Raw genomic sequence first — 69,628 nt, 5'->3', positions numbered from 1 at the left:
CAAAGAGCTTTGATTTGTCTCAACATAATCTGAAGAATTTGCTCTATCAATCTCCACGTCTTCTTCTTCATCACTCCCCTCGGGTTCAGACAATGATACCTCTCTACCTGATCTTGCTCTTTTTGAAACACGGCCATTCTTAGGGGGCTGTCTCCTGTACTTGGATCGCACTGTGTAGTTATGGAAAGGATGCTCCCCCTATTACAGTACTCACAAATAAATAAACAATGATCAACATCTCCAGCTTCTTATAATAGATAATATTAGCAACCATAATGACAATAAAACAGGAAAATATTAAAACAGGTTTTTTAAGTTGAACAAAACGAGCCTCTTGACAAGGCTCTAAAAGAAGGAAACCTCTTGAATCAACAAAAACCCCATACTCATGATCAAAGCACATATGTCTTCCTCCCACTTCATAACTGCTTCTCATAAACCAAAAGAATGAACACCACATTGTACAAACACATGAAAAAAAATGGCATAGGGATATGAAACACCGAGCTGCATGCTTTTTATATGCTGGAATATGATATGTCAACTCAAGTACATAATCTCTATGGAAGAAACTCAATTTGGCCACAGCAGGAACTAATTTCAATAACCAAATATCATCAAGACAAATAAAATTTAAACCCAGAAAATAGAAACAGAGTAATACCACACCTCAAAGGCATTTAATATGTCATTGAATTCTGATACATGATAATCAATTTCAGCTGCAGTAAGCTGACTTCTGATTCCAATGATTTCAGCAGGAAGGAGGTAAGAGTATTTCCGAAGATTACACTCCCTTCTAGGATCAAAACTCCTACATGGAAGAACCAAAATCAAAATATCAGTAACACATAAATGAGCAGCATAGTCTGGCAGAGCGAATAAAATTTGGTGATGCTAGATTTCGGCTCAATGGTAGAGAATGTTCAAGAGCGAAAAGAAATATGTAATGGGATATTAATATAATGGTATCTTCTCACAGTTCTTAATCTCATCAAAATTTTTAAACACCTAAATGCCATATTTTTATTCTCATTTTTATAAGATCTGGAATCATTACTAACTGGACTTTACTATCGCTTACACTAAGAGATCGTTCCATTATATTTCACCCAATGTTCTCAGAAATTATTTAAAAACAACCCAGTTGAGGAGATTTTGATAAGCTTTCAAGAATTCAATAATTTTAAACTAAAACTTTTTTCTACTAGGGCCTTTCTAATAGTTTCAGAGAACATTGACTAATAATTATAATAGATCTTTCAAAGGGGTCCATAAAAACTATCCTTGTATAAATTGAAGGATCAGCTGTCTACTATCTCAGTACAATAAACAAATCCTTATTTTCACCAAAAATTCTTCTCACTTCTCCTTTATTTTAATTTTCTCAAATACAAGCAACCCTAAAAGCAAAACTCTGACTAGGTTTCAAGAGGTGTTTACTAGCGACTCCAAACAGCTATAGTGGCTCATTTATTTCTCCTTCCAATAAGTCTCATTACATTTCTTCATAGCTTTCACATGACATTTTCTTTTGTATAGCTCCTCTATAATTCATCTTCAGAAGTGATTTTCTTTTGACAGACTCTTTAGCGTTTGAACCTCTTTTGACACCTTCAATCTGTAAAAACGCATGAAGTTCCATCTCACTGAGTTCTTTGATTTTTTTTTCAATTTCATTATTGAAGAATTTCTTCTTATTGCCCCAGCCCATCTGCACCAGTCTGTCATAAATCCATCAGAGTTCTCTCATTTATTCAGAAGTGATAGCAAATTGTAACTCTTAGTTGCACTTCAACAACATATTTCCAGAAAATCTTATTAATATGTCATTTTCTATGGCTGTTACCTCTATCACTATTTTTTATTTTTATTATACAGGGGCATCACATTCTCAGCTTTTTATTAGGACACATGAAGCTAAAAAGGGAAGATACCATGCATTTCTCTACAATTACAAGTAAATATAGAGATGTGTAAGAATAAAAACACCAGCATCAACAATGACCAAATAGCACCTATCCTTGGGAAAGTTGAAACTGCACAACGAGTAAGAATGTCTACTAGAAAAATACTTCAGCCAAAGGAAGGTCATAATTTCAATGGTAACTAACATGAAACAGATTGATGCTCAGGAGTTTCCACCTGGCCATACATAGATATAGAAAATGCAGCCAGATATAGACAGAATCATTCAGCAAGTATGTGCAACTCCATATCTTAGTTTTCACTCTTTTCAATCTCTTCCAGTTTTAACACAAACAATATCCCATTTAACACTTCCTCACTCAAAAACATTTTTAACCGTTAAGCTAATACCACATGAACAAGATTTGAATCTATATAAAAAAAATCACAAATTTCTGTTCAAAAGCACTCAGACCAAACGTGTGAAAGTTTAGATGGAGCAAACATGTGTCACAACTACATCTTCAAAATCTTGTAATTTGAAAAATGAAAAATTAAGCATCAAAAGAATAAGTGAGTCTCACCCTTGAGAAGGTAAAATGCTAAAAACTTTGATATTTTCAGGAAGATGAGTGTTAACACGTTGAGCAAGGTCAATGCCGCAAGGATCATCCCTCCATGCATCTTCAGGAATTTCCATTTTCATGGATATCATGGTGGCCAAGGAATGAACCTACAATATTTGACCAAAATGAAAGCAACAGTAAAACGTCAGCAAATACAAATAGGACCCTAAAATAGAATGGAAAAATATTATAATCAACATACAACTCACTCCTTTATCAGTTCGACTACTTCTAGCCCAAGCAATTTTGTTCAAATTTCCATAGTTACTATTACGAATTCCACCGGCCTTATAAATAGCACTTTCCAGTTCCCCTTCAATAGCTACATTTTAAAATTGCAATGCTTTAGCAAGATCCCAGCCACCTTAACTGATTGAAAGAAGTTACAATAGTCAATGTCTTTAACATAATTTTACTTCACATTATGAACATGGGCATCAAAATTCAGGAATGGTACCACTAAGGGGTCAGTGGGGGTTCATATCCCCACTGAGCATAAATTTTTTTTTTATTTATACCCTTTTACCATGTGTTTTAACATTAGCATCACTTGATATTATTTGATCAAAGTAGCCTAATCCAAGTATTATCACGACTTTTACTTTGATTTGAATTCTAAAAAGACCTTTTTGTTACCGATCAAACATATAAAACATATACAAAACTATTTATAAATGAAGTTTAACAGAATTCAATGAATTAAAAGGACAACTTTTCATAATTGAAAATTTTTCTTCGAATTGCCCCTGCTAGAACAGAATCCTCGCTCCGCCACTATCAAAAAATTACCATTAAAATTTCAAAATTACTAGTTATATCACAGTTTTCTAATCAACCAATTACACGAATTGACACAAATTATTTATGGACTTCCTCTTTCAAATTGACAAAACTTTAGGCTATCTTTGACAGAAGCTAAAAATATAAAATAAAATAAAAGAGAATTTAAAGAAAAAGGTTTACTTGATAATGAATGTTCATCTCTTTGCATTTGCAGGCCTGAAAAGGAAAAACAAAAACAAAAAATCAGATAAGTTTAAAAAATAAAATTTATCTTTTTTACCAAAATGTAATAAAAATTATAAATAAAAAATGCGACCTCTGTAGTCGGAGCCGACGTAACCGAGACGCAAAACGACTTTCTTTTTTCGGAAAGGCTCCCATTTTCCAGCGGCGCGGTCTGGAGTCAAGGTATGAGAAGTGGACTCTGGAGATGAAGCGTAAGCGGAAGCAGAACGAGAAAAAAGTCGAGTGTGGTTGAGTGAGATTGAGAATCTGACGGTTGAGACAGTTGAAGTTATGGTTTGGATGGGAAAAGGGGCACAGAGCGGGAATCGCACAGAATGGATAGCCATGGAGGCTTGAGCTTCCAGAAACCTCAAGTAGCTGCATATAAATGGGTTTATTTAAAAAAAAAAAAAACCCTTTTTCGATTCAACAAATCATAAACGGGCAGATAAATAAACTTTTCAAAAGTGTGGTGTAAAATGGTGATATCATCAAATTATTGGCGGAAAATTTAGTTCGAGCCCAAGAGCGAGAATCTCTAACCCCTAAAGTCTGTTTGGTTTCAGTTTTTAAAATTTCTTTATAATCTACCTTTTATGTTTTTTATTTATTGGATCGACACAATAATTTTTTATTACCAATATTAATATAATAAATAATATAAATAATAATTTAATTATTATCCTTATAAATATTTAAAAATTATTAAAATAATCTTAATTTTATTATAATTATATTATTATTTATTAATTTTATAAAATATTAAAAATAAATAATTTTTCAAATACGATAATAAAACATTAACCAATACAAACCAAACCAAACCCTTTGCGTTAATTTGTTGTCTTCTTCTTCCCTCGCTATCCACTTTCTTCTCTACTCATCTGTCCTCTCTTCGTTAAACCCTATAACCCTAGTATCGCTCCCTCATCTCCAGAACGTCATACCGTAATCGACGTCGTTCTTCACTCTCCAAACGCACCTTACAACCATGAACCACCATTCTCTTCTGACAACGCCAACTCCCAACCGTCCCCTTCTCTTCCTCAACCCTTCCCCTCTCCGTTTAACCCCTCACTCTCTCCCTAAACGCCGCCGTTTCAAGGTCTCTTTCCCTCGAAACTCCGCTGCCCAATCATCGCCATCCTTGTCAGCCACCACAGCATTCTCCGATATTATTGGACCTAAAGAGGAACTCCAGGGGATTCAGCCTATAGTCGATAAACTCTCACCACCTGTGAGGTTAGCCACTTCAGCAATTGTCATTGCTGGCGCTATTTTCGCCGGATTTAAATTAGGGTTCCGGTTCGGTGGCTCGAGGAATGTCGCTATTGGTGGCGCCGCCGTTCTGGGAGCCGCTGGTTGCGCCGTGGCGTACGGATTGAATTCGGCTGTTCCTGAAGTTGCGGCGAAGCGATTACATGATTACGTGGCGGGCTGTGATGACCCTACTTCGGTAAAGAAAGAGGATATTGAAGCAATTGCGAACAAGTTAGTTCATTTATCGATTAAAAAAAATTGATTTGATTTCTTTTTAGTGTTAACTTTAATTGCGTTGATAATATAATGGTCATGTTAAATCGAAAATTTCAGAGGGTCGAACAGGCCACCTCATTATTCACGCACATATCCTATGTATTCTCATTGCTACTAATCACCATTTTGATTAGTTAATTTTGAAATAAATGAGTAAATGGTGATATTTTGTTGGGCTGAAGCACAGATGATTCTCACTGATGGAACGCATCTGTGTATACTAACTCAATGAAATTTCACCACCTATATATATTTATTTTAAAATTAATCAATCATGGTGATGATTAAGTGGAGGAAAAGAAAATAAATACATGTGATAAGATGTCATTGGGTGTGTGTTTAAATGACTTGGAATGTCTGCCCTAATGCTGAATTGTTTTTTTTGTTTGCCATTCGTTTTTTGCACGATTTGCATTTTGTTTGTCTTCATTTACTTAATTTTCTTTAATGTTTAATTTTTTAGATATGGCGTGAGCAAACAAGATGATGTATTCAATGCAGAGCTTTGTGACATATATTGCCGGTGAGTTATGAGAAAGTTTTTTTGGTTCTATGCTGTACAGATATCACTGTGTATGTGCTGTTGATTTTATTTGTGATTTTCCTTCAGGTTTGTGACTTCAGTTCTTCCTCCAGGAAGTGAGGATCTTAAGGGTGATGAAGTGGACAAAATTGTTAAATTTAAAAGTGCTTTGGGTATTGATGATCCAGATGCGGCTGCGATGCACATGGAGGTATACTTGTGTTATTTATTGTGACTATGTGAAAGAGTCATTATGGTTGTGGTTGGTTTTTTTCCTCACTTTGTGGTTTGTCTTGTTGGTTTCTAGATCGGTAGGCGAATTTTTAGGCAAAGGCTTGAAGTTGGAGACCGTGATGGTGATATTGAACAGCGTCGGGTAATTCTCTTGTAATTATTCTAGTTTGGGGTTTTAATTGGTGTAGACATGTCTGTTATTTAAGATTTCTCTTTTGTCGAGAGATGGAGCTTGAGCATTATTAGTGAGTCTCCAGTGCAGGCATTTCAGAAGCTCATTTATGTTTCAACACTTGTTTTTGGGGAAGCATCATCATTTCTTTTGCCTTGGAAGCGTGTTTTTAAGGTCACTGATTCCCAGGTATTTATTTTATGCATTTATTAGCATCTGGGTATTGTTCATTTGCTTGTAGCTAGTTATTTGATTTAGATGTGAAGGGGCTTAATTTTATTAGGTTATACAATTTAGCTGCATCAGAAGTTGCAATAATATATAATGATTTTCTCTTAAGTCTTTTTTTCTTTTTCCTAGATTGAGATTGCTGTTCGTGAGAATGCCAAACGGTTGTATGGTTCTAAGCTAAAATCAGTTGGCAGAGGTAAGTTGATTAATTTTCTTTAAGATCTTTATGGTAAGATTTGTGTTGGCTTAGCTGATCTTGACATTTAAAATGTTGAATTTTGGAGTCTACAGTCTTTGATATCAACATTACTTCTTTGTTGTTTGCAAATGATTATATTTTTGGTCGTTCTTCATTTTTTAGCACTATCAAATTGATAACTTGAGCAATTAAATTTAACTGTGGCAAGGGATACTCAGGTTACAATTATTGTGTTGTTTTAATTCTGATTCAACCTATTAGAGTTGAAAACTTGGTAATATTTACGTACGTGTGTGCTAATTAAATTCAAAATTTTTATTTTCAGATGTTGGCGTGGAACAACTTGTGAGCCTTAGAGAAGCACAGCTTCTGTACCGTCTTTCTGATGATGTACTTTCTTGACACTTGTTATTTATGCGCATTTTACAACAGTTTGTAAATGTTCATTTTTGTCTTTTTTTTTTTTAATTCCAGCTTGCTGAAGATTTGTTTAGGGAGCATACACGAAAGTTGGCTGAGGAAACTATTGTGGTGGCACTCAATATACTGAAATCCAGGGCAAGAACAATGTATGACTTTATATGACTCTGGTGCTGATCATAACAACGGACCATGACTGTGAATTTCTTGTCCTTTTTTTGGCATCTGTTGGAAGTGTTGATTTTTAGTTTCAGTAATAAGTTACTATTGGTTGTTTTTCTGCCATTTTAAAATTGATATTTGAATCTCCAGCAAGGGAGCTGCACAAGTTGTGGAAGAGCTTGATAAGGTATTGGCATTTAATAACTTGCTGATTTCTTTAAAGGATCATCCTGATGCAGATCGCTTTGCCCGTGGCACCAGTCCTGTGTCTTTAATAGGTAGGTTACCTTTGTGTTTGATTGTGTTTTAGACAATACATATCCAGTTACAATCATTATTCCAATTTCTTGGCTCAGGTGGTGAGTTTGACAGTGATAGAAAGATGGATGATTTGAAGCTCCTTTACAGAGCATATGTCACAAATGCTTTATCTAGTGGCCGCATGGAAGAAAATAAGGTGAACAAATATGCCTTGCGAGTGTTTTTTTCTTAGTCAATTGCAAATGTTTTTCCTTGTAATACAAGCCAAATTTGATGCACCCAGGGGTCTGTTTTTTTCTTAGAAACTTACTCCTAAAGTACAGAGGACTATGATAAAAATTTCCTGGCTGCCTTAAAATTGTTGTGACACGTTGTCTTTATAATTGATATTGTATTTGTGTCTTTGTGTCTCATTTATTTTCAGCATGTTTACTATTTTAAACATTTTTATTGTTTATGACTTCTTAATCAAGACTTGATCAACTTTCCAACATTTTCTTTGTATGTATCTATGGTGGGCTTTCTTCATGCATGTTCTTATGTGATTAATGTACAATGATAAATGTTTATGTTCATAAAACTAAACTGATCTCAAAATTTCATTTCCTCAGTTTTGGAAAGTGTTTCTCCTGGATGGATTAAATATTGTGACTTGCCATCAATATTTTTTCTTTGCTCTTACACATTCTCATGGTAGATCTTATAACTTGCTTTTGACATGTTGTATTGTATTTAGTTTGCATAATCTGCTTTTTGCTTTTTGCTTTTGTTTTTGGTAGATTGCTGCATTGAGTCAATTGAGGAATATATTTGGTTTGGGTAAAAGAGAGGCAGATGCTATTACACTTGATGTCACCTCAAAGGCATATCGTAAAAGACTTAGTGATGCTGTTTCTAGTGGTGATTTGGGAGCAGCTGATAGCAAAGCAGCTTTTCTTCAAAATCTCTGTGCTGAATTGCACTTTGATCCAGAGAAGGCCAGTGAGATTCATGAAGGTAATTAACTTTGTTGAAACCGACTAATGCCCTCTACCTGTGATCCAGTGAATTTGAGTTGCGATAGGTTTTATGTGGTAGAAAAAGGAGAAAAGGAAAAGTATTCAGAAATATATTCTGCTTCTGCATATTGTCTTTGCCAGTTGCCATCTTTTTGTGTTGTAGAAGCTTCATGTGTCTACTTTGTTTTCAGAAATCTACAGGCAAAAGCTTCAGCAATGTGTAGCTGATGGAGAGCTAGATGATAATGATGCTGCTGCTTTGCTGAGGTTAAGAGTCATGCTATGCATTCCCCAAAAAACTATTGAAGCAGCTCATGAAGATATTTGTGGCAGTTTGTTTGCAAAGGTTACATTGCTTTTTTTTCCCTTGCGTTATTTAATATTCGTATTTGTAATAGCTGTTTGTGGTTTTCCTGTTTTATATGGTAGACTACCTCTTAATGCATCTCCATATCATTTTCATTACATCCATACGGAGACTAGAACAAAAAATTTGGTCAAGAGTAGCAACACTTTTCATTAGGTTATAATGAGCCACTACAATGCAGTTAGATGTATCTGTATCATGAAAAATGTACACTGTTAATCTTTTTAGATCTTGTTCGTCAGTAGTGGCCCCTAGGGCTGGATTCGAGCCGAGCCAGCTCGAGCTCGGCTCGGCTCGGTTCGAGCCCGAAACGAGCCGGGCTTTGCTCGGCTCGATCGAGCTCGAGCTGGCTCGGGTTGGCTCGGTATATTTTTTTTAATTTTTTTATACAAAACGATGTCGTTTTGATTCATATATATATACAAAACGGTATCGTTTTGATATGAAAAATGAGCCGAGCCAAGCCGTTACCGAGCCGAGCTGAGTTTAGCTCGAGTCGAGCTCGAGCCGGCCATTAAAAAACCGAGCCGAGCCCGAGCTGGCTGCGAGCCGAGCTCGGCTCAGCTCGAATCCAGCCCTAGTGGCCCCAGTGTGGATTCTGTATTGCTGCCCATTATGTCACACCGTCTGTTTTTTGGATGTTTGTTAGAAACTCTTCCGCATGTATGCCATAAGTGGTATTAATTTTCTCACATTGGATTCTATTGAAGAGAATGTAAACATTTTCATGAAGATTCACATATCATTAAGTTAGTAGAAATTTATATTATATTTTTGTTATTGTTAATGTGTGGAACTATATTTGGCTTTACTTTAGCCTCATAAGTCATAGGGCTTCAAAGTCTTGATATTCAAGTCACTTAGATAAGTTCAGGCTTGCTAATTTGTGTGATTGACCTCTCCAGGTTGTCGAGGATGCGATTGCCTCTGGTGTTGATGGGTATGATGCTGATGTTAAGAAAGCTGTAAGAAAGGCTGCACATGGCTTGCGGCTAACAAGGGAGGCTGCCATGGCTATTGCTAGCAAAGCTGTAAGATTACTACTCTGTTGCCCTTTGGTGATTTGGAAAAAAAAAAAAAAACAAGTCGTTTTGTCTCCATGTTTTAAAAGTTATTTTTACCTCATCTATGCAGGTTCGAAGGATTTTCATGAACTATATCAAACGATCACGGGCAGCTGAGAACCGTACTGAATCTGCGAGGGAGCTTAAGAAGATGATAGCTTTCAACACTTTGGTTGTGACAGAATTGGTGGCAGATATTAAAGGAGAAGTTTCTGATACTTCACAAGAACCTATTAAAGAGGAGGAAAAACAAATTGATAAGGAAGAGGAAGAGGAAGAGGAAGAATGGCAGTCCCTTCAGACACTTAGGAAGATTAGACCTAGCACGGAACTTTCGGAAAAGTTAGGGAAGCCTGGACAGACAGAAATAACTCTAAAAGATGACCTACCTGATAGAGACCGAACTGATCTTTACAAGACGTACTTGCTTTATTGTCTGACAGGAGAAGTCACAAGGATTCCGTTTGGTGCTGAGATCACTACAAAGAAGGATGACTCAGAGTATGTTCTGCTAAATCAGCTTGGTGGGATTCTTGGTTTGACTGCCCAGGAGATTGTAGATGTTCACAGGGGCCTGGCTGAGCAAGCTTTTAGGCAGCAGGCTGAGGTGATTTTAGCTGATGGACAATTGACTAAGGCCAGGGTTGAGCAGCTCAATGAGGTGCAGAAGCAAGTTGGCTTGCCTTCAGAATATGCTCTAAAAATAATAAAAAATATAACTACTACAAAAATGGCTGCTGCAATTGAAACAGCTGTTGGTCAGGGGAGACTAAATATAAAGCAGATAAGGGAACTGAAGGAAGCAAATGTTGATCTAGAGAGCATGATCTCTGAGAGCTTGCGAGAGAACCTCTTCAAGAAGACTGTGGATGACATCTTCTCATCAGGCACTGGAGAGTTTGATGAGGAAGAAGTTTATGATAAAATCCCTGCAGACCTTAAAATTAATGCTGAGAAGGCTAAAGAGGTTGTCTGTCAGCTTGCACAAAGTAGATTATCAAACTCCCTAATTCAGGCTGTGTCACTGCTAAGACAGAGAAATCGACAAGGAGTGGTATGTTCTTATTTATGAACTTGTTATGTGATATGTCTCTGTTGTCCACTTATTAGTTAGAAATGCTTGTGAAATGCATGAAGGTCTAAGTGGAGAAATTGTTATGCACTTGTAGGTTTCATCCCTAAACGACTTGCTGGCTTGTGACAAAGCTGTTCCAGCTGAACCGTTGTCTTGGGATGTGTCAAACGAGCTAGCAGATCTGTTCGGTTTATACATGAAGAGTGACCCAGCACCAGAGAAACTGTCTCGCTTGCAGTATCTTCTGGGCATAAGTGATTCAACAGCTGCTGCTCTCCGAGAAATGGGAGACTCGTTCCTCTCTACTGAAGCTGAGGAGGAAAACTTTGTATTTTGATGGTGTTATGAAACAGTTGTTAGGCAGACTGATGGGGTAACTAGTCCTCTAGTTGGCTTATTTTTATGTTGAGATTTTAGTTGAGATGGAAAAATTGGTGTATGATTCTTAGAGACCTATTGTTAATAATGCAACATGAAATTTTGAATAGTAATTAGTGTAGCAAATAGATACCATTTATTTATTTTCTCTAACTAATAATCATTAGTTTTGATATATTTTGCTGTGATGAAGAAGTGTTGAATAAAAGTTTGGCAGATTTTTGTGTAAACAAGATGTTTCTGTTTTTATTCTTGATAACTTTTGGTGGAAATAAAAATTTGTCCATCTATCTTAATGGATAGATGTTCAAATAATTTCATGGCTTGAAAAGGACTTTCGAACTGCCTTTGGGAGTGTCACCTTATCATCTTTTCTTCCCCTTTGGACCATGCAAAAGACATGGTCACTTTCTATCTTTCACTTATCTTCAAAGAGAAGGAAGTGGTGCTGCCGACAAGTCCATGACTACACCATCACAAATGTTGAGACTTGGTGAATGACATTATAGGTATCTTGTATCTTCCTCCATTGATTTGTGGAAATTTTAGTTTGGCTTTCGGAATTTTTCATGCATGCATCATTTCTTCTCTAGTAATATTATGTTTATTCATTTTAGGTATATAATTATATACATATTTATATATATTATCATATGATTGGGTATTACTTTACTCTTAATTCAAAATCATCAAATCATGTGATGACATATATAAATATACAGACATTTATGTATCAAAAGTGTGATACACTTAGTTTTATTGTTTCTTCTATTTGTTCTACTTAGCTTCAGTGTATTAAACAATGTTATGTGTATATATTTTTTCACACAATTAGATATATAAATAATGTGTTATCATATAATTAGATATTACTTTATTTTTAACTAAAAATCATCGAATACACATTATTTATATAGTTAAATTATATATATAAAAAAAAATACATATAATTTTATTATTTGAGTATTACCAAAGGACTTATTTCCACCCAAATATTACTATTTTTTCAAATTTGTATCCTTTTAACTTTAAAAAACTCTTTTACCTACATTTAAATTATTAAATTTATCAATTTTAAAAATAAAATCATTATTTTATTTATAATATTAAAAATAAAATAAAATTTTATTTTTTAATTATATAAAAATATATTATTATTTATACGCAAAAATATACCTATTATTTATTTACTTTGCTTTATCCTCAATCAAAGGGAACCTTTCTCTTTCAGAATAATAATATTCCACACATTTGTCAATGGTCTGGTTTATAACTGTCCAACACCGTCACCTCATTTCTAAAGTTAATGATTCATTTGTTTTAAACTTTTTAAAATGAAATAAATTATTTTCATTCTTTTCTTTAACCTCCACGGATTTTACAGAAAATAATTACTGCCCAATATTTAAGAAGGTACCGATCCTTCCTCATGTTAAAAATAGTTAATAATGTTGTGCATATAATAGAAGAAAGCAACAGAAAATTGAAATATAATAAACTAGAGTGGAAAGCTCTCAACCTTCCTTAACCTTCATCATATGCTTTGCAAAGTAAAAACCATAGACCATTTCCCATCAAGGAATAATGAAATCTTAAAATATCATTCTCCAATTTTTTTTAAATCTAAATGTTTATTTCTGAGTTAATTTCTGTTAAAAATTTCAGTTAAGATTAAGAGTAAAATCATTGTTTAATAAAAATATTTTTAAAACTAAAAACTTATCATATTTTTCTCTTAGGTATTAAGGATTAACAATTTTCTTTTCACTCAAAGTTTAAAAATTAACATTTTTATCTCTAAGATTTATTTTTCTCCTCCTCTAGTGGTATCTTCACTTCAGCCATTGCCCGACTTCCCACCATCTTCAAGGCCAACCAATCTTCTCTCTTTAGTGGCCATTTTCATTAGACAAAGATGATGATCTGTATCTTTTCATTTAAACTATTTTTATTTAAATTTAATGAATCTAGATAAAAATGATCTAGACGATGATTAAAGATAAAGAATATAATAATTAATATTAATGATGATTTAAGGTGAAAAGGAAATAAAGATTTATTTATAATATTATAAATAAATTAAAATTTTATTTTTTTAATTATACAATGATTTGTGATTATTTATCCAAAAATATATATATATATATATATATATATATTATATTTATTCACATTGCTTTATCGCCAAATAAAAGTTCCCTTTCTCTTTCAAAATAACAATATTCCACACACTTGTCAATGATCCGGTTTACAACTGTCCAAGACCGTCATCTCATTTCGAAAGTTGACAATAATGTCCCACTGTAATTATTCATTTGTTTTAAACTTTTTTTAAATGAAATAAATTTTTATTTCTAATATTTTCACTCTTTACATCAATCACCGTCCAATATTTAAAGTAGCAGCCTATCGTTCCTTATGTTAATAATGCTGTGTGTGTAACAGAAGAAAGCATCAGAAAATTGAAACGTTAAAGGATTGAAATATAATGGGCTAAAGTTAAAAGCTCATATGCCACGCACATTAAAAACCATACCTCTTAAAATGAGTCTGGGATCGGGGTAAACGGTAAAAAGATAACTGACATTTACATATTTAAACAAATAAAATTTTTTTAAAGGATTTAATTGAATAAAATAATCTAAATATTTAGTTTTACATAAATAATAAAATATATATTTAGTTCTGTCTTAATGTTAATAAGTCAATACATAATTAAATTAGACCGATAAATTCACTAAAAAACATGTATTTCTTTTTTTTTTAATTAAGTATTCACTCAGATAATTAAGTACATGTCTCTTAGATTTATTATTTTTGTAAATTTGTATGTTTTTTAATATCTTGAAAATGTTTATATGACATTTAAGAAATGATTTTACACCTATTTGAAGAACCCAAAAATTAAGTTTTTCTCATAAATTTCTTAAAAACTTATTTTAAATGTTGAAATTTTAAAAATATCACAAATTTAATGTAAATTCTCATTTTTTATAATTCAAATAAAGAATTTTACAAACATGACAAATATTTAAATTTAAATATATTTTATTGATTTTACTAATTTGTGATAATTTTAACTATAACATTCTTTTATATTTTCTAACCTACAATTAACAATTTCTCTTTTTTTATGTAGGAAATTCTTGATTTAGAATTTTATATATATAATAATAACAAGATTATATACATAAATAAAAACATAGGCATTGATTTATTTCTAATTTAAAATTATTTAATTATATAATAATATATTATTTTTTAATCATAAAATTATACCTATTATTTATAAATATAACACTTCTCATACAGTAATACTTCAATAACCTGGCCAAATAAATGCTTCTATTGTATATATGGTTAGAGGTTGGATAATTAATTATATTAATTAAGACCACGATCAATGTAGACGGCTGCTGCTCTCGGGAAGCAGGATGTCTGTTCGGGCCCAGATTTTAATATTATAAGTCATATAGTATGCTAAATGGAATTCTTATAAAATGTTTAATATATACCTAATAAAACATCTTTATATATATATTTTTTAATTTAAAATTATTAAATTATGCATTTAATATTACCTTTAATTAATATTTTATAAGGCCAGCAGCACAGATCGAGTTCAAATTTCATTTCGCCTTTTAAAAGTCAGATTTTGTCTACAGAAATTGTCCCATTCTTTAACGCTTTGCACTTCCCAAAAATGGATCTAATTCAAACATTTAACCTCACGTCAGCCTTTCCTTTAGATTTTGATAAAATATTGCTAAAATTATTATCAATTTTTTTATTTCTGGTGGTTGAAGTAAAACTACGTTAAAATTGATATAAGTTGAAGAATAAACTGCGGGCCTTTGCTTAACTAGGTCAAGACAATTTTGTTTAAGAATATTCAATGAATCGATCCGTTGCAGATTAGGTTATGACTTTGACAATGGCAAACGAAAGCCAACCAAATTCATATTTATATATATATATATATATATATATATATATATATATATATATATATATATATATATATATATATATATATATATATATATATATATATATATATATATATATATATATATATTTATATTGCCCTAACATTACCCTGTTATTGGGTATAACATGTTGGCTTTGATATGCTGCCTAACTTTGAACCCAGCCATCTGCAATTAATTAAAACCTCAATTAATAAATATATGATGCATACTAAACTACACCGACTCTCCCATCACAATCTTTGCTTAGCTATGCTACACCGCTCTTGTCAAATCATACTACTGTTATTAAAGTCTCTTGTAATTTATCACTTCTTTAGCCCATATGATAATATGTTTACCTTGCTAATCTGATTTCAGTTTGATTTATGGTCGGAAAAATTATTTTTAAAACTAAAATATGACTCAAAATTTTCAAGTTGTATTTTAAAATTTTTTTAATATTTGAAAATGTGTTTAATATGAATATGAGAAAACTAGGAAAATGACTTTTAAACTTTTTTTTTTTTTTTTATGCTCTAGTTTATGGAATTTTCCTTTGTCGACATAGGAGAGAATGGAGTAAAAAAATCTTGCATATATTAAGTAAATGTACAACATTATGGAGTTTTTTTCCTTGTGTCTTGGTAAAAAACTTTGCCATAATTTTTCAACGATTGATGGATAAAATAAGTATTTAGTCATAATAGTTAATCACTGAACATAATTTGTTGGAAGTCGTCCACGCTAATACGGATGCCTATCAAATTCTACTTTATAAGACTTTTGTTTCATGTGTTTTGAAAAAGAAAAAGGAAATATCTAAATTCAACATCAAGCCAGCCTAAGTTCCTCAAATTCTGGTGATGAATGGGGATATCGTAGTTTGATTGAGGACAAACATAGATGAAGAATCTTAAAACAGTAAGTAATAAATACAAAATTTGCTTATACCAAAATCATAAATAAACTATTATTTATTATTTAATTATAACGTAAATATATATATATATATTATTATATAATTAAATATTATTTTATTAATTTATAAACTGTGCTAATTAGACCAAGAAAATGACATGAAGCAATATACATATTCTCATGATTTATTATTGTATGCTACATGAAAAGTTCAATTTTACTTGTACTGAAAACCAATAATATTCATAGATTCCTGATTATAATAATATTAGGTAAGTAAATAATTAATCTTCTATAACAATAATATAATTCACCAAGCTCGATATTGGGTTATTATTATTTTTTTTTTATAACAAAAAATTTTATTCCACATGTTCTGTTATGGTTGAAAATTGTTCATTTATTGGCTCTCATAGGTTTAAAAAACATAGGATGAGAGACGTCCATCTCAAGTTATCAAATTGTTCGCTAATCTCTTTTGACCAGCAACTATCGTTTTTCTGTAAAATTCCTATTACCTCAACATCCTATTTTAAATTATGTAATCAAATATATATATATATATATATATATATATATATATATATATAAAATTTGAGATTTTACTTTTCAAATAAGGATAACATCAAACATATACAGCTGTTTGATGTTAGCATAAAGTGGAAAAGGAAAGGAAGGAAACAAGAAAACATAATAATATTATAAATAAATAAATATAGGCTTTGTAGCTTTGATGTATGACCGATGGATGGATCAAAAATTCATTGGTTTCATCTGGACCACCTCGGCTCCTTGTTAAATGTAACCATGTAAGTAGTACATATTCCATCCGATTTGATGAGATTAAATCAAGAGAAGATGACAATCTTATTAATAGCCTCATTTGATTACGTCTAGAGAAAGAAGACGATGAAAATGATTGGACATAACAGAGTTTATTAATTTTTATGATAGTTTTAAAATTTAAAAAGAAAAATAATTATTTTTTAAATTATTTATAATTTTTTTTTAGATTTTTAAATTAAAAAATAATTTAATTAAATATTATTTTTATTTTTGATCTTAGGAATAAATTTTAATAAAATAAGTTTTTGATCTTTTAGCGTGGACGACACAATATTAACTTTTGAATCTTCTTTTTAGGAGCCGACACATATAAATTTATCATGCCTTGGGGTGGGGGGCTCTACGGAAAAAGACAAAACTCTAGAAATTGAATATCGATGAAGCCAAATTTTCCACTTGAGCTAGTGATAATAGATCGCTAATGGATGCCAGCTAAGATTATTTCACAGGGAGCTAAAACAATGTTGTTATTTTAAACCTATAAATAAATAATTATTTAATAATATATATTAAATATATATTTAAAATAAATATTTATAATTAATAAAATTATATATATTTTAAATTTATAAATATATAATATTTACATACGTTATTATATGATTAAGTAAATTTAAATTAAAGATAAATTAATAATTAATTATATAATGATATATATTTTATATACTTAAAATAGATATAAATAATATTATTTATTTATAATTTTATTATTTTTAATATATGCAAACATGAAAACATGGTAATTTATGAAAAAACGTGTGAGTTGTTTAACGTGGAAGCAATTGATTTTCCAATTTTCTGAATATTTAATCAATCAAAACTTAGGTTGTTAAGATTACTTCTTCATGCAAGACACCTTCACCAAATCCATAATTAAAAAGATACCATGATGGACCCATTAATTTGACTAATCGAGTCCCTCTAGGCTGCTACATGCAAACATCAATCGCTCAATCAGTTCATTTCATTTAAACGTGCTTCTGTTCATCTTTATCAATTAAACGTTATAAATAATTTCCATTGCAATAAATTCCAGGACCAATTAACCCCTCGCCATGCATGGAATAGTCTTGAAGATTAGGTAACCTGCCTCTGCCCAACTCCTCTATATAAACCCTAATTCCTACTCCACGTTCTCAACACACCCCTTTCAATGGCTTCTTTTACAGTCAGCAGTGTGTTGTTTGTGCTCCTTGTAGTTTTCTCAGGGAGCTCTAATGCTCATCTCTCTACTGATTTCTATTCTAAGACTTGTCCAAAAGTCCTCTGTACAGTGAAACCTGTAGTGCAATCTGCAATTGCTAAAGAGCGTCGGATAGGTGCTTCTCTCCTTCGTCTGCACTTTCACGATTGTTTTGTCAACGTACGTTATTCTCTATGCTACAGCATCAGTCTCCTTAACTTCGAAGATTTATTAAAAATGACCCTAAACCCTAAAAACCCAAAATATCTCATAGCAAGTGTTCTTATTACATTAGAGTTTTTTTTTTTTTTTTTAACTAATGCTGTTTCGTGAGTTATTTCATATTAATTTAGTGTCACATCAATTTGGTATAAATAGTTTTATATATCAACAATAATTGATTGAATTATTGATTTAATAATGAAGCCGAGAGACTGTGGAGTAACAGAAGCCTTGTCAAAGATAATTGTGGTGAATGGACTTTTTGATATATTTCAGCTTAAATTAAGTATAATAAGTCAAATGGTAGCTATGAGTTAAATATTAAATCAATGTAAATCTTAAAAGAGATAAATGTTCACTGTAATGCTATATGTTATTTTATTAACTGGGTTCATTTCTTCAAAGTAAAATATTAATAAACTGTTTTTGTTTATAATTCCAGGGGTGTGATGGATCGGTACTTCTGGATGACACTTCTTCATTCACAGGGGAGAAGACTGCTGGTCCAAATAACAACTCAATAAGAGGATTCGATGTTATCGATAAGATTAAATCAAAAGTGGAGAAAGTGTGCCCTGGCGTTGTTTCTTGTGCAGATATTTTAGCCATTGCAGCACGTGACTCTACAGTAATTGTAAGGCTTTTACCATTAATAATTCTATAATTAACTTTCGTTGAATTGGTCTTCAGATTTGGAATTGTCATTCATTTTTGATAATGATATACTTATGTTGCAGCTTGGTGGACCAAGCTGGGAAGTTAAACTTGGAAGAAGGGATTCAAAAACTGCAAGTTTATCTGCAGCCAACAGCGGTCAAATTCCTCCTCCCACATCTACTCTTAGCAATCTCATCAACAGATTTAAAGCTAAGGGTCTCTCTGCCAAGGACATGGTTGTTCTATCTGGTAATATATACATTTATCTCAAAAATGTTACGAATATAATTACGCATATACATTTCTCTAAATAGTGGTGCAATTTTTTTATCTTTAATTATTATTATTCTTCCTTTTTACCTTAAAATTTTCTTACGTGGCATCATGCATTTAATAGAAAGGGCCATTTCGCCTAATAGTCTTTCCTGTTGTTTAGCCACGAGACTTGTTAAGAACACATCAATTCATCAGGGCTGGAAATGTGACCGACAAAAGTTAAATACCTTAATCTTTCATTTTTTTGTTATAGGTGAAAAAATTAATCTTCATTTTCGTTGTTGTAGGTGATTTTTTTTTTTGTTTTTGTCTTATTTTCAATATAGAGATAGTAGAGAATAATTATTCTTCTTTATAAAAAAAATTTCTCTTTCATTCCTCTTTCCAATTACGTGGGAAAATTTTCCCATATTTTCTCTTTTCATCTCGTTAAAAAAATAATAAAATATTTGTTAGATATCAAGATACATTTATAATATTTCAATAATTTTAGGAGAAATTTAATATGTAAAGATATAGAGAATATGTATGAAAAGAAACAAATCAAGAAGAAAACAAGTTAAAAATATATTTATTCTTGTTCTCACGTTTTTTTCAACTACGAAGATTTTATTTGTCTTGTTTCTGTTCTCGTCTTTGTCTTTATTGAAAAAATTTTTTCCTACTCAAAAAGGGCAATTTAATTGGTTGAATTGTCATTTCTATTGATGCACGGGACAAATAATTTAACAAATAAATAATTTAAAATATATGAAAATATAAAGTAACAATTTGTTTATCTGTACATGAACTGTAGGATCACACACAATCGGGCAAGCAAGGTGCATAAGTTTCAGAAACCGGATATACAATGAAAGCAACATTGATAGCTCATTTGCTAAGGCTCGGCAAAAGAATTGCCCTAGGGCCGCTGGCTCAGGAGATAGGAATCTAGCTCCATTAGACCTTCAGACTCCAACCTCTTTTGACAATCTGTATTACAAGAATATCTTAAACAAAAAGGGTTTACTTCACTCAGATCAAGTGTTGTTCAATGGTGGATCCACCGATTCATTGGTTACTTCATACAGCAAAAAGCCTAAAGCCTTCAGTGCTGATTTCGCTGCTTCGATGATCAGGATGGGAGACATTAGCCCCCTCACTGGATCCAGTGGTGAGATCAGGAAGAATTGTAGGAAGCCAAATTGAAATTAAAGAAAATCATTTTCTGATTGTTTGATGGAACTTTTAAGTGTTAAAAAGAGTATTTCAAGTAGGACTTGTCTTTATTTTAATTTGTTTTCCTTCTCCGTGAACAAGTGTATCACCGTGCAAATATGTAACGATATTTACTATGAATAAGAAGCTCCTCAAAGATGTTGGCTAGGTCAATCTTTCTTAAAGTGGGTAACATTACCCTCCCACTACATTATAGGGAAATATTATATATACAAATAAATTATATAAATAGGGAAATATTATATATACAAATAAATTATATAAATGTATTTATTGAATCTAATATAGTAATAATTAATTAGTTAATTTTAAAAATTAATTTAAAAAATAAACAATCATTATCCAATCATAAATTATCATTTTAGTTTTTATAAATAAATATATACATATTATTTTATTTTTCCGTTTTATCATGTTCAGCAAAATATATATATACAGAGCTTCTTGGAATATAAAATCTTTTGATACAATGTCAAACTCAATATTGGGAATTGAATAACTTCTATCAATTCGGTGGACAAAATTGAAATTTCAATTGCTGGCCCAACCCTACGAAGTGAGGTCCAAATGCAGAGTAAGGTTCTTATGCCAAACTTAATTTGAGCTCTAGTTTTTGACATTCCGTCTATGGTACACCCATGAATTTCTTTTGGGAAGCAACCATCGAGTTCTCACTTTTGTTTGCTGTGCATGCATATTTATTTGTGTGTGTGTGTACACTTATAATATACTGTAAAATTTTAAATTATAAATTTCTTCCCTAAACAAACCTCATTATAAAAAAAAATCTAAGTGTAGAAAGACATAAAATTTTAATTTTCCAAAATTATGGAAAAAAAAAAGAAAGAATTGGCCAAAGCAAATAGTAAAAATCATATATGAAAATGCTATATTTAGTTAGAATCGCATTAGACTTTATGTGATTTAACAATATTGCACCTCTTTATATGCAATTTTTTTTAATGGTTAAAGTCGTTTTTTTCCGGTGAAAGTCTAAATCACACATAAAAAAATGTGGTCTAAACCAGATCGCACCAGACACATTTTAACTAGTGTGATTCATACTATATTTAGTTAGATTATCTATCTCTTTTACGAGTAATATGATAATTTTATAAAAATAAAAATTTGTCTAGGATAATATATTATTCATTTGTTAAAGGTTTGAACTCTTTTTTTTTTTTTTTTCGGTTGACCAAGTTAAGTTTTAAGGGAAAATTTACAATTTAGTTATTCATGAAATGAGGATGAAAAATAATAATTTACTCTTTCTTAAATTTACTACTTAATTTGTGTGAGGTAAATTAATTAGGGTCGGTTTATATTCAAACGCAAATCTAGCCCATGTGAAAACCTCTGGCAGCCATGTTTGTTCATTGATCTAAAAATATTTAAGTATCTAAAGGATGATGAAAAATCACTTATTTATATATAAACACATCTGGGAATACTCATAATCAAATAGAATTTGCCTGTTGACATCAAAATCTAATAGAACTCTGTCAACGCCACATAAATGCTTCGTCAGTTTGGAGTATTATATATACTTTGTCATTTTTGAAGTTAATTAATATCATCTCATTATATTATTATAACTTGTTGAAGTTGCCAACTTGCAAGAATTGCTTGCCTTTGCAGATTAATAATATTTTCACACAGCGGAGATGGAGCTCAAGGAACTGGAAGAAGGAGAGCAGAACTATGAACAATTTTTTGACTTATTTATTTTCACTTATATTTCTTGTGGTGAGAGAAAGACTTAATTAACATGAACTTTTGATTCATAATAATCAAATTGTGTATCGTATTGTATATCAAAAAGTTTAATTTTATATTTTGTATATTATACCATATTGTAGGATTTTTTTTTAAATAAAATATTAACATATCACTATTTTTAAAAAATATTATAAACACTTTTAAAAATTTAAAAATTTTCATATACACATCTATTATATTATCATTTTCTCTAAAAAAATTTATCAATCTTTTTTGGTAATATGTATTGTATTGTTTAATATATCTATTACATCATATTAATTCGTTACACTTATGATACATATAATTCTTTACCTATATTATATTACAAGATACTTATACCCATATTTTGGTCTAATAAATCAAGTAACCAGTTTTTCAATTACTGGAAAATATATTTCTCCAACCAACAATTGTTACTGAAATTTACTAACAAATGAAGTAAGATTAAATTATCTGTTCTCACTTTACGTGTATAAGTGAATTACCCATTTTACTTAAACACGTATTAATATCAATGAGGATCAAGGAGGCCCTAAATGTAAGCGAATAGAATTATCTTATTATGATAAAGTACCGAATAAGGACAAAATGAGATGCCAAAATTTCAAGCAACCATGACGTGAAACCAAATTCCATTGCTACTATCAAGTTGTAGGTATTGGTTTTGATCTTGTGCACAGTGATTCTTATGGAATTTTTATTTATATTTAATAATTTAGAGGGTATTCAATATTACCTTCTCTTACTTACTCTGGTTGAGATCCACACGGCAAGAAAATCCAACAAATCTTAGAATAAGAAAACATTTTGGCATTATCGAAGAATTCCAGTAACATGAAAAAGCATATGGGCCAAAATATGCCCCCATTTTCATTACCAGAATTAGCAAAAAGGTAAATTAATATCAGAGAATGTAAAGTTTTTGTTTTATCTCATACATCATCCGTAGATAAATTTGGGCTGTAGTTTGTCTTATAATGTAAGAATAAAACAATGTTATACAGACTTATTCATACAAAATGAAGTGTTAATTGATGATATTGGTATATAAGAAAGTCAAAAAAAAGGTAGATGAAGATGGGAAACGAAATGGCAGTAAGTTAAAGAGGATCAAAAGCTATTTTTTCCTGGATTTATGCAAACACTAAAAATTCACATGGGGAGAATCACAACCACCAACTTTTTGTCTCCCCCATGTTCCTCGAACATGTTTTCAGGTCCTTCAATGGCACAGACTAACATGAAAGTATTGAAAATTAGAAGTCTTGAAAGTTTATCAGTCAAACTATGCATATTCCTGACACGTGTGAAGACCATTGGAAAATGCATCCTCAAACACCTAAAACAACCATTGCACGCTACCATTTCTTGTAATTTATGAGTATTACCGCTAATCAATTTCCCATTTGTCTCCTTTCAAGCATTTGAGAAAGTAGCAAAATTCAACTAAAATGGCAGAAGCTATCTGGGAAAGGCCAATGAAATAACGTTTGTAAGTAAGAATTTGTTCTGATGGCATTTTAATGAATGGAAAAAGTTAAAATTTTGAACAGTCAAACGATCTAGTAGATCTCATATTTCATTCTAGTGTATTCAATTAAAATCATCGATATGATAAATAATGAAACTAATTAAAAATGGATCATCTTCTATAGGATTATTAAATCAATTAAAGTATGGAACATTGTTATCACTTGAAATGGAGCTAAAACCTGTTGTAGAAGTGGTTGTTGGAGCTGTGTATAAAGAAGAAATAGAAGATGAAGAAACGACGACCGAAGGCGGCGGTGGAGGAGGAGGAGACGGTTGTGGAAGAGATGGTGCAACAATTGATACCATCTCAGAAGAAAATAAATTAGTACAAGAAGGATTAATAATATTGGCATTATTACTGGCTTCTTTATACTTGTATCTAAGAATCTCTGCCCGCACTGCGTCAAGTTCTGCCGATAAAACTTGAACTTGTTGTTGCAAAGCCAAAATGGCGCCCATGCATCCATACACCGGATCTCTCAGCCTCAAATTAGCTTCAAAAACCAGACTATTTGCAGCATCCGCTCTTTGACTCTCTGGAACCTCCTGAATAATATAAACAAAATCATGATAAATATTCATTTTCTTGAGAATAAACCCTCAAGAACCCTAAAAGTAAACCACTTGCTTGACTATCTAGCTAAACCCTCATGGTTAAATCATGATAAATATTCATTTTCTTGAGAATAAACCCTCAAGAACCCTAAAAGTAAACCACTTGCTTGACTATCTAGCTAAACCCTCATGGTTAAATCTTGATAAATATTTATATAATAATCATTAACATAAAATTAGAAAAAGAGGGGAATTAGGGTTTTTACCATTAACATCTTGGAGACGTTGCTAGCACCGAAGACTTTGTGAACGGAGGCGAATTTCTGAGGTTCATGTGGAGAAAAATATGGAGAGAAAGGGCATTCTTCAGCACATCTTCTTCTCAAAAGTTTACATGCAGCACAAGGTGTAATTGTATTCAATGTCGTCCCTGAAGAAATATGTCTTCTTCCCATTTGTGATGAGTTTGAAACATCGCTCTCTCCCTTGACCCTCTTTCCTATCTCATCAAATCGCCTCCTGACTCGCAACAACAAGATGATTATAATCAGAAGAAAACATTATGATAAAAAAAAAAAAAGAAGAGGAAATTGTCAGAGTTTTGAACAAGTACTTTTACCTTTCTCTGGACATTCAAGCATGCTAAAATTTTGTCTAGATCAAAGGAGCTGAAGTGATGAAGGACTTTTGAAAGGGAGAGAAAGTAGGTCAATTTTTTTTTAAAAGAAACAAACAAACGAAGAAATGACAAAAGGTTGATAAGGGAATCTGATTTTAATTATTAATTTGTTTATATATTCATAGTAAATGTTTGGGGATAAAGGTTAAAGATAGAATAATGGGCAAAATCTTCTCTTGCTATACTTTTCATTTCGGTGACACATTAAATCTTTTAGAATAAGGTAAAAATTAAATACATGACACGATTAGGTAAGTTAATAAGAATAAAATTCAAATAATACATATACAGAAGGAAATATATAGTAAATATTAATTTGCATTTATGATTTATTCTTCAGAAAGAGAATGCCAGCTTAATTAAGTTGCTAGCACGTGAATCCTTGAGTAATTGACTTTTGAAGCAAGCAACCCTCTGGCCTGATTGCTTAAGAAGGATAATTGCTATGTGCTGTCTAAAAGTGGTTTTCGTTCTCTTGGTACATTGTATTTGCTTCTTTTATATAAATTTGACTTCAAATTCGCACAAACTTATGAAATTAACCATCCCTTTATTATCTCTTATTTTACAAAGCGATAATATTACATATCCTAAATTATTTTTTCAGGCTTTATATCATAGACCTCCTTGAATATTTTTTTTAATTAATATAGCATGCCTAAAGTTGACCCAAAAAAATAATAAAAAACACCTCCATGACAATTAAATAAATACCCATTTATTAAAAATTCCTGTATTTAAGGGGTGTTTTAGTAATTATAAAGGAATTTTTAATATTGTCGAAAATCCTGGGTGTGTTCAAGATTAAAAGATTCCACAAGCTATGTGTAAATTAAATAAACCCAATTTTTTAATTCAAATATTTAACATTTTTATCTACAAACGATGAAAAAAATCATACGTAATTAATCACATATAATAATACATAATTTGGGGTGAAAAAATGAGAATAATATTAAGGATAGAACTCAATAATTCTTGAATTTCTTTTTGTTTATAAGGGTGAATTACTAGTCCAATTTAACTGTGTGTATTATTTTATTAATTAGGGCGGAGTCGGTGAGTTTTTAAGTGTCGGAATCAGCTAGGCATCTCAACGTAAGTATCAGATAGAACTTAATTTCTTTCATACCATAAAAATGGTGAATTTTATGATGAAATATTGAAAATTTTGGTAAAGTCCTCTTTAGAAAATGCCTTGAGGAAGTAGTATTATGCCATCACTAGATATTGAGCATATTTGTTAAAAGTTAAAACATACACGTCCAAACTTTGAGGTGGACTTGCCAGCAGATGTAACTTTGGACATAGATATTGTATATCTTTCTTTCTTGGATTTTCTGGAATTGTGAATGAATACCATCTTATTAGATGCTCCTCCTAAGTTATTTGCATATTACGATACACAATATATATGATACAATATGATATTATATAAACGAAAATTATATATATCTTAAAATATATTTAAAATTGATATAATATGGTAAATTTATTCCATGATATAATATATATTAATTATACATATTGATACTTTTTTTTTTTAAAAAGTGATGAAGTGGTAAATTTGTATTTGAAAATTTTTAAAATTTCAAAGGATATTTGTAATATATTTTAAAATAATAATGTGGTATTTAGATTTTATTATTATTATTTTTTGAAGGACATTTCTTATAATATGATGTATAATAAAAAATAAGATTTTCAAGTTACGATGAGACGCAAATTTGGACACTAAAATTAATTATTTAATTATGTATGCAAACCTTAATTAACTAAAGCATATGCATCTTGGTCAATGTTTTTACCACAAAATGCGGCCACTAAAATTAATTCTAAATTAGTGTGATAGATTCAATTATCTAACTTTAATAATCATTATAATAATGTCAAATGATTATTTTTTTTCTTTTTTTTTTTTTGAATTTTGATGAAATAATATTTTTCATCATTCAAATTGAAAAAAATTATTTATCCACCTATCATCTATTTCTATTACTAAAAAATATTAAAAAGATGAAAAGAACATGAAAGCTATTTTGCATATTATTAAAGAAATTCTAGAGACTTTTGTCCTCCATCTTTGAGTTAGCTTTAGGATGGAAAGTCTTATATATTTTCAATTAATAAATGATTTAATTCATTCCAAACTTTTGCCCCAACCAATAATCATATATACCTAGAACCCAAAAATATATGCTTTTTTTTATTTGAGACTCAAATTATAAAATGATCAACATGATTATAGATCATTCTCTTCTCCTCAGCTGTGTATAAAAATAATCAATCCTTTTGCGATTATCAACTCAAAAAATACATTAAAGCTTACTCCACCTCAAGAAAAAGAGTAAAGGAAAATTTTTCCAAAAGTGTTATGGAAAAACCCAGAAATCTTAACAAAATTTCCCTCTAAATGATTATTATGTTAACCCAAAAAAAAAATTAGAACTCAATACAGATAACTAGATCTAGCCTATTGGCAATGGTAGACTCCAAATCCAACCTTGTCGATGGTTGAGAGGTCTTTTGTGACCTACATCAATGCTATTAGAAAATTTTCAAACCATTTTTGAATATGAATGTGGTGATGAAGGAAGACTTGTTGGTGGATTAACCATTGGTGGTGGTGAAAGAGAAGTCATTGGTGGAATAAATGTTGGTGGTGAAGGAGAATTCATTGGTGGGTTAGAAACTATCAGTGGTGAAGGCAATAAACTTGATGGTGGATTGGATGCTCGTGGAAGTGGTAAAAATAAACTTGTTGACGGATTGGATACAAGTAAAACGGATTGTTGAAGTGGGAGGGAAGGTGGTGTATCAATTAATTGTTGAGCGGTCTCTGTATTTCAATAAACAAATAAAAATAATTTGGTAATTGACATTTGTATTAATTGTTCAAAATAATTTTATAATTTTTATTAAAAGGACAAAATAGTAATTTAGATTTTCATTACCAGAAGCGAATGAATAGTGAATAAATAGACTTTTTACACTTAAAAGGTGAGAACTAATGTTTTATCAAAGCTTAGGTGCTAAATAGTTATTAGACCTTATAATAATTCTTATGGGTTTCTGCTAGTATTGTATGTTCTTTTAATTAAGATAGGAGTTACTTCTCATAATTTACCGGGATATTGTCATTGAGGATGCACAAGTTTATGAACTCTGAATCATAGGATATAAGTTTTAGAAATAACAGTTAGAGGACATTCTGAGACTAAAAGTTAGTAGAATTGAAAATTTTTTCTTTTTTACCTTAAATGTTATCAAAATTGACGAAACATTATAATTTTTAGGAAAAAGCTTTGGATTCAAATCGCTATTATGTTTATGAAATCTTAACTTATATGATATGCTAGTTCTAGATCTAAACAATATATTATAAGATTAATTGTTTAATAATATTAACGAAATTCTCAATTATTAAAAAAAAATTTGTATGCCATTAATGATTATTTCCCTAAATTAACAATATGATAGGATGAAGAGTAAAACCTTATTGATTGATAATTATAAAACGTACTAATATTGTAGCATTTAGCCAAAAATAGATAAACAAGGACTAAAAGAGAAGTCGAACACACTTAACCATAAAGAAAACAAAATTAAATTAGCTTCTAAATATACTTAAAACATTATAACATGCATTTCAATCATCAATTCAAATCATATATAATCGAGAGTTACATTTTGTTATACTTTTTTCACAATGCATGTGTTACATATTAAGCGAGGAAACAAAAAACAAGAGTTCATTACATTCAAAATAAAAACAAATTAAGAATCTCTAAGCAATACCTTGATTATGGATGAATAGCAGCCGGCTTTTGACCTGCAATTTGGTACTCTAGCAAAACACAAAGTTGAAACATGAGACTCATACTCCTCTTCCTCCCCCAAAGCCCTTGAATCGGCAGACAATCTAGGGCTTGACTGTTCACATCGTCCTTGAAAATTCGTTGATGACCTCTTCGGAGATGATGGCACAGAGTACGATGACATCGATGAATAAGAGGAAGAAGAAGAAGAAGAAGGTGATGTGGAAAGTTGAGTACTTTTTCTCGTAACACGATTAGGAATAATGGTGCCTAAACGATTAGACTTATTAGGGTTTGGCTTTTCAATGGAAGATTTTTTAGGTGAATTGTAAAAGTAAGAAGGTGGAGGAGCAAGAGGAGGAAGAGGGTTTTCTCTGAAGCAAATTTTGGGAGTTCCTGGTTGAGATTCCCATGTAAATGGGATTGAAACAGAAACTTCACCATGGTAATTGTCTTGATCCTTTGAGAAATAGGAAACTGAATCCTCTCTTGTTAGAAATTCTGACAATTTGTAAGCTTTATTATTCTTCATGACTTGAAGAGGGTTACTGGGAGGATCTGATGAAGTTGTTCTTGGTATTTTGATTTTGTACAAGGAGTGAAGTGGAGTTTTTGGTTAATTACTTTGTCTGATAATGAAGGAAAAAGAAAGGAAGAAGAAGAGTAGAGTTTTGGCTAAGTAAGGGTTTTTGGTATTTCTTTAAAACAATAGTTGGAAGCTATTACAGCCCACAGCCTACAACCTACAGCCTACATATGGGAGTGTCATCAACCTTATATATTACAAAACAATGGGTTTTCTATAATATTATTATTTTATAAATATATAAATAAAATGGAAAATTATATATTTATATAGACGAATTTAAGTAGTGCTCATGTGCTATTATAATTATAAAAATTAAATGAATAAAATGGATCGGTATATCCTGCATTAAAGGCTAACCGAGAGGTGCGCGATGTTACGATCAAGCAGCCCATTGACATTAGGATGTGACTACATTAATTATCTCGAATTATTAATAATTATTTATTTATATAATATGTATTTGTAAGAATATTTGAACAATACGAAATTAGTCAACATTGTAGGAATTATATAACAATTAGAATGGGGTTAGGCGAAAAGGATAAAATATAATTTTTTTATTATATATTAAAAAATATATACATATTTTATAAAAAAAATTAAGAAATACATTGAAAATGTTATATTTTAAGAGAAATTTTTCATTTTTCTGCATCATGGAAATTATCAAAAAAACTCATAGACATATGATATCATTTAACCCCTACAACATAAAATATCATAAAACTAAAGTAAAATTACATTTTAGTCTTGTAAGTGTGAGTTCAATCACTTGATTCAATCATGCATACTCACCTTTTCACATTGTTTTACTAATTCTAGCACCTTTTTTTTCCTTAAAACCAATGATTTTAAAATTGGATCGGATCGATTAGTTCAACCAAAAACCGACTCTTAAGTCTAGTTCGATTAATATTAAAAATTAATTTTTCAATTGGCTTGATCAAACTTGATTCAGATGAATTAATTAAAAACTGGGTTTGATTGGATTTGACCAAAATTTTAAATTTTTTTAAATTTTAGTTATTTTTAGTGATGTGATTTTTTTATTAGATTAGATGAATTTCTAAAAGTTTGTAAGAAAACATAAGTTAAAAATAATATTAAAAAAAAAGTATCTCATATATATTGAAATATCTTTTATAAACAATAATTTATATAATTATGTTTTTTTACTACATCATAAGATCTAGACTTTTTTTATTTTAATTATTTCATTGAAATGAAATGAACAATTGTTGTTCCTTAAAAAATATAATTTCTATATGTGTGAATATCTTGATTGATTTTATTTTTTATAAATTTTTAAGTAAAATTTATTTATTATAATTTGATAATAATTTGAATTGATCGATTTTTTGATTAAATCAGTCGAATCATAAAACAGTGAAATAACCAATTCGATAACTGATCTAATTTTAAAAATATTGGTTAAAACTATATAAATTATTCAAATATACTGTTCATTCGTAACTAGATTTAGTAAATTTTTTCACTTAATTTTGTGTTTTAACGTGAGGTTTTGATAAACCAATTGTTGGAAACAAGAGTTAAATAAAAGATGTTAGGGCTTTCTCAAAAGTTGAAAGGTAAGAGAAGAGAATAAACTTGTCATTATTTGATATGCATGACTTCTATTGGAATAACCCTTGGATGTTTATTAAAATTGTGTACGTCTTGTGAAAAAAAAAAGTCATTTTTTAATTACCCTTACCATTATCATTATTTTTACGAAAAATATGAAAATCATAATGAGATGTCAGAAAAACCATACAGAGATAAGAATATTAAAAGTCTACAATGCTCCACTTGTAAAATGATTTTAATTTTATTAAAATTAAAAACAATATTAAAAGTCTAAAATTAATTTTATTAATCTTTATAAATGAGCAATTATATATATATTATTCTCCATCTTGGTGGTTAGTGGCAGAATATAATCGACAAATTGTTAAAGTCAACTAATTTTTGACACTGACCAATGAGTCATTTACTTGTAAAATGACCTAATTAGGATCACAAATTTAAATAATATACACATCCACATGAATAATTTACTTGGTCTTAATTTACTAAAATTATAGTTAAACTTGATTTAAGAATAGAATGAGACGGTTACTGGGTTATAGTCTCGTAATAAATTTATAAATTAACCCTATTTTTATTTGTTTAAAAAAAGTTTATTTTAGTATAACAAATGAAGCATCCAGGGATGATGAGGAGTCACGTCAATTTTCATAAAAAACGAAATTTCTGTAATTTCCTTCAATTTTTTATTATAGTTTTACTTTCCAAAAAAAAAATATTAAATACATATATAATTTCTATTAATTTAAATTTTCTATTTGCCTTATGACATAAATCCTAATTTCAAATAAGCAAAGAGCCTTATGAATAAACATATGCATCAAATTTTATTATTTTAACTTTTATTTATTTATTTGCACATTTGTAAAATTTAAAAATTTATTATTATCATTAGAGCAATTTTTGTTCGAAAGCTCTACATCAATGGTTTTTAATCCTAAAAGATCCTTAAAAAGACGATTTCATCTTTGTTTAAATAACCGTCAGAGGTCTCAGACGAAGACTATAATTATTTTCATCAAAAATGAAGGCGATTTCGTCTGCATAAGAGGAAATAGATTTTGTCAATGGTTAGAATATGATCGACAAAGAGAGTTAAGCGAAGAGAGAGAGCCAAAGTTTGTCGTCCCCAATGATGATTTGCAAACCTTAGGGAGAAAAAAATTAATTTTTCAAATTTCAGATGGAGAGGAATTGTGAAAATTTTAAATTAAGGGGGGTAAAAGAATAAAACTTTAGGTTTTTTTGTTAAATGATTGTTTTACTCTTAATCCTAACTGAGGTTTTAAATGGATGAGTGAGACTTTTAACTTTTCAAATCTAAAAAATGTGACTTTGAGAGTGCACCTAAACTTAAACTTAGGTGGGAAATAGTCCATTGGCATTTAAACAATGATAATAACAGTTCTTTGCTGAGAGAATTTGTGTCTGCTCCATTCAACAAACTGATGATATAATAAATCATATACATATATATAATAGATGTTTCCAGAGTGATTGGGAGTTGTTGAAGATAATGTTTTAACAGTATTTGATTTTGACATCAGCGAGATTTTTGCCAAAACCATAATTTGCAAGTTCAGAGAAGAGTATGATCTCCCGGTGATTAAGCCCAACGACAAGAGTTTGTTTGAAAATATCTTCTTCAACACTAATCTGAGAGAAGATGGAAACATAAAGATGATGGTGACCTGGTGATGGCTCACCCATATATACTTTTAATTCCTTTGTTTATTATACAATTGAGTAATATTTCTGTTATATGTTCATTGCTGCATTCTATTCGTGAATTCTGTAAGAATCTTTGCAGAATACATTTTACTTGTTTAGGTTAGGTTCTTCATGGGTGGCTTCTGAATTATTACCAACTTGCATGAGCTGTCAGCATCTAGCATTTCCGTTGATTTCTCGTTTATCATCTTGCATAAAGGATGAAAATCTTTGCTGATAACTGAACCCTTTCGAGGTTTTTGTTAATTTCCTTGTGCTCCTCTTTCTGCATGAGCATGTGTGCTGTTCTTCCGTGTCTTTGTTCATGTACACATTTTGATGTTTGTGTTTTTTTCTTGTTTGTGTTTTTTTCTTGTTTGTGTTTCTAGCTAATCGATGTCAATACAAACTGATATGATACTTTGTAATTAGATAATGAAACCGTTTATTATCAAATGCTACCATATCATTTTATATAGATAAATTTGTATAATTTATTTATACATATAATATTATTGTTATACTATTTGAAGCTCTAACGGATGCCCTCCTATGTATTTGCTGTAGACCAAACATAGCCACCACCACAAATACAAGCATATAGCTTCCAACTTTGATTTATATTGGGATTATTAGTGCATCAACTTGTAATGCATATTGTTCGTTTCCTTTCAATAAAGCGTGTGATCTTCATCATTTGGTCAGTGAAATCACATAATTGCATGTGTGTAGCCAAGAGATGCTTGGATGCTTGAATCTATCATGTAGATGCTTGAATGAACTGAGGATCAATTAATCCCATATACATAAGACATCAATCAACCCCTCCCTTGTACATGCCAAATATCCCATAGGCTAGAAGACTTATTCCCACCCAAGGTTTAGTGTATTCAAATTCCCATTTGTAAAGTTTAAAAAACTTAAATACCCACTTGTGATTTAATTTTTGTTAGAATTTTCAGTTAAATATAAGGGTAAAATTATAATTTTAATAATTATTAAAAAATAATATATTTTATTATATTTCATTCAAATTTTAAAAACTAACAACTTCATATTTACCTAAAATTTTTCTCTTTGTTGTTTTTTTCCAACGAAGTAACAAAGATGATTTATTTTTATTCAACCAAAGATCAGCATCAGACGATTTTAAATATGTAAATCTTTTGTCAAATAAAGATTAATTGCCTTTGTTCATCTAAAAAGACAAATAGTTTATTTTCATCTGATGAAAATGCTATGGTGGAAAGGTCAACGACAAGATAAGGTGGTGGAAAGGTTGGCCACAACAATAACAAATTTCAATCACTCGAGAAAGAAATAAAAAACCTTAAGTAAAAAAGTGAACTTTCAAACTTTTGGGTAAGAAGAAATTATTAAAAAAATAAAATAAAATTTTAATTTTTTAAAATTATATGTGAAATAATAGTTTTAATCTTAACTTTAATAAATAATTTTAAGGTAAGAGCATATATTTGGATTTTTTTAAATTCATGGATATGTCAAACATTGGACAGGAATTAGTTTTTTAACCTACTAAATTTTTTAAATAAGAATTTTTAAACTTAGTAAAGTTTGATCTGGAAATATTTGTTTAAAAAACCGTACAATAGCACACTTTTTTTTAAGGAAAAATAATATTTAAAAGAAATTAAATTATTTTATTACCGACCTCTTAGAGACATGCAGCATGCAATGACGCAAAATCATAACGTGAGATACACCTACGCTCCCAGTTTATAAAATCAAAACACTCAACTGTGTAACGTGCCGTTCCGGTAAGTTTAACCCCAAGCCCAAGCCCAACAATTTAAACCCACAGGTTAAATAAACGTCAATATATTTTTATTTCAATCCAACGATCAGGATTAAAAAGACATGAATGCTTATCATGGGCACGGCCACGCGGTATTACAATTATTCGTTTACGTAATTACAAATAAAATGTTGGGGGTAACAAATTTTCCAATAAATGACGCAAAGGGAAAAAAAGAAATTCAGATCGGATTCTTCCGCTTCCCTTTCAGATTATTGCTTCCAAAGGTACCAGTTTCTTGCAAAATCAATTATACGAACTTGAATTTGTTCGTGTTGGAAATTGATAAGTTGTAATTTTTTTTCTGGGAATTATTAGTTTAGGATTTGAGAACAGAATCTTAAGGTTTAAGGATCCTTCAGCTTAGCTTGGCCGAGAGGATACGGTTGGGAATGCTGAAAGATGTGTTTTTTAAGCGTTGAGAAATCAGGAATTTCTGACGTTAATTATAATTATTGTGTTGTGGATTTGATTGGGGAAAACTTTTTTAATTTTGATGAGATTGGTTGTATGTTTGGTGTGAGTAATGATCCGATTAATATTTGTTTAAGAATGTTTTATGATTGTGAAGACGGTTGAGCGTGTTCACTTGTGAAAATATAGTAAGGAAATTTAGATTTTGGAGTTCTGTTGTGAATTAAGTAGTTATTTGTTAAGTTAAATTGAGGTTTGGTGTGGGGCGGGATGGAACAGAAACCGAGTGTCTTGACAGAGAGATATGAAATTGGGAGACTTCTGGGGCAAGGAACGTTTGCCAAGGTTTATTATGGGAGGAGTATTAGAACAAATCAAAGCGTGGCAATTAAAATGATAGATAAGGAAAAGATTATTAGAGTTGGACTTATTGATCAGATCAAACGAGAAATATCTGTGATGAGAATTGTTCGACACCCTAATGTTGTGCAGCTGTATGAGGTTTTGGCCACCAAGAGTAAGATATATTTTGTGCTGGAGTATGCTAAAGGTGGTGAATTGTTTAACAAGGTGGCTAAAGGGAAGTTGAAGGAGGATGTTGCAAGGAAATATTTCCAACAGCTTATTAATGCAGTTGATTTCTTTCACAGTAGAGGTGTCTATCACCGGGATATAAAGCCGGAGAATTTATTGTTGGATGAGAATGAGAATTTAAAGATTTCTGATTTTGGATTAAGTGCGCTTGCTGACTGCAAGCGTCAAGATGGATTGCTCCACACAACTTGTGGTACTCCTGCTTATGTTGCACCTGAAGTGATTAACAGGAAAGGCTATGATGGTGAAAAGGCTGATATTTGGTCTTGTGGAGTGGTTTTGTATGTCCTATTGGCAGGTTATCTCCCATTTCATGACTCAAATTTGATGGAGATGTATAGGAAAATTGGCAAGGCCGACTTTAGATGCCCTTCTTGGTTTCCTCCAGAAGTACGAAGGCTACTGTGCAAAATATTGGATCCAAACCCCAGTACTAGGATCTCAATATCAAAGATTAGGGAGAATTCTTGGTTCAGAAAAGGATTGAATCCCAAGCAGAACAAAAGTGAATCAAAAAACAAGGATGTAGTTCCTCAAGACGTGGGTACTTCTGGTCCTCAAGAGAATGGTAATATGACTGCACAGGTAAAGCAAGAGTTGCTCCAACTTCGCAACTTGAATGCTTTTGATATTATTTCTCTTTCTGCTGGGTTTGACCTGACTGGGTTTTTTGAAGAAAACCCTCAAAAGAGAGAAGCAAGATTTACTTCCAAACAACCTGCATCAATTATCATCTCTAAGCTGGAAGAAATTGCTAAATTTCTGAGGCTCAAGTTGATGAAGAAGGAGAGAGGTTTGTTGAAATTGGAAGGACTAAGGGAAGGTAAGAAGGGTGTCTTGTCCATTGATGCAGAGATATTTCAGTTAACTCCAAATTTTCATCTGGTAGAGATGAAGAAATCTAATGGGGATACACTGGAATATCAGAAGATGATGAAAGAGGGTATTAGGCCTGGTCTCCAAGATATCGTTTGGGTTTGGGAGGGTGAGCACCAGCAACAACAAACAGAGCAGTTAGAGCAACAGCAATAACCACAAGAACTATAGCAGCAGCGGCTGTTACAATTTTTTCATTCTTCTCTCATTGCCAGATGGTACTTATGTTTGTACGTTTTCAGTTGATTTCATAACTTAATGTTGCCCTTGTAAGTGTGATGTCTCCATCTCTATGAATTTGATGTTTCTGTATACATGATCAAGGACTCATCACGCATATTACACAAATCTTGTAAATTTATTCTGGTTTAATACAATTAGAGGGATTATCCACTGATATTAGTGCCTCTTTAGCAGTCTTCTCCTTGATTTTATATAGTCTATTGTAAGTGGTAAGACTCTGTGGTGCTTGTGCAACCTTTTAATCAGTGAGGAGAAGCCTTGAGTTTCTCTGTAGTTACCACACTCCAGAGGTGTTGAATATCACCTCGTCTTTCACTGCAGCATGTACTTATTTTTGTATTAAGCACATGTAGTGACATTTTAAGGTGTCACAGAACCAGAATTAAACAAATGTAGTGAAATTTTTAGGTGTTACAGAACCAGAATGCTATTGGTATCTAGACCTAAGGGTTCGATCAGAGTATAACATTAGAAATTTTAGTGCTGATAAAATCCCTAATTTTCAAAATTATTAATATCAATAGCACCAATTCTAGTCATAGAATTGTTTCAACAAACCTCTCCTGCTTCTTTTGGCAATTTCAAATGAATGTAATAATTCACAATATACTATTAATTGTGCGGAAAAGCACTTTATAGCTGTCTTTCTGTTGTTCGAACTTCTTTTTGTTAATTATTTGAATTGGGTTGCCCCTTTTGATTGAATCAGTCACACCAAACAAGTAAAACCTAAATCCAGTAATCGAACTACTGGATAACTCAACAGTTTTGTCATATTTAATACTGCACACTATTAACATTTTTGGCAATTTCAAGTTAACGTACTTAGTTGTTCACTTTTTTTCTTGTGATAGCATTCGACTCGACATTATGGCCCCAGGACATGTACCTAACAAGCTTTTTGAAGAAAATCCTTCTGTGTTGTGTGAACTGGACAAAAATGATTCTTGTTGTAGTAGATATAAAGCATTAATCATGTGATTGATGAGGATTGGCCCCCATCATTTGAGGCTGATAATTTTGCCAAATGTTTAACCATTTTGGATGAGCCAACACCTTTTCACTTCTTCACGTGAATTGAGGCTTTTTGTTGAAGGGACAAGCAGTGCTGGCTTAGTCTATATTGATCATTTGGCAACTGCTGCTTGGAGAGCCCAGGAATGGTTTCAAAATGACATATGGAAGCTCTTGTAGCCTAAATTTTTAAAGATATTTTGACATCTAATCGTTTATTATTGTTGATATATAACAGCATGTTCATTAGCAATCACAAGTCTAAATGTACTTGGGAAAATTCGGGCCAAGAAAGTTTCTTCAAGAGTTTATTTGATTAGATATTTTACCAGGTCAACTACTATATTTTAACAATTACTTCAACAATTCTTCCCGCATTGAAGAATAAAAGAACCCCCTTTTCTTATTGAAAATCTTATCTAATAATTCAACGACTCAAAGTACTTCAATATTTTTATTTTGAAAAGAAAAACATGCTTTTCAATCAAATATTGCTATTAAACTAGTGAAGTAGTAAGTGATTCTTGTAATTCCAGAAATTCCTTTGGGTAGCTGATGCTGCAATGGCTCCCACATCAGCAGAAGATTGCCAAGAATTGCCCTCATAATCAAGATTCTATTAAGAAATGGATTCCCACATCAGAAGAAGATAACCATCAATTGCCCCAGCTTCTAATTATATTGGGATAACAAAAGTAAGAGAGAGACTGCTTTACATTTTTACATCAACAATAGAGAATTAACAAGATATGCTAGATCTGCTATACAAAAAGTACCATTATGTCATAACTTTTAGAAAACTGCAGCTTACAATTCCCAAATTCAATAAAGTTACAAGTCCATGAATTTCCTGTACAGGACTAACATTCCAATGCAAAGCCAGAATAACTCAAAACCCTTACAAGATTAGGGGGTTCGAATGATCTATTATTATCAATAATTATTTCAATGTAGCAAACACATTCAAAATACACAATGAACATTTTTATTTCTGTTCTTTTCACTATTGTTTGATAGCAGTATGTCCAAAATATATAATTGGACAACTGGAAGCCTAACTTGGATAAAAGAGAAACACTAAATACAATAATAGCACACATTTTCATTGTGATTCTCTTTGCTATTTTAATTTTTTTTTTTTCTATATATTTGATGCCACTGGGAAAGAGGCCTAAGTCAAGTCAATGATCACAGGAGAAAAACTAGAAATCCTTCTCTTCTTGTTGCATGACCTAATTCTGCAGCTAGGAGACGGTGTCAACAAATCTACAACCTCAACTTTTTGAAAGACATGAGAGCTTTGGATTGTTCGTTGATCTTTATTGGTAACTTCAGCAGTTCTAAATAGTTTCTCCCTCGGGCATGGTTTTTGGTTTTCATCAGTGTTTGCTGCAAATTGTTCTCTTCTTTGCTGACTCGGTTCACTTGTACTCCCTTGAACAAATCCAAATGCGTCTGTGCCTTTCATTGTCACTATAGAAGGAATGCTGGTAACCACAGAAGAAGTTCTTGTTAGCGAATTGGTTGATCCAAAAGCCTGTTGACAGCTTCCATCTAGATTTGATGCCAGTTGTTCACAGAAAGCCTCATCACTGCTATGTGAAAAATCTAATGTACTGTAAATAGATTTATCAGTAGATGCATCCTCCAAACTTCCACTGTTGTCACTAGTTTCATCACAATCATCTTCATTCCCCGGTAAACTCTCCTGTCTTCTAATATAGCAGGGAAGATCATCCATTGGATAAACTTGGACCTTCATATGACCCGGCAGGCTTGGGCAACTAGCAGCATGTTTCAAATATTTTGTTGAAAAGTAGTTCACAGTGATACTCAAACTGAAAACACGAGGCATGTTTTGGATAAGACCAACTAATCATGAAGCTAAGACATAAGCAACCATGACATATATGTCATATGGTTGCATATAAAAATGTAATCATACCTCTTCCAGTTGGGGAGGTTAAGCATTGTGTATGCAAGTTTAACCTTAGTAGCAACCCCAGAGAAGGATTTAAAAGTTGCTGCTGCCTGCCTCACAGCCAGTGATTCTGCTGGATGCTGCCAGGCCCACTCAAACTGCAAGAGTGAATCATATTGGGAACTTCAATATGTTAGCCTTACACTGCAGAATTCTTATTTGACATAGTACTTGTTTGAACCATAAAATGATTTGTGGAAAAACGTATTCTGTATTAAATGAATAATACAAAGAGTGAAGTGCTATTTATACTAACATACAGATGAAGATAAAAATACATACCGATAAAGGTAAAAATAACAAAGAGATAATAAGAGATAGAGAGAAGAGAGAGATAAGAGATAGAGAGATAAAACTAATCCCTTAACACCCCCCTTAAGTCTTTGCATGAGGCTAAAATCATATCTTGTCTCGAAGAAAAGGCAAGGACTTAGTGTCAATATCTATCAATTGATCATGTGTAGAAATAAATCAAACTTTTAAGCAACCATTGGAAATTTGTTCATGCACAAAGTGGTAATCAACTTCAATGCGTTTCATGCATGCATGAAATATAAGATTGGAAGTAAGATAAACAACTCCTAAACTGTCACACCAAAGAGTAGCATACAGATGAAGATAAAATATAAACCAATAAAAATAAAGATAACAAAGAGATAAGAGATAAAGATAGAGAGAATAGAGAAATAAGAGATAAGATAGAGATAAGAGATAGAGAGATAAAACTAATCCCTTAACACCCCCCTTAAAATCCTTACACGACACCAAAGTCACATCTTCTCTCGAAGAAAGGCAAAATGAGTTGAAGACAAAGGATTTGGTGTATAAATGTCTATTAATTGATTATGTGTAGAAATGAATCAAATTTTTAAGCAACCATTGGAAATTTATTAAAGCACAAAGTGGTAATCAACTTGAATGTGCTTTATATGTGCATGAAACAGTTCCTAAACTGTCACATCAAAGAGTAGCATACAGATGAAGATAAAGGTACATATTGATAAAAATAACAAAGAAATAAGAGATAAGAGATAAGAGATAAAGAGATAAAATTAATCCCCTAACACCCCTTTAAGTCTTTGCAAGAGGACGAAATTGCATTTTGTCTCGAAAAAAGGCAAAACGAGTTGAAGGCAAGGATTTGGTGTAAATATATGTCAATTGATCATGTGTAGAAATGAATCGAACTCTTAAGCAACCATTGGAAATTTGTTTACGCACAAAGTGGTAGTCAACTTCAATGTGTTTCATGCATGCATGAAATATGAGATTAGAAGTTAGATAAACAAGTTCTAAACTGTCACACCAAAGACTACCTGCAATATCAAGTTCTTTGGAGAGTTTTTATCCAAAGCAATTCAATTGTTGCTTTCACAATCATCTTATATTCACTCTATGTAGAGGATCTTGCAATTGTTGGTTGTTTTTTGGACATCCAAGAGATAAAAGACTTACCAAGCCATTGGCGGATCTTCAATCATCAAGGCAACTAGCCTAATGACTATCACTAAAACAATGCAAGTGAAATTGAGACTCTTTAGCCAAAAAAATGTCATAAGATGATGTCCTTTTCAAGTATCATAATAGTATTTTCACAACTTTCTAATGAACATCAGTTGGGCTATGCATGAATTGACAAAGTTTGTTCATCAAAAAGACAATATCGGGCCGAGTCATGGTAAGATATTGCAAAGCATCCATAACTTGCCTATACTCATCATCTTTGGACAATGATGGTGATGGTGTAGTAGCAACATCCTATGGTGTAGTAGAAATAGGAGTTGCACATGCTTTGGCATTAAATAGACCGTCCATTGAAGAAGATCATAAACATGTTTACGTTGACTTAAAAGCAATCCACTTGATAGATGTGTGAATTCAGTTCCAAGGAAAAAATGTAAAGAGCCCATGTCATGAACAAGAAACAATTTTTTCATATCATGAATCATTTTGTCAATAAGAGTATATGAGAAACTTGTAACAATGAGATCATCAACATAACAAAAAACAAAAATTTTGTTAACGCCATCATCAAAAATAAATAAATGATGCATCCAATTTTGATGGCACAGAACCAACCCCTATTCAATAGGAACTCAATCTTTGAAACCAAGCACAAGAGGTTTGCTTAAGAGCATAAACGGAGCATTGCAATTTGCAAACAAAGGTTGGATGATTCTTGTCTTTGAAACCGTAAGGTTGCTTCATATAGACCTTATCTATAAGAAAACAATGCAAAAAGACATTAGACATGTCAAGTTGACACATAGCCCATCCCTGCATTGTTGCAATCAACAAAACAGTATAAATTGTTATAGCTTTGATGATAGGGTTGAAAGTTTTACTAGCAGAAGAAGAGGTTGAATTTGACATGATGAGTCAAAGTAACCAAAAAAAAAATAAAGAAAAAATTTAAGATCAATTTATAACTTTAATACCATATTTGAACTATAAAATGATTTGTGGAAAAATGTATTCTATATTGAATGAATGATACAAAGAGTACAATGCTAGTTATATTATTATACAAATGAAGATAAAAATACATACAGATAAAGATAAAGATAAAGATAGCAAAGAGATGAGAGATTGAGAAAAGAGATAGAGAGAAGAAAGAGATAAGAGATAAGAGATAGAGAGATAAAACTAACCTCTTAATAGTACTTAGTTCTAATATGAGCTATAGAATCATTCTTGTCACTCTAAATAGGCAATGATGATGTATATTTGAATTAAGGGCTAAGCTGAAACATAATTTTAACATATTTGGAACCATATTTCATTCAAATAGAAGCCAATAGAATTTGCATGAGCATCAATCTTGAATTCTACTTGCCTCAATCTCCCATTTAGAATTTAAATTGACAGAGACACTAGGATCAAATAATGTGAGATAGACAATTGATATGGTTCACTAAGTAGGGGATGTAGTAGAAAACTCTATGGGTTCAAGACAGTAAAAAAATCTTCACTTTTCCAATCAAGCACATTTTAGAAAAAATAAATAAAACATTGAAAATTATAGGAATAACCTGAAGAGCAGACACATTTGTTGGGAAGCCATAAATGCATAAAACCATTTCCCAAGGGCGTCTCCTCTTTGTTCTAAAAGCGCCACACCTTATTTCACCATTATGCTGCCTTATTCGACGCCTAGGATTCACAGTGAATCTGCAATTATTCAACACTCTCATTGCATAAACAAATCGAACATTGGTTTTTCATTTGAATTGCAAACAACAAAATTTCATAGACAAAATCAAAGAAAGCAATCAATAGATTGCAAAAATTAAAAAAAAAAATTCCAATTCACTGTAACTATCAGATCATCAAATGAGCTACAGTCCACCAGATCAAAATTAAAATCTTAGTTGAAACAGTAAATAACTATATCAAATTAGAAGCCACAAATCATACAGCTGAGCATGATCAAATGGAAATAAAGTAAAAAGAAAAAAAGCAGTCCAAATATTGGTTGGTATTTTGAATTTAAACAATAAAATTTCAATTACAATGAAGAAATAACTTATATATCCTATGAAAGTAAAAAAAAAAAAGAATCCAACAAACTGTAGCTAAGAGATGAGGTGTGAGCTTGAATTTACAGTTAAAAATCATATGACTGAGCAGATGCAAGATGAAATAGAAACAAAACAAAAATTTAAAAAAGACATCAATACTGAAGAACGAGGATAAGCAATTGAAAAAAGAAAGGAACCCGATGGCTGTGTGGCCCTTAAACAGGGGCAGAGCGAAGTTAAAAGAGAGCTAGCGAAGAAACTTTTCCTTCTTTGCCTTTTATTTCAATTTCTCCTTCCTCTTTGATTGGATTTGGATTTAGGTTTTCTGGGCGGCACTCAAAATTAAAATAAAATGACCCCACAATCAAAATCAAAATCTTGTTGAAATAGTAAATAACTATATCAAATTAGAAGCCACTAAATGTGTAACAAAAGCACAAAAATCGTGCAGTTGAGCATGATCAAATAGAAATAAAGTACCAAAAAAAAGCAGTCCAGATATATTCTGAATTTAAACAATAAAATTTCAATTACAATGAAGAAAAAAATAACATATCATATTAAAAAGAAAAAAAAAACCAACAAACTGTAGCGACGAGATGAGGAGTGAGCTTGAATTTACAATTAAAAAATCATATGGCTGAGCAGATGCACGGTGAAATAGAAACGAAATAAAAATTCAAAAAAACAAAAAGAATAAGACATCAATATTGAACAACGAGGATAAGCAATTGAAAAAGAAACGAACCCGATGTACGTGTGGCCCTTGTAACGGGGGCAGAGCGAAGTTAACAGATAGCACGCGAAGAAACCTTTTCCTTCTTTGCCTTTCATTTCATTTTCTCCTTCCTCTTTAACTGGATTTGGATTTAGGGTTTCTGGCCGACGCTCAATTCCCTTTCTTTCTTTTCTCTTCCTCATCCCTATTCACTCTCGTCACAATTCGACCGTTGATATACTGCCTTGCATACAAAATTTTAAATTTAATAATTTCAGATTTAAGAATCGAAATAACATCCCAGCCCTTCTGTACGGAATTACCGCGCTATTTGCAACTTGAGTTAACCGACTCCCGAGGTTTCCTGAAATACAATTGCCCTCTCCGATATTATAAAAACCAATTTCCCCTCCCTGTCATCAAAAATATATTTGAAATGAAATAATTTAAACTCTAATTACATTTGGGTAGAACAAGCCGAACTCAAATTTAAATAATTTCATCTCGTTGAGCTCATGTTTAGCTTGAAATAGAGGTTGACGATAAAGTTCATTGACCATTCTTTCTTTTTCTTCAATGATAATTATTTTTCTTATTGGACAAATTTGTTTTTTTTAACAAGTCTTCTCTTTATACCATTATTATCGTTCACTAATTTGAACTAACTAATTTAAATTTAAATTGAATTCGAGTTAACCTTTATTTAAACTCAAATTGGTTTGATTTCACCCCTAATTGTTATTGTATTCGTGAATTTATTTAAGAATTGACCTCAACAATATTCGAGTAAAATCATTTACTTTTATTTGACTTTTTAAAATTAGAATAATATTATATACACACTTTTATTATTTGTACTAAAAAATGTGTATATTTTATTATATAAATTATTAGATAAATAAATAATTTATTATTAAATGACTAAATTCAAATTTGTACTAAAAAATGTGTATATATAATTTTATTATTTAAATCAACACAAGAAGAATTTTGGTTGCATATTACTTGGTTTTTCTTTTAAGGGATAATGCCTTTGAATATTATTTTTTTTAAAGCGAAGAATTATATTAACAAAACCAACAAGCCCACCAAATGGTGGACAGAGAGACAACCTAAACTCACCCTTGCAAACAAAGGGTAGCCAAAAACAAACGACAAAAATAACAGGCTTGCAAGATTACAAATTCCTAATATTCTTCTCTTAAAGTTTTGTCACCGTTCCTACAAGATTACAAATTCCTAATATTCTTCTCTTAAAGTTTTGTCACCGTTCCTACAAGATTACAAATTCCTAATATACTTCTCTTAAAGGTTTATCACCATTCCTGCGGTACTAGGGTTCATTGCCTCTGAATATTCATTCAACTCATACAAATTACTTCTAATTTAAAAGGAATCTGATAAAATATAGTAAACTGCCTCTTAGTATATCAATGTGATGCCCTTCTGTGCTTAATTTCCTCTACTTGCAATGGTATGACAAGAACTATAATGATCTTTTCAGATTTTTTTTGGAATAAAGTACACATTCTCAAAATTCAAGGACTGAAATCTCATTCCCAAAATTGATATACCAGTTTGAAAATTCCTGGCAAATTCTCTTAGCCCTTAACTGATATTTTTCGGCAGAATGAATATATCAACTCACAACTATACCAAAAGAAATGCAGGTGAATAACAAAATTGTTCTCAACTTGAATCATACAATCTATTTCCACTGCAAAAAAAGAAAAAAAAAAAAGCATCGAGGCAAATTCATTCTACAACAGTAAATGGGATTTTATTATTTTCTTGGCATGCTTGGCTATAATACATAAGTGATGAGTGTTAAGAAATATCACAGAAGTTGTTTCTAAGAAGTTCCTGTTCTCACGATAAGCAATCATCTCCAGAAGTAAAAGGCTGGAATTCTTGAAACCAGCTGTTCTATATAAGACTACATCCAACTTTCAAACTCGGAAAGCTGGTATATCACTGTCCTATCCATTTATATTTGTATCAACAATCTATGGCGGCACAAGACGTCTTGATGCTTGAGTTTTTCGAGTTCAGAATCCAGATGTAAGACAAAAAGGGCTTAAAGATTTAAAACAATCACGTTTTTAGATGCATGACCACAGAAACTGGATGATCTACTATTGGAATTATCTCACTAAAAAAACCAGATATCACAATATCCTCAGAAAGAGGAAAGGAGAGGAAGCAGGCCACAAAACAAACAAACTCCTCCATCTGTCACCAAATAAAAAGGGCAAGAGCCCATACAAGCAGCATATGGACATGAACAAGATATAAAATTTAGACGCTAAACTACACCTTAACTCATTTATTCAATAAATCAATCCTCACACAAGATTTGATAACTTGAAAAAATAAATCCATTAAAAGAACCAATTATTCCAACATCCTTAACATCAATGATTACTCCCCATTCTAATTGCCTTCATAGATAATACCAAACTAGAAGAGAGAATATATGGTGCCAAATGAATAAAAAAAAAAAAATCTATAGATTGCTGTATAAAACCCTTAACAGATGATGGAATCACAATAAGAAGAGTACCACAATTTTTTCCCACATAAGAGTGAAATCATCTTAGATAAAATTAAGAGTAAATCTAATATGAAGTCCATACGCCAACTAATAATTTCAATCTGCTGCTGATTTTGCGCTACATCAATTTGCATACAAATTATGCTTGTGCAAAAATTATTCTAAACTTAAGTCCAAGCAAGCAACATATGTACATGAAACAGAATCTACTTTCAGCTTCTTCTACACATCACAAAACTGAAAATTCAACCACATCCAATTGGTCCAATTATAATTTCCAAATTCATCACACAGTCTAACTAAATCCACCCACCAAAAGTACTTGTAGTAAATACCAAAATTTTACCACTTCATCAAATCAATAGCAGATATCGACAATTTACCAAAATCCAATTCACAAAAACACAAAAAATACAATTATTGTTCACTTTTTTTCATTTCCCACAACACCATCTTAAACAACCATTTTAAATTGCTCATGTAATTGATGTAATCACAATTTTTTTCTTACAAATACAACAACAACAATCACACAATCAAAAACAAAATTTTCAACTAAGCACGTTTTGGTGAAGAAGAAACCAAATGCCTCCACAAATATTTACCACTAGCCATGTCCACAAAAGTCCAGAACCCAGTCTCCATTGTTAAACGAACCTGCAAGAATAGTCAAAATTTTAGAATCTTCAATTGTCCAACACAAGTTAGACCCATAAATAGTACGAAGGGATCCAGATGAACTGTTAGAAAACCTTGGAGAAAGGAGTGGAGGTGGGCTGATGGGTCGACGAATTAGTGGCGGAGCTGTTGTCGGAATCAAGAACATGTTCGGGCTGGGATTTGAGGTTCCTGATGAGGAAAAAACCGGCGAGAGTGGCGGAAAGAAATACCAGAATGAGTCTCAGAGGACACATTTGGTGTTAATTTTGAGAATGAAATGAAAGAAATGGAGATGTTGAATTTTATGGTCTTGTTTAGATTGCCAGAAATGGTTGGTGACAAGGACACGACTTACTTGTGCTAAAACAAGCAGCTGACGTATGTATTACGTAACCCACACCTTTCTTTTCCATATAATTAATACAAAATCATTTAATTCCATTATGTTATATTTATATGTATACATATTTATGTGTGTTATCATATAATTGGATATATTTTTTTTTAAATCTAAATCATTCGATCATATAATAACATATATAGGTGTGTATATATTTATGTACTCAAAATAAATACATATAGATTTATTGATAAGATTAACTTGCAAATGGAAAACAATAAAGAGTATTGTAAAGTAAATAAATAATATATATAATTTTATGTATAAATAATGACATATTATTATATGATTAAATAATTTAAAATTAAAAATAAATATACACTCAATTATATTATAATATATTATTATTTATACATAAAATTATATATAATTTTATTAAATAATAAAAAATTTTAAATTTAATTATATATATTTTATTAAATTAAAATAAAATAACACCTAACCACGTTGACGGAAACCTTAATCACATTTTCGGGAATATTGATAATAATCTTATCTGTTAGAGCATGATATAAGTTATGGATGACATAAATAAAAACTTCATGCAAAATTATTAAAATACCCTTACTACAACTTAAATTCTGAAAGCATCAAAAGATTCCAATAATCAAGTGTGTTGTTGTAACCAAACATAACATAAAATAAAAGTTTGATTCATAAATAATAAACAACATAAACAGAAGGGGAAAGGACTATTTCCCACCCAATTTCTAGTTTATTCTATAAAACCTATATCTACGGGAGATAAAAAATTATTTTTTTCATCTATGATTAAATTATCATCTAAATTCTTAGTTAGGGATAGGAGTAAAATCGTCATTTTATTTATAAATTTTAAAACTTTAAAATTTCACTCTTTCTCCCCTCTAGGTTTTAAAAACTACACCTTAATTCATCATCAAAGTTTGAAACGTTTAGATTTCACCCCTAGAGTTTGCTTCCTTCTCTGACCATCGTTGATAGCCGATGCATTTCATCGATCTCCTATCTCTAACTACAAAGGACGACGAAGGACGATCCTTCTTCGCCCAGATCTGGATAACAAGACGTCGTCTAGATCTAGAAGAACAGACGAATGATGACGCTTCGTCTTCACGCCTGGATGATGTGATGAGAGATGAAGGATGACAAAACCATCGTTTGGGTGGAACGACAAAGAGAGACTTCTTCGTCAATTTTGATTTGCAACTGATTTACTTGTCTGTTAGCCTTAACAATTTTAATTTTATATAACTTTATATTTAAATAACGATATGTTATTATATTATTTGAACCTGTTTTATTTCTAATTTTAAATTATTTAATCATATATTGACATATTATTATTTATGTATAAAATTTAATATAACATTTATATACATATTACAATCACAAATATCACATTATTACACAAAAGATTTAAGCTAACAAGAAGAACAAATACACAGGATGGATTATCAAATTTATCCATCCTTGTTACAAAACTACTTGAACTACAACATCAAATTCCTACTCAAATTTCATTTGCAACCGATTTACTTGCCGGTTTGCCTCAACAATTTTTATTTCAAATACATATTACAATCACAAACATCATATAATTACATAAATAATTTCAACTACTTGTTTTTTTTTGGCTTTTCAATCTAAGAACAATGGTAAATTACGGAAAAAAATCCATCTTCTCCTTTTTCCCTTTTAATTAATTAACAAGCCGCGGCCTGAGTTTCTCCCTCCACACATTGTTGAAACACACCGCATCACCGCCGCATCTTCTAACATCCACCATAACTAGCTTCTCCGTCAACAGGTAAACCTCAATCCCAGCGTTTAAATTCCCATTTTGCCCCTCCAACTCAACCCCCCATTCTTTTGTCCTTTTCAGCCTCAATTTCTCAACCTTTGCAAACTCCTCCACTGTCTCTATCACTTTCTCTGGCATCTCGGTCGAAACGAAACGTTCCCCGATGCCACGCGAATTATCGGGCCCGTCGAACAAACCGGACAAGTCTAAACCGGAAGAAAAGGATATTATATCGAAAGCATTCAAGCTCTTCACTTGAGGATTTTCTTTATCCAACTTAATTTCGTCATCATCATCGTCGTGAAATTTTAACTCTTTGATACCGCCCTTTTTGAACCAAGGATCATTGATAATCTGATCAACGGTGATCCTGGTTTCAGGGTTTGTATCAAGAAGCCGTGTTAAAAACCGTTTAAGATCGTTAGACATCCACTTGGGACACCGGAAATCGCCAGTATAAATTTTCTTATACATGGCCATAAGATTGGGGTCGTTAAACGGCAGGTAACCTGCCGTTAAAACGAACAGAATGACACCGCATGACCACACGTCCACCTTCGCTCCATCGTAACCTTTCTTTGACAAAATCTCCGGTGCCACATAAGCAGGGGTCCCGCAAAGCGTGTGTAACAATCCGTCGGGTCGGATCTGTTCCGTTAACGCGCTGAGTCCGAAATCCGAAACCTTTAAATTACCATTCTCGTCCACTAATAGATTTTCCGGCTTCAAATCACGATGGAAGACCCCACGAGAATGGCAATATCCAACGGCGGAGATCAACTGCTGGAAATATTTACGGCTGAGATCTTCAGTGAATCTCCCTTTGGCAACCTTGGCGAACAATTCTCCACCCTTAACGAATTCCATGACGAAGTAAATTTTCGTCTTGGTGGCTAAAACTTCGTAAAGCTTAACGATATTAGGGTGGTTCAAACGCCGCATGATGGAGATCTCACGCTTAATATTGGAAGCCAAGCTTGAATTGGAGAGCTTCTTTTTGTTGATAACTTTGATGGCGACGCTTTGACCGGTACGGACGTTGCGAGCGTGATAAACTTTGGCGAAGGCGCCGCAGCCGAGGAGGCGACCGAGGTCGTATTTGCCGAAGAGGGCATTATTGGGAACATGAGGTTCGATCTCTGGCATAATAATATTGAATTGAAAAGAAGGGCCAGAGATCGACCGGGAAATTAAAGAAAAAAGAACGAATCAGGAATCGCTGAGGCCTGCAGATGTAGTTTTGTAAGAACAGAAATGAAAGACAAGATGAATGTCCGGTTTTTACCTATTTATTTATGGGTGAAAGAAGGCTAAAAAAGTTATCTTCGGTCGGAATAAACTATTTTTATTATCATTATTATTTTAATTAATAGAAAAAACGAAAAGTCTAAGTCGTCACTACACCCTGGCCACGACGCGCCGTCCTCTGGCTAAGAATACGCAACGCTGTATAATGAAAGTTTGTTGTAGCGTGATTTACAATAAGTCAATTACAAAATTCTCCCTCACTTATGACTAAATTTTAGCAAATACCCTTGCTTTCTTGGCAATTCTTTAGCATAAGAAAATGCTATGAACATGGCAAAATCTGTGTCCATTGTTCTAATGTGGATGAGAGAGGATGTGTTCAAATAAAACAAACTAAATCTATTGATTGATATCTTAGGGTTGTGAGTGATTTTGGGTTTTAAGTAAGAAATGGTCTTCAAGTCGTGAAATAAATTAATTTTTAGATATAAATTATTTCTCAACTTATGACTAAAAATATTATATTTAAATAATTTCCCTAGAATATATATAATTGGTTTCCTCAGATACTTCTGGAAGACAAAGACAGAAAAAGTTGAGGTTGTTGAATTGCATGTGTTTTACAATGTGAATAAGGGTCTGTGGTTCACGAGCCTTTCTTCTCAGCCATCAAATCCACTGGAAATTTCCACAGAAAGTTCCTACTTCAAATTAGCCGTTGGAGTTGGACCGTTAGTTACTTAGTTTTATAGAAAAATGTCGTTTTAGTTTAGAATAAAATACTTAAAAATCATATGAATTCAAAATTTTTTTAAAGGTATTTGATTTGAGGTAATATTTATTATTAGATAATTTATTTTTTATTATTAATATGATTTTTGATAGATTTTAATATGTAATAATAAATAATATAAGAAATAATTTAGTATTAAAAAATTAGTAAGAAAATCTTTTATTTATTAATTTTGTAAAATAAAACTGATTTTTAATTAAAATAATCAATAATATGAATAATATTTTAAAAAATATATATTAATAATAAAATAATAATTAAATTAATTAAATTTATAATTTAATAACATAGAAATTTTGATTACCGAATTAAATGCTACTTTAGTGTTATTATCAACGAAATTCACCTGAAGTTTAAAATATGATGATACAATTGATGCTATATTGTCATCATGCTTCTTTTAACCTTACATGTAAAAAATAAAACTTCATTCTTTTTTATCTTTATTTGCTTACAAGCATAACTTGGAAGAAGTTTTGTTACTTAATGACATGTAAAGGGGCCACAAGACTTATTTCCATCTAACATTTGGTCCATTCCTAAACACTTATTCGTAAAATTTTAAAAATTCAAATGTTTGCTTTTATATTAAAATTCTTTATTAGAGTTAAGGTAAAAATTCTCTGTTAGGTTTAAAATTCATTTGACCGAATATTGGTGTCATCTTATTCTAAAGATTGGTTGAAGATAACGAATTATTTTCATTTCTTTATCAAACAAAGATGAAATGTTTTAGTCTAACAAAAATGGTCGTTGATATTTGGGTTTTGGCAAGAGAAGAAGAGGTATGGGAAGACTATTGGAACAAAAATAGTCGTCAGAAAAGGAGAAAAAAATCCATAAAAAGAAGTAATTATTTTTTAAACTTCAAATAAGAAAAATTATTAATTTTTTAAATTGAGAAGAGTTAAAATATAATAAAATTTTAACTTTTTAATATGCTGAGTTAAATAACATTATTATCTTAAATTCTAATTAAAAATTTTAATCAAATTATAAATATTTGGATTTTTAAAATTTTATAAATAAAATTTTAAGGGTGAACCAAATCTTGGATGAGAACAAGACTTTTGGGCAATGCAAAGGGGGCTCAGGGCGCATGAATGGATGACTGACTGTTAAGAATGGTTGGTTTTACGTTACCAGTAACCATACCACTACTTTGCCGTTGTATTATAATTAGATATCTTTTTCTAGACCTGGCAACGGCGCTATCACAGCTGTCAACCTTTTCTGATAGGTTGACTAACTTATGAAATGTTGGACACGTTAGCTACTGTATTTATTCCATAATTAATTATTAAGTTAAGACAATTTCTTAATTACTTCATTTAAAGTTTGAATTTATGAGTTTTTCTTTTCCCTTTTTCTGATTGATTGAGCTGTACCAAAATACAATAGAACGAGAATACTAAAAGATTGACCGAAGGATAAACGGGTGAGATACCAAGTTCAAGCTCATAAGTTTAAAAGTCTCTCAGCAATATTTAAGTCATTTAATGAAAACCGTCATCATTAATTTGTTGGAATAAAGATAATTCATTCTTATTTAAACGAAGATTTATTTTCTTCTATCAAGATGAGTCCACAAAAAGAGGAAAGTGTTGTCAAAAAAAAAAAAAAAAAGGGAATATAATCATTTAAAATTTAATTATAAAAAAATTATTAATTTTTAAAATTTAAAAAAATTAAGATAAAGTTTTATTTTTTAGTATCATTAGTTAAATGAATATTTTATCTCTAAAACTAATAAATTTTGTCAATTTTAATAATTTATAAGTAAATATTTAAGTTTTTGAAATTTCACAAATAAGAATTTGAGAATATACTAAACCTTAGGTAGAAATAAATTTGTTGATCCATTTAAAAATCAAATTATTAATTTATTTAATTTAATAATTATAAAATCGGATTTTATTTATTTGAGTTTAGATTGTATTCAAGTTAAACCGAATTCGAACTCAGCTCAATTTGTATAGTTTTAAGCTTGAGTTTGGGCTTGTCAAGCTCGCTTTAAAGGAGCTCGAGTGAGTTTAACTTAAATCGACCTTTTATCTTAGCTCTTCTTTATTAAAATGACATCATTTTAATGTATATTAATCAAAACAAAGTTATTTTGTATCAAAATTTTTAAATTTATGAAGTTGACAAACTAAACATCCTAAAATTCAAACTCAAAAATGCTAAACTTTTAAATTTAAGCTAAAGTTTGTTTAAACTAAATTAATTTTAGATTTATTTAAATTAAATTTAAATGCAGATTTAAATATATTAGATTTAAATCTACCTAATTTAAGTCGACCGAGTTAGTCACAGTCACAGAAAAGGTTTTCTAGGAAAAAAAAAAGAAAAAAAAACAGAGAATCTATCCATTTGTGTAAGCCTAAAAAGTATACACGCCGCACGTGACCGATGGCTCACGAAACTTCCTAGACAAGGCTTCATCGCACGTGTCAACAGTTTAGATGGTCCCATGTGAGCCCTTAACCAACTAAGCGTCACTCGAAGTTCTATGGTCCTTAATTAACTATTAACCTTCTTAAAAAATATTGTACAAATACCCTTTATTAGTTTAATTTGAATCAACTTAAAGCAATAAATTAGTTTGATACCAATAATTTTGATTTTTTATTTTATTACAAGTAGATTTTATTCCACTTCTAAAATACATATTCATCATTTTTCACTGTTTTGAAGATATAATATGGATTTTTAGGATATGTTATAACATCAACATTGAAAATAATAATAATAATAATAATGTTTTTTATACATCTTATTTAGTAATAGTAATTCCTTCATGCATTTGTATGGAGCATATAATCCCATTTGGTACCATGTCAAGGGAATATATATTTCTTACCAGATGTCCAAAAAGACAAACGGATACCTGTCCTTCATGTCATTTTTCATTCAAAGAGAAGCCAATGTTTGAATTCATACCTTTGCCCATAGGCAAATACACTAGTGCTAGGTTTCCATCTACACAAACAAACATAATGATGTTGTTAGTTCACTCGTAACAAAAGCCTCTTAAAATAGAATGACTCATCACTCTACAAATTGATACAGATACTTATTTTTTTTTATTGATTGATAAAATAAAATAATTAGAGTATCAAAAGACTAAAAAATATTTTAACTACAAGAGATTTAGGCTAGTTACTCTCACATTTTGTAGTTGAATCAAGGTAAATAAAAGATCGATCATAATCATCTATTACAATTTTAAAACATGTGTTAGTCATCTCATGATACAAACATGACACGTTTACTAAGTTTTATAATGAAGTGGAATGATATGATTAATACATAACTTAAAGCATGTGAAGTAATAATAATACCAACTAAGACATTTTATCACAAAAATCTCGTGGTTTTCATACAAGATCAATCCAAGCAAACAATAAAAGAAGGTTTTAAAGTCCTCCCAACACTTTGAAAACTACATGACAATTTTTGTATAGTAGTTCTTTACTAGTAAAGCATCTCTAGAGAAATAACCAATCGATAGAAATAATAATTTGCGTTTCAACTATCGGATAAGAATCACTCAATCTAAGAAAGTATCAAGTTAGTTGGTATTCACTCCATATTATTTGCTCTTAATAAAAAGTAATAACATTTTAACTAATTAGTCTCAATTGTTATCTTATCATAAATGAATCCTTCAATTGGGATAACTAAAGGGAAAATTCAGGTGCATTGATGATTTGATTATGGACTCTAATATCCATTGTTGTGATAGTTTTTAAACACAGAGAGAAAGTTAGATATAATCTTATTTTTTAACTTGATGAGAGCCATTTCTCGATAGCCTACATCTATGATTGTGATATTAATGGCTTCATAAGGATTTTTCAACAAAGTAAATACAAAAACTACAAAGGAGTACCCCAAAGAGGATTAGAAAATGAAGGGATACCTCTAATAAAAATGCTTGGTCCGAGGGCCCTTATTGTTGGATTAAGGATGCAACAGGGTTGTTCCTCAGTTTATTGTATCGGATAGATAGACACCAAATCTCTATGTGTATCTATCATGAATTGGGCTCTATGGAACTCTATCGTTACACAATCTTAATGGAGATATGAAGCAAAAAATAAAAAGCCCAAAAGGGAAAAAGTTTTTTGGGCAGCATAATTTTTGAATGGATAGCTCAGCCATTATAATTGAGAAAACTAATGATGAAAGATGAACCATCTACTTCATGAGATCCAGATATGTCCATGCCCCAATGGGGACCCATAACTTAGACCATTTGAAAATTTCTATTTTGTCTACATACTAAACCCACCAAACTCAACAGTACTATCTCTTATCGTATCAACCACATAAAATAGTCCTGCCAAATTAGTCATTAAAAATTATTTAAAAAACAATAAAATTATACCCACACAATTTTAACATATAATTTGATTATACAGATATATATTATTAAATAATTTTAAATTAAAAATAAAATAACACTTAATTATACAATAATATATTATTTATATATTCAAATTATATACTAAAAATATATACATATAATATTACTTTGAAAAAAAATTTATGCATTAACTTTATAACACAAGATTTTTCACATTAATCACTCATCTTAGTTAGTGTCGATATATTTTCTTTACATAAATAAAATCCTCTAATAATTTCTATATATTCATCATTGTAAAACTAACTATTATCTCCCTAATAATTCTTAAGTAGTCACTAATGAAGCATATGTATATTTTAAAGATTAGCCATCATGGCATGTATAACTTGTTGCCACACTTGCACCGCCATGCCTCCGGGTAATATTCAGCCGTCACCGGAGTCCCCGGTGGCACCGGCACATGTACAGGCTTACATGGCGTGCACTTGCCGCATTTTGATATGCAGCGCGGTGGTGATGAACCAGGTCCAGTCAGAAATCTCCTTGCCCAAGTCATGGCAACCTCTTTATCATCCCTTTTATTTTCAATTTCCTGTAACATCATATAAAATATCACATTTATGATAAATTACGAGAACTTTAAGAGGTACAAATATCATGCTAACTTGCGCCCCTAAGATGTGGTTCACGGGAATGCAGATATTACAGCCTAAGGAGTAGGTGGCTCCGGTTCAGGGGCTGACACTGACGGCGCAAGTTACTGAGACTCATTGAAAAGCGACAGAAAATTCTACTGTAGAGATAGGGTTGATGCTAGAATGCACCACAGGGTGTTGATTCACCTGAGCTGAAAGTCCATGTACATGGGCCAACCGGGATGGACCACCGGCCTCGTGTGATGTCTAATCATGGAGAATTACTATTTGATGCATCGATCAAACGGTCACAATCTAACCTCGGCAGTTGTTTTTGGCGGATATTAGCCTTATCGGTTGTTTGCTTGAATGAAAATGAAAAAGATTAAAATTGTTACAGTTTCCATGTAATTTGCAGAAGCTAAGACTGAGTAACAATGGTGATGCATTTATGTTATATGCATGCTAATATACAGAATTTAAGGTTCCTTTAGAAGAAGTTGAATGGGTTTTTTGGATTCTAAAAGAAAAAGAGAAGCAACTTACATGAAAAGACAAATCTGCTTTAACAGACGATTGACACTTGATATCAGCTGCGTTTGAAAGGTAAAGTAAGTGAAATAGCCATACCTTGGATGATATATACAGAATTGGATAGTGATGAAATTGACATAAAAAAGTTGAGAGATGGAGAGAACAAATATATAAATTTCTTACCAGGAGAAGTGGTGGGTGTTGCTGAGGTGATTGTGGTAGTGAATAGTGCCGCAAATGAGATGGAGAAGATGGAGAAATAATAAAAAAGATGGGGTTTATGTTTATTCATAAACCTTACTTTGAAGTTTCTCTTGCACTCCATGAATTACAGAGAAAATATCCCAAAAACCCTCCTTAGAAACTGAAACTTGAAGCTAAAAACTGCACGTCCATGCAACTGTGAGTTGATGAAGCTAGTTTAATGAGATTTGCAAGTGAGGGAGAGGTAAGAAGATGAAGGAAAGATGAAAGAAAAAAATGCGTTGCAGAGAGAGAGAGACAAGAAGAAATAGAGAGAGAGAGCGAGAGAGAGAGGAAGAGAGAGAGAGGTAGATTGTGAATCTAAGTAGATGGTCTTTTCTTAAGCTTTGCCATGTTTGGGTGTTGGATTCTCTTTACAGGCTTTCTTCTCTGCCTTTCTACCATTCCCCAAACCCAGAAAAAACTTTAACATGTATCATTATTCACTCACACGCTCTTTCCTTTGTTTGTATACGTTTTGTGAATTTAAATTTCACACATATTTTTCCCTTAATTTATTATATAATTTAGGTGATGATGAAGTAACAAATTAAACTTTAATATTATAATTAAGTCTTAATTAATTAATATAAATTAATTTAAACTTATCAGAGTCGTTAGTACTTAAGCATCCATCTCATCTCATCTCATCTCTTTTGCTTTGAACTCTTTCATCATTGTACTCCTTGTTCAATCGGACATGTAATGTCAGTTGATAAAGTAGATTATGAATCTTAGTTAACCTGTTTATTGAAAAGGCCATAATAATAATGTAGGCATTACTTGCTAAATTTATTGATGTAACACACATATAAATCTATCTTTACTATTTATTTTAATTAAATAAGAATAGTCTAGCCAAGATGTCATATTATTAACCATAACATCAGAAACCATATTATTGCTAATATAGTTATTCCAAAACTAGTGTGACATTAGACCATGCATTCATAATATTTATATTTAAATTTAATCTTTTATTATTGTTTTGATTTGAGGTTTTATATAATAATAAAATTATGTGTATCTATTTTGAATATGTAAATATATACATATTTGATTGTGTTATCATATGATTCGATAATTTTGAATTAAAATAAAATTACACTCAATCATATGATAACACAGATAAATATGCATCTATTTATATATATAAAATAAGTATATATAATATGTTTTTGTAGTATTGGACCCGTACCTCAAACTCAAAGATTAACATAATAATTTAACTCCCAACAACCAATGGGGTTAGGGCTGCCCTGGTACTTGCTTTCCAAACAAATTAGGTTTAACTTCTGTTTCACTAATCTTTTCTTCCTTTTTAAGTAAATTATTTTTGCCATCAATCCTTGAAAAAGGACAACTTCTGTTTCACTAATCACTTCAATTGGCTGCTACTCTTTTCTACTACAATACAATCCCAGATCCCGTTTCATGTTCTTCACTTTTGCTCTAGGTGTTTTTCTTTTCATTTCTTATTATTATATTAAAGTGAACTTTTGAATGCTTCGAAGTAATCACATTTAGGTTTTACAACACTTTTAGGATGTTTTTTCGTCTTCTGCTGCTTCTTTCTTCGCTAAAACCAGTCCAATAATTGTTAATTCAATTATTTTGTGCTTGATTTTCATTAGCTTATATGCTTTTACTCTTGCAGAGAAATCTTGTCTTCTAATAGAACCATTGTATTAAACAATGCATATTCTACAAGAACAATCTCTCACATTCCATTGTTGGTTATATGGTTTGTCAGCCATAAATATGAACAATTTGAAAAGTTGCATGGCATGAAGTTGTAATTATATATGTTTTTTTGCAAGCTAAAGTCGCCGATGACATTAAAAGTTACATGTGCAAAATACTACCAATTGAAGAAAGTGATAAAGAGATTGCACTTTGAATTGGGATTAAAAACTTTTGCAGTCCCATGGAATGCCTGCATTGGGTCGTAAAAATGGATATGAGGGTCCTCCCTGTTTAGCTTTTTCTAACAAATCTCTCTCTAAATCGATTGATGGACTAAGACCAACCTCTCCTGCCGCTCATTTTTTTATTACCAATCTAACCGTCTTGTAATCTTCATAATGTTACCTTATAGAATATAAATATCTCTTAATATGTTAAGTTTACATTTTTCCTATAGTAATAGAATTTTTTTTTTATGTAAACTAACATCAATTATAATTTTAGTTTAATAAAATCGGATAATTTAATAATCTAAGGATAATTTACAGATGAAGTTAAATGATTATTAAGGATAAACCCAACATACTTCATAGATTTGGATAAATGGTTTAATATAGGCTTTTAGATTATTGAATCTTTGATAGTAGGATTAAATAATCTTTTATAAATTTATCAGATTCATTTCCAAAACCCTAATGTTATGTTTTTTTCTCATTGAAAACCATCATAAAAGAGTTGGTTTCATGAGCATACATGTTCTCTAAATTGGTTTGGACTAATCATTGCATACCAAAACCCTTCAAATTTAGAGACATAACTCATACGTGTTTTCCTACAGACTTGATTTTGATTATTTATTTAGATTAAACCTATTATTTGGCATTTTATATACTATGCATAGTTACAATTTATCGGAATTAAATTTATCATATGTTATTATGAGTTAATTATATATAAATCTTAATATCGAGTCAACCAAATAAGATGTGAGACAGTCCCCGTATAATTTTTCTCTAAAGTTTGTGATGGTAGAAATATTCTTGGAATATGAGAAGAGGGCAAAGCTGTAAAGAGAGCATATAGATGTAATATATGCCTAACTTTGACTATTTTAGTAGGGTTAAAAAGACCGGATTCTTTAGCGAAGAAATAAGAAAACTTGCATGAGATATCGTAGTCCATGTTTTATTCTCTTGCCGATTCTGTTGATGAAATTATTCAAGTTGTTGCAAGCGTGGGGGATGAGAAGATGTTGATGTTAAAGAAAAAGAAACCTCATAGCTGCACTATTCTTGTTCTTATGCTTTTGTTTTCATCTAAACAATTTATAATGCCTTCTCCCTTTTCATAAAATTTAATACTAAACTCAGACTTCATATCCCTGCCCTACCACACAAACTCCTTAAGCTTTGACAGAGATATGGAAAATGTGAAGGTGACATCTGCTACCAAACAGACCCCCTTCTCAATAATTTAACTTTGAATAAAGCTGACACACTATTTTTGATTCAGACAGATGGGGCTTTCATGAACTGCATATAATTTATTTTATTTTCAACAGTTTTCTGCATTATCATGGGAATCAATTTTCCAGATTCACATTATACATCTTTTTTTCCCAAAATCATTTTCCAACAAATGAAAGTTAATGATAATAGAGGATAAGATAGAAATAGGGAAAGATAAGGCATGCATGCATGCAAAGCTGTGGAAAACAATCTAGCAATAAACCCAGAATATATTATCAGAGGGGCGAGTTTAAAGTTATGAAAAAAAATGACATTTGAGAGAAAGAAACATTCCATTTATATATTTTTTTTCTATACAAGATCAAGGTTTGATCTCAAAAAAATTGACACAAAAAACAAAAACATTAATATGAATATAAATCTTCGATTATTTTTGTCGAAAGAATTTTCCATAAATCTATTGGTCGATCTTAATAAAAATATTAATTTATCAGAAGAATTTAAAACAAATTTCTAATTAACTGTTAATTGATAGATAATATAAAATAAAATATTAATTTAACAAAAGACTTATTTTTTCAAACAAACAAAAATGATTTGTTTAACAAACAGTAAATTGAAAATTGATTTCATTTTCATCTAAGTGGGTTTAATTTGCAAAGTAAATTATATCAAAAAACAAAGTTAAAACAGCAGTTGGAAAAAGAAAATTTTAAGGGGTCACTAACCCCACTTATCTATACATGAAACCGTCTATGATATGATATAATTCATAATACAGTGTTAATAAGCTTAGTGTGTCAATTGTAAAATTACAAAAAAAAAGAAGGTAAAAACATCATTAAAATTTAATTTTTTATAATATTGTAATTATTTCAAATACATAAGAGATACAATAACAATTTCTTATGTTATGCTTTTGAGGGTCATTTCTTTGTTGTGTATGTACATGTCTTTAATCAGTAAAATGATATGTATCTATTTTGAATATATAATAGGGACCTATTTGATGTGCATTAATATATTATTGAGTGATTTTGAATTAAAAATAAAATAATATGATGACATATATAAATATATAAATAGTATATATGCATAATATTACTTGTTTTTAATTTATGAGATAAAATAAAATCTTGCTTTGGTTTGAGTCTACGATAATTGACCCAAACACTTCCTACAGGAAGTTGATAAAGAGACCAAAGAAGGTGCGCACACAGCCGATCAATAATGAAGAAAAACAATCATATCAGCATAGGGCAAGGCATATAAGGTTCCAAATGAAGTTTTATATTGGCGTTTTCAACATCAGCTACTGCAGCTATTGTATTACTTCATATTCATACAAGAAAATTATTTAATTCAGAGAAAAGTCTAACTCACGAGAGAGATGTATAGCCAGCATGCTACATGTCATGTGAAAGAAAGGATAATGTTGAAGAAACTTGAAACTTTCTACAGCCTTGTCCCATTCCATTTATCTTCAGAGACTTTTCTTTTTCTTATCATAGATGTGCGTGCTTATGCAGCTAGATATGGACAGTATGAACTTTCTACTGTACACAGAGAAACTCCACGGAAGTTGAACTTTTTTTTGAAATCGAATCAATTACATTAAACAGATAAAAATTCTGATCTAGTGATCGTTCTTATAACCATTAAATTAGGTCAATCAAAAATATAATCTTAGTTTCTCATACTATCATTTAGAATTGAACTAATTATATCAAACAAGTAAAAATCCTAAGTTTAACAATCATTAGACCAATCAAAAGTATACTCTGGGTACACCTCTAAGAGACTTGAACCCAATCTCATCACCTTGAATTCACCACGCCTTGGGGACTATACAATATGAACTTTAGTTTCAGGTGCCTTTGGGGTTTTTCTTCGTAACATCTGCTCAAGCTGTCGACCATAAATCCCAGCTAATTCTTTTCAAACCTTTACTTCAATATTCTGCCCAAAAACCAGAGTTGCAATGATACTTGTGGCTCTTTTCTAAACTAGAATATAGTAAATGATACAGGGTGAGCATGCAATCAAATTAAAGCAAGGTTACTACTGTAAAATATAAGCGGACCATCCCCTGTTATGTATTTAAAATTAAAAGGATTCAGGAAGTACATTGTTTTTGTTAATGATTATTCAAGGTTTGTGGATATTTTCACTCAAAACTACAGTTGGGACCAAAGAGGTGTTTATTAAGTTTCAAAGGTATGTTGAAAAACAGTGGATGGGAATGTTAAATCTGTCCAAAGCGATTAGGGAGATGAATTCAAGAGTCTTGTTTTTAGACATCCTTGCCCTTATATTCATCAACAAAATGAGAGGATAGAGAGGATACATAGGCATTTGGCAAAGACAAGTTTAACTCTTCTTTCAGATACTCATCTTCTACTATCATATTGGTGGTTAGCCATTTAAACAGTCGTCTTCCTCATGAATCCATTACCAACTCAAGTGTTATCCCTCTCTTCACCTTTCCCCAATTCTATTTTAGGAATCTGTTGGTTACAGATTTCTAAAAACTTTTGAATTTGCTTGATATATCCTTACTTGATTCCTTATAATAACCACAAGTTGAATTTTCATACTCATGGTTGGTCTAACGGCCTACAATGTCCAACCTATTTTATTAAATAATAATTAAAATAAATAATATGTGTAAAAACTTTTACATTGACAATTTTATTGTAAAGAGATATAAATATTTCTTTTTTGGGTTTTTAAATATAACATAAGAACGAGATAAAAATTATAAATAAAGAATTTTTTTTTTATATAGATCAAAGATAAAAAATATCATTTTTTTTTTTACTTTTTGATTTATCAATGAGTATTATTAAGATAATTAGAGTTTATTTCAATAATTATTTAAAAAGCTTTTTTTTTTCGTATTGATCAATAATCATAAAATATTATAAAGTTTTTATTAGGGAAATAATTTATGTATTTTTTAATGGTTGATCTTGAGTTTATGCTAGAGGATTTTGTACATTAATTTTACTACGTTCTTATTCATGATTTATTTGTTTTATTTAATTTAATTAATTTACATAATTAGATTTATTGTTTGTACCAAATAATTAGTTAAAATAGAATAATGGAGGAGGAAAATTTAAGCCAAACAATGGGCCTTGTTTTGGTGACATCAGTTGGACGGGCCTCTTAAAGAGGCTCCAACAAGAATGGTTACGGTCTGTAACAGCCTTTGGGTTGAGATGATTTGAGCTAATAAAATTGAAATAGCTCCAACAAGAAAAGTTCAAACATTTTTTTTTTTTCTCGTGCAGAGCGTAGTTAAAAATATTGGAGTACGTGAGACTGGTGATACCCGAGAGGAAAGAGACTCGCATGCGCTTTTTATTTTATCAATACCTACCAGAATTTAACCACATATGATATATATTTTATTATAAAGATAAAAATTAATATATACTACAATAAATATATTATATGAAATGTTTTATATTATTATAATAAATAGATATATTTATATTTATTAATATTTTATAATATATAAAATATATTTTTTATTAAAGATTTTTAGGGAAGTATATAATTTAATTTAAATATTAAAATTAATCTAAATTATTTAAGAATTATGATTTAATTTAATTTAGTTTGTAAAATAATTTAGTCTGAATTAAAATTTTTTTAAACTGTTTTTTATTTGATTACAATTTAGATAATTTTTAAATTGAATCAAACTATAAATTATATTTTTTAAAATACATATTTATAATTTTATATGATAAAATTTTTTAATAAGTAATGAGGTATATAACTTATTTTTTATATTTATTTTATTTATATATGTATTGTATATATTTATATTATATTTTAAAAATTATAATTTTATTAATTTTATTAAATAATATAAATTTAAAAGTGGATGATTTGATTTAAACTGTATTCCGCCCTAGTGATTTTTTTGAAGTCGAAGCCACAGCCATAAATTATATGTCAGTATATAATAATTAAAATATATATAATTGTATATAGAAAAGGTTAAGGCGCTAAAAATAAAATAAAAAACAATTCAAACAAATACTGTTGTCTGCTGCTCCTCCTGCAAGTTCTGAGAAGCTACAGAGTCCCGGTTTCACTTCTTTTTAGGGTAAATAATAATTTATTTCCATTTCCAGCTCCAATGTTAACTCTTTCAAACTATATTTGCTAAATGCCAAGTTAAAATTCATTTTTTTCAGCACAAAATACGATGCTCACTCCTCTACAATTTTGCCCTTGAACCTTGAACTCATTGGTTCAGATCAGATACCACCAGTGCCAAACTCAAAACTTTGTATTCAGCTAGAGTTTCCGCTAATCCAAGTACCATTATCGGTTTGTTCTTTAAAACTTGTTTCTTCCCTACCTATCATTCTGTTTCCTGGATGCTTGATGTTTAATTTTACATATATCTTTTTTTCGTAGCTTTTTTTCTTGTTTACGCTCTGAATGTTGTTGATGTTTCAATCTTGGGCAGTTTATGATGCTTGGTTTTGCCTAGTTTTAGATAAAGTTTCAATCTTTGGCAGGTTCTGTTTCTGGGTTTTGTTTAGTCTTTGACGAACTTTTAGCTAAAGCTTCAGTCTCGGGCAGTTTATTTTTCGTGTTTTTATGGGGTTTAAGTGTAAAGGTTATTACTTTACTTAATTTGAATCTTCTTTTTGAGTTGAAAGAGTTGGGGTTTAAATTTTTTTTAATCAATCTTCTAAGTTAAACCAAAACCCTAGTTGATTTCTTTAATCTGAGGACTAGGTGGATCTTGCCACTAGCAAGGTTTAGGGGATTTTTCCGAGAATCCCGGTTTATCATCTGGGCGCACTATTTTATGAATTCAATATTCATTTTGTACCCTATTTTACAATGTTTTTATTTGGATTTTGAGATTTGTATTCGTTGTAGTCAGATCACATTAGGTCAAATCAATATTGGATCTTGCATCAGTTTAGAGTTTGATCTTTTAAGGAATGGAATGTGCCACCATTACTATGCTACCCTCAAAACCCCCTTTGAATATATCCGAAATTGTATCCAAATTTGCGAAAGTTTGCAGGTTTAGATCCATTGGTGTGTTTTACTCTGAACACTCCAACCACCAAAATCCAAGCAACAGTAATGTATCAATGAGTGAGGATGGGAGTGGCAATAAAATTGAAGAGACAGAATGTGGGGGTGTCAAAGTCCATCCGCAACCGATTGAAGATCCTTGCAGAAGTAATGAATGCTGTGACATGGACATTATGAAGTTATTCGAGATAGTTTCAACATTGAAATTAGCTTATGTTCAGCTTCAAGAAGCTCATATTCCCTATGACCCAGAAAAGATTAAAGCTGCTGATGAACTTGTTGTGGCAGAGCTTGAAGCACTTTGCAAGACTAAGCGAATGTACAAGGAGAAACAACTGACAAAAGTCAAGCTCGATTCTTCTCGTTCTGATGTTCTAAAAGCAGAGATTGAAGTCAATGAGAAGATGTTACAGAAATTGAAGTCACAAGTTAAAGCAAAAGAATCAGAAATTTTTTGTTTGCAACAAGAACTGCAAGATTTGCATTTGAGGAATGCGATTATGGCTGAGAAGATTAGACAGCAAAGTCTCAAAACAAATAATGTGAGGGTTTTTGATTTAAAAATGTTTGAGGATAGCTTCAAAGCAGCCTCAAAGTCCATTCATGATTTCGCAAAGCCAGTCATTAGCTTAATGAAAGCTTCAGGTTGGGATTTAGACCTTGCTGCAAACTCAATTGAAGCTGCAGTTGTTTATTCCAAGAGGTGCCACAAGAAGTATGCATTCGAAGCCTACATCGCACGGAGAATGTTTCATCGAATGTCACTTGAATCATATAATGTAGATGATATCATGAAGTTTGATGATCCATTCGATTATCTGGTATATAAACCAGATTCAGATTTTGCGAAATTCTGCAGAAAGAAGTATCTTTTAGTAGTTCATCCTATGATGGAAGCTTCATTTTTTGGTAATTTGGACCAGAGGATGTTTGTATCAAGTGGCAAGAATCCAAGAACACCATTTTACCAAATATTTGCAAAGATGTCAAAGTGGATTTGGATTTTACAAGGGTTCGCATCCTCGATTGATCCCAAAGCGAAAATATTTGTTGTGAATAAGGGATGCAAATTCTCTAATATTTCTATGGAGTCAGTTGAGGAATTATCTGAAGGCACAAGCGGGAATTGTGAAGAACAAACCAGTTACAAAGTTGAGTTTATGGTAATGCCTGGGTTCAGAATTGGAGATACATTGTTGAAGTCACAGGTTTATGTTTCGAGGATGAATTAATCACACATCGGCTGTACATGCTTGATAATGGAGGCTGGGTAACTTTATGAAAGCTAATCATGTGTTGTATTTATATGTTGCTTAGCTTAATGTTGTGTGGACCTGCAATTGATTTGTTTTCTGAAATTTTAGTTTGTAGCACGTAGTGCAAGCTAAGAAATGGTTGTGCTTTCAAGTTGTTCTTAATATTATCTAAATTTATAAGCTGCAAAAATCTTGTCAACTGCTTTCTCAACTGTATGGTCTGACTACGTTGGACTCGGACTCATTTCATGTCATGCTCTGTGCATTGCTTATAGAATTAGGGTTTAAATTTATTTTATCTCATCATTTTATTTCTAACGACATGGGCATTTCATTTTGAGGGAAAAAGCCAGTAATTGAGGGAAACCATAAGATAAAATACATCAAATTGGGAAATCACATTAATCAACCTCAACTTCTTGTCACAATCTGCCAATTCTTGTATAGGCCAGTGGGCTGTTCGGGTCACGGCCCACTTTCTTCAGCATTGTCTTAAGCATAGAACAAATGGTACTGATTGAACGTTTCAAAATAAGGTTGGTGCTAAAAAGAACACTACAATTCGTGAGATCGATTACACAAAGATATTTGCACTTATTGCAAAGATTAATATAATTCGAATATTGTTATGATTGGCTACAAATTTAGATTGACCGTTGTAACAATTTGACTTGAAAAATGTGTTTTTACATTGAGAATTATCTTCGAAAGTTTACATAAATTTTGTACTAGGATGTATAGTACTAGAAAAACATAAAAAAAAATGTACTTAGATTAAAAAAATTATTGTATGGATTAAAACAATCTCTTAAAGTAGACTTTGGTTACTGTCAAAATCACTTAGATTATATCCTATTCTTAAAAAAAATCAAATGATAAGATGACTATTTTTCTTGTATATATAGGCGATATGATAGTTATGAAAATGTTTTATAAGAAAAATAGATTTTATAAAAATACTTATTTAGATAACTTAAACCGAATGATCTAAACCCTTTTGGAATTATTTGAAAATTCCATGCTTAATCATTTAATCTAACTTTTGGGATATAGCGTATGGTATGTATATTTGTACTTATCTCAGTAATTTCAACAGGATTTGGAGGGAAGAACCAAGAAGTTCGCTTGTTTTTCAAAATAAAAAGGAAATATATTTAAATTCCAAATCAAAAATGCCAGAATTCAAAGGACTACCTGATTAAAGTAATCCCAAAGATTAAAAAAGGAAAAAGAAATTTATTGTATAGGGATCATGATAACGTTACAATTGAAAATTGTGTGTTAATTGAGAGAGATGCAGAAATTAATTTCACCTGGAACTCTGATGGTCAATAAGAGTATGATCATCCTGATCAGGTGAAAACAAATCCTTGCAAAGCTCTCCATAAAATCTACAAACTAAATCGATGAACACAGGACTCTTTAAATTCTTCCAACAATACAAAAGCTCTTCAACGTCTGTCAAATCCCCAACTTTTCCTTCTTCAACAATCATCTCCACTAAATAATTCTCAAAACTCCTACATGCATCTTCAACATCTTCATCTCCAACAGGGCTCAGTTCCCTTCTACGGCTTGAACCAATTCCTCCCATAACAAAAGCCGGCGTAAGAGGAGAAGGAAACGACTGCATTTTCTCATCCTCCGAATAAACACTCCTAACCTCAGATATCGATCGGGGTTTCGACTTTTTTAGAGTTCGAAAACCCGATAGAAATGCCGCCATTGGATTCCTTGAGGGTGTTTTTCTGGGTTTGCTGTGCCACGAACGAGGTCGAAAACCAAGAGCCCTTATAAAGACAGGCTTTCTGAGTTTAAACTTGAACAATTTGGATAACTTAATTTTGCATGGCTTGAAAAGCTTGGTTTTAACGGCAATTAATGCTTTCATTTTCATTTGCAATGAGTAGAGATTAAGAGTGTTGTTCAAGAAAACACAAGGGTGGTGATGGTGGTGTTTGTTGCAATGCTTTTTGGAAATAGATTTGTTAGGGTTTAGCGGTTGGTGCTATAAAAGAGAAATTGTTGTGAAGTGACTGTTAAGTTGGTTGGAAGATCAAATTATATAATAAAGATGTGATTTATGATGTATCTTTGCTAGTAGGCTTCACGTTTTAGTCTCAAGAAAGTGGCATACCATGAAATGAAATGAAATATATTATACCCCCCTGCCTAACAAAGATTCTTAGAAGTGATTTTCATATATTACAAAACTGGGTTATTTAAATGATCAAACTACTTTCCTGTTTATTTAATTTTGTAGTACATTGGCTACATTAGGCTTTGCTTTCAACTGAAAAATTGTTTAGTCATAGCTACATTAGGATCAAGATGCAACATCTTTGTTGAAGAAGATAATATCCCAAGACTAGGATTCTGTTTTACATATTTCAGACTCTCAGAGCAGCTGCAATGTGAGATTGCTTGGGCAAGTGCATAAGTTGGCACAATTGTTGCACAGAATAAGAAATATAAGGTCGAATCATACACAAAAAGATTAGCTTGACAATTAACCTTTTGTAAGATGAAGGATCTACTAACAAACAATCATCTTTGTTGGCACCCGAATGTTTGTTAAGTTCTACTGAAGTCAATTTCAGATGTTGCTCAGAAGGATTGTCTACACATCAGAAAGTATGTCCAATGCATATTTGCACTGATTGAGAACTAGTCCTCTACTAGATCTACTAACTTCCATCGCTAAGAAGTATCTCATCTGCCAAAGATCTTTGATCTTAAACTTGAATTTGAGATATCTTTTTACTTCATCAATGGCTGTGATGGACCAACAATATAACAAAGGTGGAACCCTTACTCTTTGTGGATAGAGAATAATAAGTCTTGGACTATTGAAAACCATTTTGAAGCGTGGCACTTGTAAACTTATGATGCAATTGTTTTAAGGCTTGCTTCAAGCCATACGAAGACAATAGCAATTTACAAACTGTGCTCTTGTTTTGTCTAGTGTGCTCAAGCCCATTGAGGAATTTTCACATAAATCTCTTGTTGTAAATCTCCTTGTAATAATGCATTAAAGGTATCCATTTGGAA

The 69,628-nt window shown here is 31.1% G+C and overlaps 12 protein-coding genes across 15 annotated transcripts in view; 4 read left to right on the top strand and 8 right to left on the bottom strand.

Annotated features, from left to right (window-relative positions):
• LOC123218092 (putative tRNA pseudouridine synthase) overlaps nt 1-3,948 on the bottom strand; it is a 4,916-nt gene extending 968 nt beyond the window's left edge. The window contains exons 1-6 of the mRNA XM_044639311.1: nt 3,634-3,948; nt 3,498-3,533; nt 2,744-2,856; nt 2,493-2,641; nt 670-814; nt 1-198 (exon numbers count right to left, since the gene is read on the bottom strand). The exon at nt 1-198 is cut by the window's left edge and continues 243 nt beyond it. Coding sequence (XP_044495246.1) covers nt 1-198; nt 670-814; nt 2,493-2,641; nt 2,744-2,856; nt 3,498-3,533; nt 3,634-3,889 — 897 coding nt within the window. The 5' untranslated portion in view covers nt 3,890-3,948. The remainder of the gene's footprint in view (nt 199-669; nt 815-2,492; nt 2,642-2,743; nt 2,857-3,497; nt 3,534-3,633) is intronic.
• A 413-nt stretch (nt 3,949-4,361) lies between these two features.
• Nucleotides 4,362-11,275, top strand: LOC123218873 (protein TIC110, chloroplastic-like). The gene is made up of 15 exons (XM_044640528.1): nt 4,362-5,033; nt 5,542-5,601; nt 5,689-5,812; nt 5,909-5,977; nt 6,098-6,196; nt 6,368-6,434; nt 6,763-6,827; nt 6,912-7,006; nt 7,170-7,297; nt 7,376-7,476; nt 8,060-8,276; nt 8,470-8,624; nt 9,551-9,676; nt 9,780-10,763; nt 10,879-11,275. Exons 1-15 carry the CDS (start codon nt 4,534-4,536, stop codon nt 11,119-11,121), a joined length of 3,033 nt encoding a protein of 1,010 aa, XP_044496463.1. The 5' UTR covers nt 4,362-4,533; the 3' UTR covers nt 11,122-11,275.
• Nucleotides 11,276-17,937: 6,662 nt separating this feature from the next.
• On the top strand, nt 17,938-20,603 carry LOC123218050 (peroxidase 4-like). Its single transcript, XM_044639249.1, has 4 exons — nt 17,938-18,260; nt 18,745-18,936; nt 19,040-19,208; nt 20,032-20,603. Exons 1-4 carry the CDS (start codon nt 18,051-18,053, stop codon nt 20,421-20,423), a joined length of 963 nt encoding a protein of 320 aa, XP_044495184.1. The 5' UTR covers nt 17,938-18,050; the 3' UTR covers nt 20,424-20,603.
• A 2,727-nt stretch (nt 20,604-23,330) lies between these two features.
• On the bottom strand, nt 23,331-25,066 carry LOC123218602 (LOB domain-containing protein 15-like). Of its 2 annotated transcripts, XM_044640102.1 has the most exons (4): nt 24,922-25,066; nt 24,569-24,821; nt 23,927-24,293; nt 23,331-23,679 (listed from the first exon to the last, which is right to left on the bottom strand). In XM_044640102.1, exons 1-4 carry the CDS (start codon nt 24,933-24,935, stop codon nt 23,657-23,659), a joined length of 657 nt encoding a protein of 218 aa, XP_044496037.1. In that variant the 5' UTR covers nt 24,936-25,066; the 3' UTR covers nt 23,331-23,656. The 2 variants fall into 2 exon arrangements, with proteins under 2 accessions (XP_044496037.1, XP_044496036.1); XM_044640101.1 differs by lacking the exon at nt 23,331-23,679 and having other exon boundaries at nt 23,843-24,293.
• A 3,692-nt stretch (nt 25,067-28,758) lies between these two features.
• Nucleotides 28,759-29,331, bottom strand: LOC123218913. The gene has a single exon (XM_044640567.1). The coding sequence runs from the start codon at nt 29,329-29,331 to the stop codon at nt 28,759-28,761; it is 573 nt and encodes a 190-aa protein (XP_044496502.1).
• Nucleotides 29,332-34,650: 5,319 nt separating this feature from the next.
• On the top strand, nt 34,651-36,782 carry LOC123218745 (CBL-interacting serine/threonine-protein kinase 10-like). The gene has a single exon (XM_044640337.1). It carries the CDS (start codon nt 35,186-35,188, stop codon nt 36,539-36,541), a length of 1,356 nt encoding a protein of 451 aa, XP_044496272.1. The 5' UTR covers nt 34,651-35,185; the 3' UTR covers nt 36,542-36,782.
• Nucleotides 36,783-38,527: 1,745 nt separating this feature from the next.
• On the bottom strand, nt 38,528-44,262 carry LOC123218746 (structure-specific endonuclease subunit SLX1 homolog). 2 transcript variants are annotated; one of them, XM_044640340.1, is made up of 4 exons: nt 43,902-44,262; nt 42,656-42,794; nt 39,588-39,721; nt 38,528-39,480 (listed from the first exon to the last, which is right to left on the bottom strand). In XM_044640340.1, exons 1-4 carry the CDS (start codon nt 44,063-44,065, stop codon nt 38,814-38,816), a joined length of 1,104 nt encoding a protein of 367 aa, XP_044496275.1. In that variant the 5' UTR covers nt 44,066-44,262; the 3' UTR covers nt 38,528-38,813. The 2 variants fall into 2 exon arrangements, with proteins under 2 accessions (XP_044496275.1, XP_044496274.1); XM_044640339.1 differs by having other exon boundaries at nt 43,893-44,252.
• A 2,527-nt stretch (nt 44,263-46,789) lies between these two features.
• Nucleotides 46,790-47,401, bottom strand: LOC123218473. Its single transcript, XM_044639936.1, has 2 exons — nt 47,169-47,401; nt 46,790-47,073 (listed from the first exon to the last, which is right to left on the bottom strand). Exons 1-2 carry the CDS (start codon nt 47,328-47,330, stop codon nt 46,972-46,974), a joined length of 264 nt encoding a protein of 87 aa, XP_044495871.1. The 5' UTR covers nt 47,331-47,401; the 3' UTR covers nt 46,790-46,971.
• A 1,435-nt stretch (nt 47,402-48,836) lies between these two features.
• On the bottom strand, nt 48,837-50,545 carry LOC123219072 (CBL-interacting serine/threonine-protein kinase 11). Its single transcript, XM_044640794.1, has one exon. It carries the CDS (start codon nt 50,403-50,405, stop codon nt 49,158-49,160), a length of 1,248 nt encoding a protein of 415 aa, XP_044496729.1. The 5' UTR covers nt 50,406-50,545; the 3' UTR covers nt 48,837-49,157.
• A 5,290-nt stretch (nt 50,546-55,835) lies between these two features.
• LOC123218442 (EPIDERMAL PATTERNING FACTOR-like protein 6) lies at nt 55,836-57,567 on the bottom strand. Its single transcript, XM_044639902.1, has 3 exons — nt 57,028-57,567; nt 56,857-56,903; nt 55,836-56,267 (listed from the first exon to the last, which is right to left on the bottom strand). Exons 1-3 carry the CDS (start codon nt 57,167-57,169, stop codon nt 56,046-56,048), a joined length of 411 nt encoding a protein of 136 aa, XP_044495837.1. The 5' UTR covers nt 57,170-57,567; the 3' UTR covers nt 55,836-56,045.
• Nucleotides 57,568-64,287: 6,720 nt separating this feature from the next.
• On the top strand, nt 64,288-66,776 carry LOC123218416 (protein GRAVITROPIC IN THE LIGHT 1). Of its 2 annotated transcripts, none has more exons than XM_044639872.1 (2): nt 64,288-64,365; nt 64,457-66,776. In XM_044639872.1, exon 2 carries the CDS (start codon nt 65,222-65,224, stop codon nt 66,551-66,553), a length of 1,332 nt encoding a protein of 443 aa, XP_044495807.1. In that variant the 5' UTR covers nt 64,288-64,365; nt 64,457-65,221; the 3' UTR covers nt 66,554-66,776. The 2 variants fall into 2 exon arrangements, with proteins under 2 accessions (XP_044495807.1, XP_044495808.1); XM_044639873.1 differs by lacking the exon at nt 64,288-64,365 and having other exon boundaries at nt 64,390-64,592; nt 65,308-66,776.
• Nucleotides 66,777-67,793: 1,017 nt separating this feature from the next.
• On the bottom strand, nt 67,794-68,474 carry LOC123219575 (transcription repressor OFP17). Its single transcript, XM_044641581.1, has one exon. The coding sequence runs from the start codon at nt 68,472-68,474 to the stop codon at nt 67,887-67,889; it is 588 nt and encodes a 195-aa protein (XP_044497516.1). The 3' UTR covers nt 67,794-67,886.
• Nucleotides 68,475-69,628: the final 1,154 nt, after the last annotated feature.

Source organism: Mangifera indica, chromosome 6 (assembly GCF_011075055.1).
Source record: "Mangifera indica cultivar Alphonso chromosome 6, CATAS_Mindica_2.1, whole genome shotgun sequence".
NCBI lineage: Eukaryota > Viridiplantae > Streptophyta > Magnoliopsida > Sapindales > Anacardiaceae > Mangifera > Mangifera indica.
Note: the sequence above shows the minus strand (reverse complement) of the source record. Positions and strands in the feature narration are given on the sequence as shown.

What these genes read in the sequence shown, in the direction of transcription:
- LOC123218873 (XM_044640528.1), top strand. Translation starts at nt 4,534, where the DNA reads ATGAACCACCATTCTCTTCTGACAACGCCAACTCCCAACCGTCCCCTT. An exon ending in GCTAAAATCAGTTGGCAGAG is followed by an intron (nt 6,435 to 6,762) that starts GTAAGTTGATTA and finishes TTTTATTTTCAG; the next exon opens with ATGTTGGCGTGGAACAACTT. An exon ending in GTGGCAGTTTGTTTGCAAAG is followed by an intron (nt 8,625 to 9,550) that starts GTTACATTGCTT and finishes TGACCTCTCCAG; the next exon opens with GTTGTCGAGGATGCGATTGC.
- LOC123218050 (XM_044639249.1), top strand. Translation starts at nt 18,051, where the DNA reads ATGGCTTCTTTTACAGTCAGCAGTGTGTTGTTTGTGCTCCTTGTAGTT. An exon ending in CACGTGACTCTACAGTAATT is followed by an intron (nt 18,937 to 19,039) that starts GTAAGGCTTTTA and finishes CTTATGTTGCAG; the next exon opens with CTTGGTGGACCAAGCTGGGA. An exon ending in GGACATGGTTGTTCTATCTG is followed by an intron (nt 19,209 to 20,031) that starts GTAATATATACA and finishes CATGAACTGTAG; the next exon opens with GATCACACACAATCGGGCAA.
- LOC123218602 (XM_044640101.1), bottom strand. An exon ending in ACGTCTCCAAGATGTTAATG is followed by an intron (nt 24,294 to 24,568) that starts GTAAAAACCCTA and finishes TATATTATTCAG; the next exon opens with GAGGTTCCAGAGAGTCAAAG.
- LOC123218913 (XM_044640567.1), bottom strand. Translation starts at nt 29,331, where the DNA reads ATGAAGAATAATAAAGCTTACAAATTGTCAGAATTTCTAACAAGAGAG.
- LOC123218745 (XM_044640337.1), top strand. Translation starts at nt 35,186, where the DNA reads ATGGAACAGAAACCGAGTGTCTTGACAGAGAGATATGAAATTGGGAGA.
- LOC123218746 (XM_044640339.1), bottom strand. Translation starts at nt 44,065, where the DNA reads ATGAGGAAGAGAAAAGAAAGAAAGGGAATTGAGCGTCGGCCAGAAACC. An exon ending in AAGGGCCACACGTACATCGG is followed by an intron (nt 42,795 to 43,892) that starts GTTCGTTTCTTT and finishes GAATAATTGCAG; the next exon opens with ATTCACTGTGAATCCTAGGC. An exon ending in AACCTCCCCAACTGGAAGAG is followed by an intron (nt 39,481 to 39,587) that starts GTATGATTACAT and finishes TCGTGTTTTCAG; the next exon opens with TTTGAGTATCACTGTGAACT.
- LOC123218473 (XM_044639936.1), bottom strand. Translation starts at nt 47,330, where the DNA reads ATGTGTCCTCTGAGACTCATTCTGGTATTTCTTTCCGCCACTCTCGCC. An exon ending in CCTCCACTCCTTTCTCCAAG is followed by an intron (nt 47,074 to 47,168) that starts GTTTTCTAACAG and finishes CTATTCTTGCAG; the next exon opens with GTTCGTTTAACAATGGAGAC.
- LOC123219072 (XM_044640794.1), bottom strand. Translation starts at nt 50,405, where the DNA reads ATGCCAGAGATCGAACCTCATGTTCCCAATAATGCCCTCTTCGGCAAA.
- LOC123218442 (XM_044639902.1), bottom strand. Translation starts at nt 57,169, where the DNA reads ATGGAGTGCAAGAGAAACTTCAAAGTAAGGTTTATGAATAAACATAAA. An exon ending in AACACCCACCACTTCTCCTG is followed by an intron (nt 56,904 to 57,027) that starts GTAAGAAATTTA and finishes TTTCAAACGCAG; the next exon opens with CTGATATCAAGTGTCAATCG. An exon ending in AAGCAGATTTGTCTTTTCAT is followed by an intron (nt 56,268 to 56,856) that starts GTAAGTTGCTTC and finishes ATGATGTTACAG; the next exon opens with GAAATTGAAAATAAAAGGGA.
- LOC123218416 (XM_044639872.1), top strand. Translation starts at nt 65,222, where the DNA reads ATGGAATGTGCCACCATTACTATGCTACCCTCAAAACCCCCTTTGAAT.
- LOC123219575 (XM_044641581.1), bottom strand. Translation starts at nt 68,474, where the DNA reads ATGAAAATGAAAGCATTAATTGCCGTTAAAACCAAGCTTTTCAAGCCA.